Source organism: Amblyomma maculatum, chromosome 4, assembly GCF_055883805.1.
Source record: "Amblyomma maculatum isolate TAMU_Amacu chromosome 4, ASM5588380v1, whole genome shotgun sequence".
Taxonomy (NCBI): Eukaryota; Metazoa; Arthropoda; class Arachnida; order Ixodida; family Ixodidae; genus Amblyomma; species Amblyomma maculatum.
Window position 1 is genome coordinate 47,486,599 of NC_139347.1, and position 72,089 is coordinate 47,558,687.

The following is a 72,089-nucleotide window of genomic DNA, read 5'->3' on the forward strand; positions in this document are numbered from 1 at the left end:
ACGATCGATGCGGAAGCGCTGGACAGGCGCTCTCCTGGATAATATTTATCTCGTACGTCTCTACCTCACACTATCTCCAGAAAGGTGTGCTACACAGATAAATCTGTCCGCCTGTTTGCTACACTTTAGCGGAGGCTGCCAGGAATTGCAGCTATCAAGATTTGGGAGAAGGAAGGCAAACACTTGTCAAAGAGTATCGCTGAAGGTGCTCGCCGTACAATTGGTGTTTACTGGTGCCTCCCTCGAAGCGATTCTCAAACACCGGATACAATCACATCGTTCCAGTGCCTCAAAGGGACCATCGAGAGAAATATGATGTTGACAGCTGCGGTTCTTGCAATTATTGCGATCTCGATCATTACCGTGATCATGTAAGTTGATTGTCGATTTTCAAAGAAGAGCGGGACAGTTTGTTGTTTTAATAACATTTCCTCGTGCAACAGTGCTGCTTTCTTCAACTTTGCTTCTCGCTTCTAACATAAGATAAGTCTTTTAAGCCGTTGAGAAAAAGAAAATGTAGACACTGCAGCTTGCCTTCTTTCGTGAATTCTGAAAGAGTAATGGGATGCTTGCATTGTTTGTTTTTTCCTGTATCAAGATGGCGTTGGTATCACTTTTCGTATTTCAAGAACCTTGGTATTCCGGGTCCAAAGCCAAGCCTCATATGGGGAAACATACTAGAATACCGCTCCATGGTAAATATTGCACTACTGAATAAGAAGCCGGTCGACAGGCCATGCTTTTTGTTTTTTTTTACTTTCTTTATGAATCCACTGTACGCCCTTTAAAACCACAACCATGTCGCTATTCACAGAACGAAGAACACAGCCAGAACGTTGCATCCCTGCTAAAACCGTCATTTTTGAATTGTCAGCTTGCTTCAGTTAAGCCTCTTTAGTATTTGTTTCTTTTTGCTTCTCTATTTGCGTGCAGATCTTAGTCACGGTCCTTCACCTTAAGTGGAAGTTTTTAAGGCTGTGGAATCTTCTTGAGAGCCGATTTCACAAGCGGCCGGTAACACTACATTCCTAAGCGCTGCACTACGCATGCGTATATATATTCAATCACTCCAGTGAAATGGCAAAAACTGAATGCCTCGACATAACCATGACGTTTTTTGAGGCGTCGCTTCATTTAGTCTGCGATTTATATACTATGGGTGCGTAAGGTCGGAAGTGATCCAAGTGTGGAACATTCTACGTGTTAAGAATTCAGTGTTTCTTCCAGACTTATGCGTTATGATTGCCTTGCACAGTAAAAAGTCTGTGAGAAAAACAGTTCATCGCCACGCACCAAGTGAGTGACCCTGCTCCGCGCAGCTCAGAGGAAATAACTTCAGCGGCAGGCCTGCGAGACGACACCAGTCGCCGTAAAAGATGATAACTGGAGGAGCGTCCTGCGGAGTCGAGGAATTGCCTAGCGTGCTCTCATTCCTAGAAACCATCCAAAATCAGCAATAAAGGAAGTTTAAGGTATTAAAACGGCGGTATACTTGTTCACCCAAGCATATATATTTGAATTAAAATATAGCTGTAGTAGGGACGTTATTTTAGAACACAATGAGTGTAAAATTTGTCACTTTGCTTCCCCTGCAAAAGAAAAAAAAAAAGAAAATTCTGTACTTCTCTTTCTCTCGAAACAGGGGCCCAACAAGGCGCTGGAGAAGTGGTTTCAAGAATATGGTGACATCTTCGGGTGATACGTTTCACTGCATTTTTTGAACCGGCCACTTAGTCTCGAAAATAAGGTCGTTGAAATGGGTATTACGTTATTATCGACGAAGTTATTTTAACTATAGTACCACTGCGAGATGTTTTGATGTGATTACATCACGTTTGTCTAGAGCGCTCGAGCGGGCTGCCTTTTACTGCAAGCGCGAAATCCTACCGGTGACGCCTTGTTTAATACAGCCTGTACCAGAGTATGAGCCGCCGCCCTTATTACACTACCTGCTGTTTATCTCCATGCCTTTTCAATGCACAATCATCCACGATCGGCGATGCAGGCTGTGAAAGTGAAGTCGAGGCGTACTAAGTCTCGGCAAAAATTTTGCGTGCTGAAATTTTTGCAATCTAGAGCATTTTCGAAATCTTGCATGGCATATCATGGCATTACTGGCTATAGCAAGTGCGCAGTAATGAATTTGTGCCTACCAAACTCAGCATGATATCTTGTCTGATTTTATCATTGGCTTATCGAGATCTTCCCGAATATGCGCCAGCACATCTAGCTGCAAGTAATTCTGTTATATATCGACTTTTTATTTCGCGGACTACTGCGCCTTCACCAGCGATCTTTGGCGATCATGGCTGTAAACAGGCAGGGCGGTGACACAACAAGCAGTATGACCATTACGGCGGCATATGGTTAGATGCAGGCTCAACCCAGGTGTTAGGCATAGCAAGCGCAGCCAAGAACACCCCGTTTGAGCGCTCTAGATAGACGTGCTGATGACTGTACTTCTATTCCATTGTAATAAAAAAAAATTCGACACAACGTTCCACTAGAATATTCACGGAAATTTTATATGAATGATTTTGAAAAATAATCCGACAAGGAAATCTGATTACTAATGTTTGCCTTGATTCCAGTTTTCTTTGGCAACAATGAGCTATACTATGTTAACGCCAACGTTCTTAGATATCTAAGAACGGTGGTTAACGCTGAGTAGATGATGTATAGAACCCTTCATTGTGTCAGCATTGTGTCAGCAGTTCTAACGGCATAAATGTGATAGTCCAACACGAGCATCAACAAAGAGTGTGCCCGTATGTTTATAAATCATGCCGCCTTTTTTGCACAGTTCAAATACAGAGGTTCTTCTCCAGATACAAAACGTTTAACCGACTAAATAATGAAACTGCTTGCATCATCATACTAAATGTGCTACTGCTGATATTCATGTGTGCCCAGCTAATGTCTAACTTTAAAACATGGGCAAAATTTTCTGGCGAGCTGCTTGGTAGTACTGCGCGGCTAACTGAAGATTTACCCGCAAATTTTGTTAGTAGCTTCTCCGGAGGGACAATTATTTTCTAACAGCATATTCACTTCCAGGTTCTACAATGGTGACGTGCCCTTCATCGCTCTTAAGGATCTCGGTTTCATCGAGTATGTTTTCATCCGGAACTTCCAGAACTTTATAGATCGTGGTGTAAGTACGAAGAAGAAGAAATGGACATGGGCAGGACATGTAGTGCGAAGAGAGGATAACCGATGGTCGCTGAGGGTAACAAACTGGATTCCAAGGGAAGGAAAGCGTAGCAGGGGGCGGCAGAAAGTTAGGTGGGCGGATGAGATTAAGAAGTTCGCAGGGGTCAAGTGGATGCAGCTAGCATAAAACCGGGTTAAGTGGAGAAATATGGGAGAGGCCTTCGCCCTGCAGTGGGTATAATCAGGCTGATGATGATGATGATGATGTAAGTACGACGACCCTATGCATTTCGCTTATCGTTGTTTAACATTTGAGGAAAAGATTCTTTTTTTAATCAGAACTGCAATTGAAGGAAATGAAGAAATTATCAGGCTCTCCTTCGATAAACGTTGGCTACTTTTTAGACCTTAGTGATGCCCATGAAAGAGGCAAGAGATGACGATTTAATTGGATAGAGTATGCCACTTAACGTCATTTATTGAGAGTGGGCTGCTTAAGCTTTTAGCAACTTACAAATGTACTCGAGGACGTTCGAACAACATACTAGGGAGTACATTGACTTCAGATGCAAGTCGTCCGGAGCAGTAAACAACAAGTTACCATGTCTTCACATTGGCACGGGTTATGGGCAATTTCAGATACCTCAAAGGACTGTTCCAAATTAGGTAGGCCGCGATGAATGCCAGAAGCGCAGGGCAGAGCGGTATTTTCAAGAGTTCTCTTGCTTGCGTTCCCTCTGTTTTTCGGCAAAATAGTTTGACCGATGAAGGAGGCAATTACTTTCGAAACATTGAGAGCAAGAGCTTGTTCCTAATTTTTTTTTTATTTTTCAAAATATATGGGGCTCAATGTTAGAGTTTCAGCGGGCGCTAGCTTATATTAAATGGGCTCAGCTGATGTTATAGATCCCGTTCCTTTTTCTCTTTCTGGAAGGAAAGTGCGCGGGATTTGAAAGCTATTTTCATAGCGAAGATATTTATGACCAGTTTTTGTTTTGCTTTTTACGAGAGCCGGAGGACATGGTGTATCAGACCATTAATCTCATCCTCCTCCCCACAGTGCCTGGAAGCCATGACTCAGATATAAGTGTTTGCTATTGCGAATGAAAAAAGAATGAAGATGAAAATGCACAGGAGTGCCCGCAGGCACCTGCTTAGTTAATCCGAACGCCGCATGCAAACACGCGCGAATAGACGAACTTCACCAAGCAATCTGCGCATACGCAGGGTTTACGGACTTGCTCCACCGCCATATTAGCTGTATAGTCACTGCCATAGGCGCGAACCAAGCACTGCAGCGGCCGCTACATAGCGGTCGCCGAACAGGAAGATGTTTGCCGCGAAAGGACTTTGTGAAATGTTTTACATGGTGCCGTGAGGCGAAGGGACCTTGACTCATGCTGCTGATCTAAGTACACGAAGGATTAACCCTTAATCTATGAGGAAACGATAGCTGAAAGGGCATTATCAGTGTTACAGGGATATCTCAACGCGAATGGGACGAACGGCCTGACATTGCCAGCATTCCGTCAATATATATAGTTCATGTAAGGATTTTACATGAACATTGCTAATACATGTTTTCGCCTTTAGAGTTCAGGATGGAACTAAAAATATGCCCTTCAAGGGATTACTATAATCGTTGTACCAATTTATCTCAATCGCTTCGAAAATATCTGCCACCTCACCCGGGCTCTCGTTCACGGCAAAACCCCGTACAAAACTGGCCCGCTGTTGACTCTTTTATTTCGTAGTAAGTTTGACAGTGCATGGTGCTTACCTGGTTTGGTCGTGTGTGATGAGAACCCAGATGCATCTGCGACTAATGCGTGCATGCTGTTCTTCGCATGTGCAAAGTATTAACGTGTTTGCCTAAATATTCCAATGATAAATCACTTGGCATTTGTTTCGTTTTCTTGATGTCCAGCCTAAATCTCCTAGACAAGCTCAAAAGCTGCGCACGCGTCTCTGCAGCAGTCGCCCATATTTAGACACAGAGATGGAAACAATCGCGGCAAAACAGCGGCTGAACACCTGGGAATTGTCTCATGAATAGAGAGATTTCATTAAGGAAATGAGAAAGAAGCCCGGTTACAAAACCCAAACCATTATAATTTAAAGAAGGTGACAGTGGAGCTCATTGTGACGGTAATAAATGATTTCGAAAGCACCGCCCAAGGAACAGCTCTGGCACCGGCAAGAGTCAGCTGTGAAAATCGCTTAAATATTCGGCTGTCTTCAGATTTCCTGGAAAGAACCAAACTGCGAAATTAAATTGCTGATATCATAGGCAAGAGCTGATGTCTAAAAACACTCCAGTGAGTAACGAACAGGGCAGTGAGTTTTCTCTTTTCTGCCTTTAAGCCTCTCCATTGGCACATTTTGGATAAGAACAGCCAAACACTCCTGTGCGAGTTGACCGGAAATAAATAATATCGCGCTAAGTTCGCGAGAAATTCTTGCGTGGACTTAGAAAGCCGTTGTAAGCTGGAGCGGCGTAGCGCAATACGTAGACTAGGGCTACGCAAATGTGTTTTCAGTGACTGCTAGTAGCAGTGATCGGGTACCTACATCGTGCTGTACGCAGACATTTCCGAATATTGCCTTCCTCAAGATCCCTGCTGCAGCCGGCGCGAATGATTATGGTGACTATAAATGTTCCGAGATATCGGCACCCTCTAAATATTCGAGCATTGAACCTGAAACAGCGATAGGTCTGCTTTTACGACGTCTCAAATGACGCATATGTATCTTAGCCTCGTTACATTAGACGTAATAAAGATAAAATTATTTTATTTATTTCTACTTTACCGCGACACCAGGAATTAATAACAGCGGCGGCCACTGTGTGTCGATGTGGCGAAACGCAAGGCGGCAGTATTCTGTACTACGTCAGTGCGCGTTAAAGAACCCCAGGTGGCCGAAATTTCCGGCGCATTTCACTACGGCGTCTCTCACTGTATGAGTCGCATAGGAAAGTTAAACAGTATAAACAAATCCTAAACCCAGTAAGTCAGCATATGCCATGTGTGTGATGGTCAAAGAGAAATGCTTCTAGCGAGCGCAAAGGAATTCCCCCATTCCTTTTCTTTGCAGTTTCTTATGATCGCCGACCAGAAGCACGCCGTCCTGGGAAGGTCGGTGATGCACGAGAGTTCTCCCGAGTGGAAAAGAATCCGAAGCTCCGTAGCCCACTTGTTCTCTGCTGCCAAACTGAAACCGGTAAAATTGGCTAGAAAAATGTTTGCGCATTGCCACCTTCAAGTTGCTTTGAAACTAAGTTGAAGCGAAGATGAAGTACCTCTTTTTTCTTTCGTATTTGCCATGAGTGCTATCACTTTTAATCCTTTTTTTTTTTAATCCAAGCTCCTACTGGTTTGAGCGTATATTACTTTCTTTCCCTCAAGAGGTATCCTATTCAGCACTTTGTATATAAGATATTATGTGCAGTACATATGAATATTGTGTCATTCTTGATGGGATCATGTGAAGCAACGTTACTCAGACGAAACAACAGAGCGCGCGCACGCACGCACGCACGCACGCACGCACACGCGCACACACACACACACATACACACACACACACACACACACACACACACACACACACACACACACACACACACACACACACACACACACACACACACACACACACACACACACACACACACACACACACACACACACACACACACACACACACACACACACACACACACACACACACACACACACACACACACACACACACACACACACACACACACACACACACACACACACACACACACACACACACACACACACACACACACACACACACACACACACACACACACACACACACACACACACACACACACACACACACACACACACACACACACACACACACACACACACACACACACACACACACACACATTCACACACACACACACACACGCACCCACCCACACACACACACACACACACACACACACACACACACACACACACACACACACACACACACACACACACACACACACACACACACACACACACACACACACACTTCTTCATGCTGCTACCCCAAGTTCCCCATCTTTTTCATCCATCCAGTCTGTAACCATATAAATATTACGTATAAAGAATACAGTCAGTAGCTGCACATAGAACACATGGTTTTCTTATCATTAGAAGAGTCATTTGTGGAATACCAATTGTTGCGACTTTTATTATTTCAGGCATTAAGATAGCTTCCAATTTTCGACGTTTTCAAACGTTTTGCGTGCCTTTATTAAGCATTTCTTCCAATCGACCCCATCGCTAAGCTGTATGATTCTCCTCTAATTCGTGTGGTACATTCTCGAATATTACGCATATATCTTATCCTTTGCGAGCATCATGTATTGTTTTTATTCAGACCATTTTAAGGAAAATCCTAAATCAACATCATCCACCTTCAACAGAACTTTGAAATTTTTTATTGCAGTTGAAGCGTTTAATCGCAGCTCCCTTTCTCTCAGTAAGACAAGTCGCGTTTTACAGCCGTGCATTCGATGGCAGCCACAGGGCTACATCCATTATCATGCAAACTAGCCTACGTAAGCTTTCCTCGGATATCCGCAATTCTGGAGATAATTGTGATTTCTCGTTGGTACGAATTTAGCTACTCACGCCGCACGTGACTGCTCCAGCAACCAGCAACCGAGCGCCATCGACCGGGGGTAGACGCTTCTTAATACCGATACCTTTTTCAGAACTGTAAGATATTGCGGATAAAGAGCTAATTCTACACAAAAACGCACCGCTCAATACATCAGTATTTTGTGCCTGGCAAATATCAAGCAAGATCAAAGGAGAAATGGTTAAGGGGAGTGAAAAATAGAAAGTGAATTACTGCAAAATATTTACTACACGAGGTGCATTTCCCCGTCTCTTTTTGGGGACAGATGCCCAGATTTTGCCGTACGATCCCATTAACCCTTGTTAGGGGCTAGTGACGGTGTCATGTCTCGCGCCGATTTCATGGGAAAGTATTCGATGATGTCTTCCTCGGTTTTGTTCTTACAGACTAGTTGTTTACTGCGGCTTCGTTTTGATGAGGTGTGAAACATCAGTCTTTGGTTGAACTGAAAAAAAATTTGATGCTGCTTGTGTCTGTCACGCAGGCATTGGAATGGTCTCGCAGGCCGTAATTGAGATGTCTAACTCTTTTGCTGTAACGCGAGTTTTTTCCCTACTGCTGTGGCGCTGTTTAATAGAGAACATGCCTGGAGTCGACTGCCCGCGTGCTTTAGGTACAAGTTGCTTGCGTTCTCTTTTTAGTTCCGTTTTCTCACGCTGTTCACTTTTCGGTCCTTAGTTTTGCACACACGTAGGTACAGAAAACCTAATCACTTTATGTTCTGCCTGGTCACCGTGTTCTGTACACTATGATCACTATTCGGAATCAGAACTGAACAGATTTGTAGCGCGGTCTTATACCTCGTTACTCCCTACATGCCAACTTGCTTCGTCGATCCCAGCATTTTTCCCCGGGAAAGACCGTAAGCTACACTGCGCAAACGGATCCCTGCAGCCTGCGCATTTGTTGATTAACACTTGGAACAACATATCGAGCCGAGTTCTTGACAGCCTGAAGGAAGCGACCCAGAGTGGTGCCTTGTTTAACTGTATTTGACTGCAGTGAACTGAAAGCTAAAAGAACCTGTTCAGCTCCTTGCCCACTACAGTAAAAAAGGGAGGTTTATACTCGTTTGCAGTTGTTGTGAAATTTGTAATTTCAGGCTCAGTACGAAAAGCACAAGTTAATTCAATCCATTGGAGGACAAAAACAATTCCAGATTTTTTTTTTTTTTTTTTTAGTGTAATGCATGTTTCCAACTGGTCGAAAACAAGGTAGGTGTTATAGCTTGTAATGTTTCTGGAGAAATCCATTTTCCTTTTTACTATTAGCATGCATTTAATTCTTAAAACACCGTACCATATTGGTCATAACTAGCGCGTAACTTTATAGCCAACTTATTACATAATTACAAGAATTAGAGCTTCCTTCGACTTGTTCCTTGCCTGAATGTGCGCCTGCAGTATTATATTTTCTATGGGCCGGAATCGCCGGTCACCCACAGCCAATGAAAACCACCCTAGCATGCACTTCTGTTACTGAACGCGTGTGTTAATCACTGCATTGTTGGCTTTTTACCCAAATGAATGTGAATGCTACAGTGCGACGAAGAAGCCATGTGGTGAGATCGGTGCTCTGAAATTTCGGTGCATGTTTAAAGTATACAGGTGGTCAGAATTGTATCAGAGCCCTCCCGCTCATTGACCGTTATAGTCCTGGTATGATTCTGAAGTTTAACCCCTCGTTATATGTTTAGTGACATTGCTTCGTTTTTATTCTAACTCTCGGCGTTCTCCTAATTTTACTGCCGGTTTTAAACGCGGCTGTTCTGATACGCCCACAATCCGTAAAATTCAGCTTCAAAGTAATGTCGTGCTGATTTTCGAAGCCCCTATTTGTGAGAGCCTAAAAAGGAATATCGCATTGAGTATTTTAATGCTGCAATACACATTGATATACAGCTCTGTCCTTCTATATATATTTTTTTCAGATGATGCGCAGTCTTGAAGAAGAAACGGACATGCTCCTTAAGTTCGTAGGCGGGTGTGCCGATTCAGGCAGAGAAGTCAACATGCGGCCAAGGTTCGAAGAGCTATCGATGGACTACGTGGCCAGAGGGTCCTTCGGTCTTGATGAACGTTTTTTCGAAAACCCTGACCCGCACACTCTTGTCAACGTCACAAAGAACGCCTTTAAAGGGCTAATGGCGGGGCGCTTCCATATAATTGGCCGTGAGTAACATTTTCATTTCTCAGCATGACGCTCCACGTTCTATTGCACTTCAGCGGAATACGGAATATCACTACAGCTTCACATAGAGAAAGATATTCTTGTTTGTTGGAACTGTTTTTCTGCCTCCATGACTGTTCCAACCTATCGACAATGTACGTTTTTCCGCGCTTTTGTGGGGTTTCTCTCTAAATTTTCAGTTTTCTTACTACTACTAGGAGACATTAGGACGTAATGGTCAATTTTTGTTCTCTTTATTCATCCCGGACAGGCATGTCACTACGTGTGAGCGCAACTAGTGACTGATCTTGGAAATGGGTCAATATAACTAACATCTTCTCTTTTGAATTCGCAAATTAAGAATGCGTCATTATTATTGAAACCGTTTCTGCAAACCAATTATGTTCGTTTTCAGGTCGATTTTGGTTTCTAAGTTTAGCAACTCTCTCACAGAACATTAACACAGGAACAGAACGTTGTACATGCCTCACCTCGTCCGTTTATTTTCAATTTCTTCATTCGAAAAATGAGCGTAACACACATGAAATCCTTGTGAAACTTGCTACTCTGAGTTGCCCTTCGAAAACGTTGATCTCTCCTGTTTCCATCAAATCGCCATCTCATTACAATATTCTTCGAAGCTTGGTACGTAATAGGCCAGGACCGATCATTACTTTCTTCTGGTCATAATCACAGCGTAAGTATACTACATTTTACCTATGTCGCTGGTTTTAATTATGCTTTCCTAAATCTGGGAAGGAGACCAGTATTCAAATTCTCGTTTATAGAGAAAGTTCATGATGTAGTCATGACGTTACCCAAAAAACGGCGGATGGTCAAGCGCTGTTATGGAACCGCTAAACAATGGGTCCAAAGTCGCACACTCTTCGCATATAATAAGGAATTGCGATAGTTCTACTGAGTTAAAACACATCTTATGGTGCCAACAAGTACGTCCATGGCTACAAAAAAGTGCGCCATGGTACGGATACCTGAACACTGTCGCGCCATACTCTTAAGATGAAGTGTTCCCTAAGGTTTTTACTCACATGTGCTTACTATTTTGTATTATAAGACGACAGACTGGCGGTTTCATCTCAAAAAAGAAAAGATGTGGCGTCGTATCGTGAGCGAAAAACAAAATGGCTCGGCCATGCCTGGATACATGTAGCAAGAGTCGGGCGTCTCCGCTGTTCTCTTCGCCTTCTTTAGCTCATCATCTCTTTCTTGAGTAGCCAAGTGCCAAGCGATAACCTCAGGATCGGAAGAGTTAATCTTCTTTTATCTATACTGACGCTTAGCAGCAGCTGGACTCTCCTTCTCTACATAGATGTCAAACGTTCTGATACAGCCACCTATTTCATCTCCATGCTCAATGATGCGCATGAGACGCGGGGTTTGGGGAATAGATTGGCTTGCGGAGACGAAGCGCGCGGCGCAACTGTGGTATGTGGGGTCTCTCTGGTTACCATGGTAATGGCGCACGCGCACACAACTGCTCATCCGCGTGACGTCACACGCAGCTCCGACGATGGAGCGCACGCGCGGCTACAGTGACTGTAGTGGGGCCGCTGCGATGGCGAACCGCATGCTGCACCTGCCGCTCCTCTCCAGTTTCCATGGTAACGAAGCATGCGCACACTGGCCTCTGCCGGCCACCAAAGAATGCTCAACATGTAGCCCAGTGTAGCTCTCGCTACAAAAGTATGAGCGTGCCCCTGGCACCTTGTAGTTGGTAGGTGGCAACCGAAACTGACTGGTCAGTGGGTTGTGAGGCGTCACAAGACCACCAAATTGCCAATCTAGCGGCAGCTGCCAACTAGGTTAGCTGCAGTTGAGTTTCCCTCTGGTTCTTGTGGAAGATATATTATAGGTTCGAGGTTGCTCAATTGCATTACAAGAGGAGACTTCTGGCAATGTTAGCTATTTATTAACAACTGATAAACAGACAGAAGATATACATGCAAAGAGAAAACATATTTACATCTGACTGGCTCGTAGTTTGACGGACGAAAGCAGCTCTCGGTCCCATCAAAACATCTTGTTGTAAACACGATGCCCCCGCCCTCGGAGAGTAACACCCAATCAGATAAATTTACAAATTCATCTAATAAATCACTAGGGAGAGCAGAACATAGCCAATCATTGAACATAGCCAATCAATGATTGGCTATGTTATGAAGAAAACACAGGCAATGAAGAAAATAGGAAAGAAATCACGTCCCCTCGAGCAACAAGTAGTGTACAATCAAACACACTTTTCGCAACAAGATGTCAGAAGATTCCCCTTTCTTCCCACTTGGCGAAGATTCTCGCTTTCCCACGTTTGCATGTTTTTCTAACCCTCAAGAATTTGATCTGTAAACACAGTTTCAAGGAAAGTCAACGTACGAGGAGCTCCATCTAATGAGGTGTCATCACTCGTAGGTTCTGAATACGCACCGGAGACAGATGCAAACGAGCGGCTATCCGACTCTCATCATGTACAGTAATCGAATGTACCTGTACACGGGTGTGAACGATCAGCTATATCTTCATGCCCGTTGCCAGCATGCCTCATTGAGAGCGCTTGGAAAAGCGGAACTGCAGACAATGAACAACAACAACGCGACATGGATTATAATGGCTTGTCACCTGTGGCATACACGTGCTTCTCTGTGAGAGCGTACATATTGGGGTGCAACACGCCGTCTAGCTAGCCCAGGTCGCCTCCTCCAATCCTTTCCTTATTTGCGAAATCCTCCGCTCTCCAGCTTCCCGCACCCAGCTCTGCAGCGACCGTCGCTCACTTCTCTGCTGTTGTCCATAAGGGAAGAAAGCCCTGAAGATTTTTTTTTTCTTCTTCTGGGAGCTTGGACACGACAAACAAGCTTAACGCCAGAACTTCACTGCTGCTAAGGGAAAATGTTTTTGGCTTATGTGTGCCGTGTACTGAAAGTGCGATCAGGAAACGTCCACCACAATGACACATTGTCCTTGTCCAGTGTAAGGATAATAATAGCAAAGAAAATGAAGCTGCAGTTAGTGATAGCGATAATTAAGATACTGGCGTTTACAGTTGCGATTCAGTTAGTGGTAAGGATAATGATGATAGTTGCGATAACAATGACTATGCAGGTAATGATAATAATAATTTTAGCGATGTCAATGACGGTGCATTTAATTGGCAATGATAAAAGCGAAAATGGTTATGTTGGACATTTTCACAGCAGGTGGTGGATATCGGCTTCAGCATCTTGGGACTTGCAGACGGGATACCCAGGGTGGGGATACAAATCTCGAAACTGGGGCTAATTTCGAGTTACTGCAGCTGGTATAGGAATCCCGACTCGAATCCTCCGAAGTGCAATCTCTTCTGCACACAGAGGTATGAGAGGCCGTGCGCGGCGTCGCAAGTGTTTGTTTTTCTTGTTAAAGGGAGGGTAGCATTATTCAGAATTCAGCAGCTTTGGAAAAGAACTTGAAGTGGAAAGGCGGGTCACAGAATACACGCGGCTAATTTCTTGAGAGCTTCACATATAGTTAGTTTTATCTTCCTTCTCCCTGCCATGTTTCTGACGCGTTGATGTGTTTCTGAGCCGGCTGGTTCCTAATTAAAGGTAAAAGCAGTAACAACAAGAACAAAAAAGAAAAGACACTATACATTGCTTAAGACTTCACGTAAACAAGGCGGACTAAATGAGCTTTATTTGAGCTTTATTTTATTATGAGCTCACGATGTGCATTGCAGCTTCCTTTCTAGCTTCCGATGTACAATTTTTATTAAGGGTAAAATAAAATTAATCAAATGAAGATAACGTTGCAACTCGCTATTACGCTGTAATTGGTACAAATGCCATAGACAATGTTTCTTACGAATAATTTGCTAAAATCTAGGTAAATCGGCCTTCTCTGATATTACAAAATGTTTCTGAAAGTAAAAGTTGAGATGTTCGTTAATGCAGTGAAAGAAGTACAGGCGTTCAACTTTTCAGAGAACTTGAAATGCAGTAAGGCAGAACATCGCTTGGTTAGTGCGCGCATTATATGAGCCATATACAGTTTAACATGTTACTTCTGAATGAGATAAAGATATCTTGCTTGCCATTAGATCATTTAGGAATTATCTGCCGACAACCGAACCGTCGGCGAATTTGGGCTTGTTCTACCGCTGATATTGGCCTTGCTACACTGATGTCTATCTCTTGATATCTTTGTTCCAGAATGCACAACCATGTTTGGCAGGCTCACCGAACCCTTCTATTGGTTTGCGTCCTTGGTTGTCAATTTTTCATTTCAAGATCTCATGAAGGAGACAACAAAAATAGTGGAACTAAGAAGAAATAATCCTTCGGTAATTATGACGCTTTCAATGACAGCTTTGTGCGAACCGTACTCTTACTGCTGACATGTACATAAGTCAGGCTTGTTTTTCCTTCCTTTTGTGGGTAAAAGAAGGCCACTAGCACAATGCCTGCCTATCTTTGTTTTAGCAAACAGCCATAATAACAGTAACGTAAGAGATATGTCACTAGAATACAATCACGATGAAACCTTCACAATCTAAACACTGATTTCAGAAAGCTCTACCGAAGGTTGTGAAATCAACACACAAAAATGCATCACTGCTAACACCTAGAAAAAAAAAAAAAAACATCAAAGCCCTAAAATTTTATAACAGGTGCTACAAACCAACATAAATAGGTTTCAAACAGGTTTTGCCTTCGTCCGTCCTCATTGCTCATAAGCAAAAGTTAACAGTCGCATAAGAAGCCACATAATCGAAAGACTTGACCACGTGGCATTCCAACGTTTTTGCTTGCCCCAGCTTTGTTATCGCGGTAGTGTGCTCTAGAACGAGACTGTAGTATGGTGAAGTAGGATTAGCGCACAAAAAGTTTTCTGCACACGAATATGTTAAACAACTATCTTCATATTTTTGAAGAGTGACTGAATTTAAATGAATACACGGCGCTCTGTGTTTTGAGAAACAAGCTATTAAAGAGGTGAACAGTAGTTATTTCGCTGCTGGTTTCGAGAAACAAGGACCAGTCGCTGAACATGCTCACCATTAGGACAGCGGGTCTAATACCACGTGTAAATCGCCATGGCATGATTTTCATTTCAGGGCGAAATGCTAATGCATCATCGTTGTCGACATAAGATTGTCGACTGAAGCTTCTCAGCAGAAGGTTGTCAGAAGAGGTGTCACGCTTTTGAGAGCGAGAGTTAAAAATAAACCTTGTCTCCACCGAGAATTGAGCTTCCATCCCTTGGATCCCCAACTACAGTGGCTGCCACTGCACCCCAACCCACCGCTTTTCCAATTGCGCCACGCCACGGATCGTGAAATGCTTTTCATAATTCTCCTTATCTATCGTGAGGATGATAGGGGGATTCCACGTGACAGATACTGCGCCTTTACTTTCCTGTAAACCAATTATAAAACGCCAGTGAGCTTCGATGCGTTCAATGAAATGCTGGTTGTGTTCGACAAGGAGCGCGCGATGTACCATCACGACAGGTGCGACGTCACCAGACGATTCATGCATATACGAATCTGACCCCTCCGGCCGTCCGATTCAGGCGTCCGTGCGGCGCCTTTCATATGCCGTTTCCTCTAACGCCGCACCACACATCACACAGAAACAGATCGAGATGTTAGGAGACGTTAGTACATCAGGCACCAGCGGCGTTTGAAATTGATATACAGGATAGAAAAGACACAGTATCTGTCAGCACTCTCGGCGGACACATGTACCATGCCATAAAGGAAGGAAGCAAGACGAGAGTGAAAGAAGTAAAGGGAAATGTAGGTGCTGTAGTGGAGGGCTCGATTGACCGCACTATAATGGCTTTCGCCTCATTGCACTTTAGTGTTATAAAGTGCCCTCTAGAATGTTCTTATGTTGTCGCCCTGAAATTGTCTTTACAAATTATCACGTAAAATATAAACGAGTGCTTTGATACGAATTACTTTGCAGTTCTGTTATTTTGCGAAGTTTAAACCAAGCTCAAAAAGGAACCAGGAAACCGAACACTCATTACTGCATTTCACAGATTGTTATTTGCGTTTCTATATCGATTGTGTGCGCGTGTTACCTGGTCCTCATTATTAGGCTCGTTTCAAAACAATATTGTTCAGTCTACAGCATTATTTCTGACAAGCGCAGCTAACGCGCTTTGTGCACTGATATATATATATATATATATATATATATATATATATATATATATATATATATATATATATATATATAATTTCTTTTTTTTCTAAGCTGAGAAGACCAGACATGCTACAATATCTGCTCGACGCTGAGGGCCATGACCCATTGGCTGGACAGGATGACACGACTGGAAGAACAGGTATACGCACCTCATAATAATTCCCACCTCCAACATCTTGACTGGCACATAGTAGTGCCCGCCAAACAATGCTTGAAGCATTACATCTCACTACAAGTCAATGGAAAAGCAGTCTTTGTTCCATGCGTACCCTTAAGCAGTTTGACCCGGAAAGCAATAAGCGTTGTTAGTGCTTAAAAATATAGCCTTTAGTGAGGTAACTTGAGTGAATTTATTCGTAATTGCACAATAAAGCAGCCGGTATGAGCATAGCCACAGTTCGATCTTCCGAAGTCAATCTTCAGAATTTCACTATTTTACGTATTATTCCTCTAAAATGTACGGATGTGTACCATATATTTTTGTTAAAGATGGTGACTGAAAGAACCCTGTCTTTTCTTTCTTAGTGGAACAGTAATCTCTAGATGCTGCAAAATAGCCGAGAGGCCAGGTTCAGTTGAGCCTGAAAAACACAGTATGTGCAAAGTGATAGTATTTCCCATATTTTAGTGCGCAAAAAACAGCACCGTACTCCACTTTCTTTGCACTTACTCTCAACATCATATCATTCAGCCCAGAGACACGTTCCCCTGTGCAGCTCAATACGTGTGTGCGAGAGAAACGAAAGGATAATTTTGGATACCTGCTGCTGGTCGCGCGTCTAGTAAATACTCACTACCTTCATGTAGGACAGGCTGATTTCATAGTTTTATTTCTTAAGAAGATATGGAAATGGTGTGAACGTTGTTAATTCGAGAAAAGAAGGAAGCATAATAAACATTTGCAATAATATTAGAAGCACAGAACATGCGTGCGCGACAGTAAAGTCTTCATAACTAGAGAGGCATCTTAGTGTAAATAGTTTCGGCAACTAGAGCCCACAGCGAGTTTTGTTTTTGGAGCTAATGTTGATGGAGCCATATCGCAATTTATTTTGGATTTGAACTCATTTTGTTATTTTGTCTCATACAGGTACTTTCAAGTATAGGGCACTTACCCAGCAAGACGTGGATGTCAACGCTGCCACACTTCTCGCTTCAGGGTATGACCACATAAAAGAATACAGCGATCGCTATAGTTTAAAATTGGAAAGAAAGTAAAAATTGAAAAACCACATCGAGTAATTTAGTGAAATGCATGTCCTACCGGAGCAGAGCTTCACAGATCTTTTCTACTAAACGGTGCTCCAGTGGAAGTGCTGAAATGATGTAGCAATTCCAGTGATCCTTTGGACACAGTGCACAATACTGTCAGTTTTGGCGACCCTAATTGCTCCTGTTGACCATCGGTTCGACGTTCGTAGAAGTTCATACCTAAGGAAATGTTCTTTCATTCCTTACCCTCCGCTTTTTTTTCCCTCCCTCGCTTTATGCTTCGGAAGCAAAATCATATATAAAGTGTGCCACTAAGGATCGCGCTGTCCAGACAGTAACAAGTCCCCAGGTCGAAACATAAGCTTGGCTTGCGATCTTAGGCTCCCGCTCAACCCTTGTTAGGCTCTCTTGCATGCTGCATAGCTATCGGCTTGCCCTCGTTCTTCTCATGGTGGCCATAAAAGCGACATACGTATAAATTGGAACTTAATTAGCATTACACACGCATTAGAGGCTGCCAACAATTCGGGTGTCCACGGGCGAAACTCAAAACGCCTTTGAGAGGTAAATGGCGGCCAACACCTCGACACTAATCGTTGAGCTAAACACGCCGTCTGTTTGTAAATTTAGCATAGCAGCGTTTTAATTATGCCTACCTTGAGTTGAGTTGAGTTCAGGCGTTCAGTCGTGTCCGACTCTTCGTGACCCTATGGACCATGTCACGCCGCGCTTTCCGGTCTCTCACTATCTTCTTAACATCACATAGCTTCATCTGCAATGCCTCGAGAATGCCATCTAACCATCGCGTTCGCTGCCTACCCCTTCTCCGGCGACCCTCAACCTTTTCCAACATCAAATCTTTCTCCAGCGACTCCTCTCTTCTCATCAGATGACCAAAGTAGCTGAGCTTTAACTTTAGAATTTGACCCTCCAATGAGCAGTCAGGGTTTATGGTCGACAATATCGAGTGATTTGATCTTCTGGCAGTCCAAGGAACTCTTAAGAGTTTTCGCCAGCACCACAATTCAAACGCGTCAATTCTTCGGCGGTCAGCCTTTTTCGCAGTCCAACTCTCGCATCCATACATCACAAATGGAAAGACCATAGCACGGGTTATACGGATCTTGGTTGGCAGACTAATGTCTCTGCTCTTTACTAGGCGGTCAAGGCTAACCATTTCTCTCTTTCCCAGAAGCAGGCATCTCCTAATTTCATGGCTGCTGTCTCCTTCCGAGGTAATCTTGGCGCCCAAGAACAGAAAATCTGTCACAGTACCTTGAGTTATGAAATCGCAAAAAAAAAAAAAGAAAAAAAACGCGTCTTACAGCCAGAACGGGCCGCGTCTTTATACGCCCTTTGTTCACAGCTGCCAAGTTCTGAAAACTGCTTGCTTTTTATTTCAGGTACGATACGACGTCCAGCGCACTCAGCTATATCACATTCGCTTTAGCGAAGTACGAAGATGTCCAGGAGAAAGTCCGGAAGGAAATCTTCGACGCCGTCTCGGCTTCAGTAAGCGCATCGCATTTTTGTTTGGCGCTCATGGCACTGATGTTTTCCTTGGTTATAGCAGGCTTTATTTTCTGCTGGTGTTTTGTCTTCTAAGGAAGCAATGATGAAGCAAAACAGCGAAATGGTCCATTGATGATACAGTTCAAATTATGCGCAATAAGTTGGCCAGGAGGAGGCAACCAAAAGAAGAACGTCTGGAATTACAGACAGTATTCACTAGAGCATTCATTCGTGCGTGGAAATTGAAAATGGAAATTTGCTTGCGATTAAAAGCGTCTAGGCAGTTGTTTCGATCGAACAGAAAAGGCAAAACATCGTCTCTTTAATATCAACAATGTACAGATAGGGACAAAAGTCTCCGGACCGTACGTCTGGCAATATTAGACTAGAACCACGACGTAAACGAATTAAAACATTGTTTCCATGGTGCACGTCAACGAACGAGAGTCCAACATTCACATCAACAAGTATGGTTCGAGGCTACTGGCCAATACGAAAAATATGCGCTTTGGTAGCAGTTTGCATGGTCCACGGACGTTTGTCCCCGATAATACATAAACGGCTTTAAATTATCTCCCTAGCATAGGCGCGTAACCCTGTATGTGCAATGCATAAAATTGGAAGGTATAAGAATACTGAAGCATCAGGTATGTTCTCTGGAAAGGTACGAGCGCCACTTCATCGAGAAAAAAAGCGTAATAAGGAAGTTTCTTGGAACTGGCATTTTAGAAAGTATGCAATGAGGAAGGTGCGAAATAAAATAAAAATGAAGCCAGCGTTGAAACCTAAGGTGATAGACAAACGGTGTTACGCCACTTAAAAGCAGCTCACCGCAGCTTATACACCGTAGTAGACGGTGTTTCTTTAACCGTTTTCAAACCTGTATTTTAAGAATGAGAGATACGTCTGCGCGGTCTTTGCTGGTGGGTATAGATCTTGGTGATTAAACAATTACCAAAATTACGTAATCAACATTTTACTCTGCGTATTTAAAGGGAACTATTATATTGCTAAGTTGGAGGTCGTCAACACCAAACGCGAGTTCCATTTTTAAATATTTCTAATGGACAGTGCGGTCCAAGTAATCGAAAGTTAAAAATACACATCTTAAGCCTTCTTGAGTCGGCTTTCCCACGATGCGTATTGTATAATGACATCCTTAGGCGAGGTAATGTCGCCAATATTACTTTCTTCAACTTTATCAAATACTCACACTGTGTTCGTATTTGGTGCACAAAAGTATAATAGACAAAATTTTATGAAAATGCAATGTCTAAATATCAACTAACAGAGCTTTAAAATGCATATCTTTGACATCCGAAAAATTAAATTGCAACGCCAATTAAGAAAACTTCAAAACGTAAATCACATTTAATATCATTAGCCTTAAACTTCGTAATGAGCAGTGCCCTGAAATTTCGATGAAATAATTTTTGTTACTTATTTATCTAATCCCTAAGGTCTATCACGTACATGAAGTCAGATTTGATGCAATGCCCGAGAGCACGGACTCTACAGCGCATCTATCATAGTTTTTAAAATGCTGGTTCTTAAACACTGCAAGAGATACCCTGCACATGTGTGTAAGGTTTTACAAGTGAGCCATGCACACGACTTGATGCCGATGGTGGGCCGTCTGCTGATATTGATGAGCACACATAACAGTTCCGTTGTATTTAACATACACCCGAACCGTCGAATATGAGCTGCTCACAGAGCACACACACAAAAAAAAATTCGAGTGCGAAAACTCTTTAGAGAAGGTCTGAAAAGTATTATGTAATGTCGTTAGAAGAACCAAATGCATAGAGTGGTCGATGTGCTTCATACATCACACTCTACTCGCGAAGAAATATGTGTTTCGTGCAAGGAAACGTGAGGTACAATGTCGTGTGTTATTTATTCTCTAACCAGGGTTCGCTGGACTACGACACTGTGACCAGGAGTCTGAAGTACCTGGATCAAGTAATAAATGAGACACTGCGCATCTACCCACCATCGATACTGTACGGGTTCCGATGTCTGATTTTGTTTGTGTTGTTAGGTTCTAGTGTCCACATTTCTCCTGAACCTCCCATCTCATCTAACCAGTCATTTCTTGTCACTGTTTTTCTTTCTTTTTTATTGACGTCCTCTTAATTGTGTGTCTGCGTCTGAACTCGCCCAAAAGAGGAGGATAAAGTGAACGAACTTAAACATAAAATCAGCGCACAATAATTACAGAAGGCATCTGTTCAAAGAAATGAGGCAGTTTGTAACGAGTAGTGGTAGCACATCGATCAGCTTGTTTATATATGCAATTCCAACTTAAGCTTAACGATACAAAACCAGAAAACATTCTCATGGGAAAGAGGCAAGGCTGAATTATACTACATTTCAGGACCTTCCAAAATTTTTGTACGCTAAAAATGCAATCTGCTCGAAATATAATTCACGTTTACTATTCAAGGACAGGGATAGATAACAAAAAGTATATCCAGGCAACAAACTATATATCGAAACGAATGGATCACGGCTTGAAGTTCAAGGAATTTTCTTGTAGGGATGACAGCTTTCACAACTCCTTTTTAGTTATTTTTAGAACAGTCCGAGAGCGGAACATTTTGACCGGAAGCATTCTGTAGGTTATTTCTAATGATCCAAAAGAACATCTTTGTATTTCTTCCAATGATGCTTTTTCCCATGCAGTGAATTTAAATCTCTTCACCCTCAACGTATGCAACCCCCTGCTAGAATGCCCTGCGGGAAGATCCTGGTACCCAATCAATAAGAAATAAAAATCGTCATTTCTTTTTGCTTTGGTCGATAGTCACGTTAGCCTAAAAAAAATCTTACATAAGTACATGTCATTCAGTGCATTTGAATATCCGAGGTCTGAATATCCTTAACCTTTAAAATGGCTGCATCCCTTCTTCGCTCCTTCCAGGCCTTTTTCTAGGAAAGCAAAAGATGACTTTGAGTACAACGGCATGAAATTCAAAGCTGGTACGTGCATCTTGACCTCGCCATACCTTCTGCACATGGATGAACGATTTTGGACTAATCCCCACAAGTTTGACCCCGACAGGTAATTGTCAATCATGATCCGTTTTAGATGACGCGTTAAATGAGAGTCTATATTAAATTAGCATTTCTGTAGAGGATAATCGCCCATGATGAAAACGACCGCTGCTGCTACTTGTCAAATTAATAGACAACTTGGAGACGATGCGTAACTAATTTTCTTTTCCTGTTTCCTAAAAACGAGCTCGCCTCGTTCACTGCCTCAGGAACGGTACGCACTTGACAATCTTGAAGATCTTGCAACTACGCAAGCGCGTGCTGCTTTGCGGTAGGGAGGAACCGAAGCGTCTATTTTAATGAAGTATCAAAGCTCCTAAGGTTTTAGTGCTTGTTGCATCTTGTTTTTATTTATACCAATATTTTATACCAATTATACCAATTATATTTATTTATAGTCTGTGCCCTTATGCACTTATACTCTCACTTCGTTTTTAAACCAATTGGTTACAGTATTCAGTACGGCGCTTATAAAAGACTAAGGCTAACTGTGAACTGTGAACTGTGTAAGAGTGAACTGTCAATGGAATGTGATCGCTAGCGCTCAGGGGTTTAATCATCAACCTTACTGCTGGTCAGAGAGCTAACGTCAATGTTTCCAGTGATGACATTCGGTGAAAGGAAGGCCATGTGTACCAGAGAACGTACTTCGCATTTCTTTGTCCGTAAAAAAAAAATAAAGTGCAATTAATCTAGCATCTTAGGCGGCATATAACACAACGCATACACCTTAAGTAGTCGGCAAATTCTCATTTCCCACTGACGAAGCATACCAAATTAGTATCCACGAAAGCATTGAGGGTGCAGGGCGCTCTCACAGTCGCTGCTTATGCATAAGCATGAATGTGATCTATTACTGTTTCTTTTTCTGTCTGGTAGAGTGTTACAGATGCAATTCTCGTTTACTTCAGTGCAGAAGTTCTACTAAAGAACACAAGCTCGTATTGCTGTCCATGAATTCTTGCTGCGCTTCTGTTTAGGAGGCCCATATATATATATATATATATATATATATATATATATATATATATATATATATATATATATATATATACATGTGTGTGTGTGTAGAGATTCGGCGAAGGTGCTCTTCTTCTAGATAGCAATACCAACTTCCTGCAGAAGGAAGGCAGGATGTCTATAACATGTCAATAATAATGTCGCCTTCTGGCGTCTAGCATGAACTTAGGAACGATGTCACACTTGGGGCCCGAATAAAGATATCATCTGCTTGACGGAGATTTGAACGCATTGTGAGAGAAAGTGACCCGGCCGACAAAAGCAAAGCTCAACACTGTTGGGCTCAGCGCTCCAACACGTGAAACTGCACGCAAAGTGATAAAGAAGTTGGTCAATCTGAGTAGAAGGGCAGTTTTGCGAGTTGATTATGCATTTTTATATTGTTTCAACGCGAATACACGGGACAAACCAGAAGAAAAAAACACACACGGCGCCAAGTGTCTTTTTCTTCTACTTCATTCCGTTTCTTCGAAAAGAGCGACCTACCCCATAAATGTCTCCGTACACAGCTGAGCATCCAGTTTTAAATACCAGCTCCTACCAAGACACGGAAAGCAATCATGGGGAGAGGAGTAAGGGAGAGCAAACAAGCTCCGCCTTCAAGGGTATAGTGCGACAGAGTTAATGGTTCCTGTCTGTGGCCGCCCGGCATTCTCTTTCTCCTACAATTAGTTTCAGCTCGCGTAATTACCATTCACATCAGTTGTGTCTGTAATCTTTTACCCCTGCTTATTACCATACTGCCTTAAGCTACCACGTAAAGCAGCTGCTGATCGTAAGTGACTACCCGGCATTATGTAATGTCCCACTTTCAAGCAAGAGCGTGCCTACTCACCTTCCAAGAGTGCTGGAAGGTTAACTTCTGACCCAACCTTCCAGCTGAAATTAGCAAACCTAATTCGCAGCTCCTCCTAACTTTGTGACAGCCTGCGGTGTCCTACCCGACCCAACACTCCAGCTGAAATGAGCAAAACTAATTGGCAGCTCCTCCTAACTTTGTGACAGCCTGCGGTGTCCTATCTGACCCAACATTCCAGCTGAAAAAAGCAAATCTAATTGGCAGCTCCTCCTAACTTTTTGACAACATGCGGTGTCCCATCTGACCCAACCTTCCAGCTGAAATGAGCAAACCTTATCGGCAGCTCCTCCTAACTTTGTGACAGCATGAGGTATCCCATCTGTCCCAACCTTCCAGCTGAAATGAGCAAACCTTATTGGCAGCTCCTCCTAACTTTGTGACAACATGCGGTGTCCCATCTGTCCCAACCTTCCAGCTGAAATGAGCAAACCTTTTTGGCAGCTCTTCGTAACTTTATGACAACATGCGGTGTCCCATCTGACCAAACCCATCAGCTTATCAACGCTCGGCCATTTGCCTTACCAGCGACTCCGGCGATGTTATGTTTTTCGCTCACAACGTGGACGCCGCATTTTTTCCAGGAAGGAGGTTTAACGTTATAACCTTAAAATGGCGTGATGAATCATGTTGTGGTAGGATACCGCGATATGAAAAATTATGGCACAGTTAACGCTTGCAAAATGTTAACAGAGGTAGCTCTACTCCACGCTAAGGTCCCTCATCATTATATGACTGATTTTATTTTGATCTTGGCCATGAACCTGGCGGGTGGTAGACGGGAACTGACACGTATGAGCGTTTATTAGTGGATGGGTTGCGTGAGCTGCCAATTGGAGTTACCTATTTGAGGTACAAAGGTGGGACAAGAATCAACGTTGCACGTATCTTGGATGCTGAGTCAAACATGCTGTTCCTTGGCCATGCAGGCGCGCTCGTATGGATTTTTAAATGCGAGTCTTTATATGTATACCGCGTGGTCGCTTGCGGTAGCTAGACGTGGTTACTTAGGACAGCATGCTAATAAGCAATGTGCGATATATTAGAGGCACAAGGTAGGAATGGTAATTAATCGAGCAGAAACAACATGTACGCGGACGTGCAACCACAAAGGAAGCAGCAAGTGAAAGCAATTAACGTTTTCTCGTCACACCCTTGAATGCAGTGCTTAAGTGGTCTTCATATTTTTGGGTGCTGAGCGAATGTTACCTGGTCAACGACACTGCTGATATAGAAATGTCTGCATTGAAGCCTGGGCATCATTACGGGCATATTCAGCACTAATCTTGGTATCTATCCTGTGGGAAAGCAAGATTCTTACCATAACTCTACTAACGAAGCTTGTGAAGGTGCATAGGTGTGAAGTCTAATGGTGACTTGCGAGGTTTTCAGATGTTACCAGGTGACTTGTCTTCCGATCATTATACGCTCTTCCTTCCTGTCATGTGCTATTATGAGTCTAAAATGGCACGTGGAACTTTTCGGTCGAGGCTGCCAAGAAGAAAGTACATCACATAATCGGTTCTGATAAAGAATATCGCAAGCAGCATGCCTTCATATCATCAAATTCAGTAAAGGCGAATAAAATATCTACCCGTAAATGCCAAAATGGCAAAAAATCTATGCAATGAAGCTTTGCGGATGGCTCCAGTAGGCCTGTTAAAGCTTTCTTAAAAGTTTTCGCCGACCTCGAACTTGCCCCGGGTTAGATGGGGTGTCACGGACTGTATTGGATGGTGCTGTCCAGTAATTCGGCAAATGCCGAGAATGGTAACGACATACGAGAAGGCTTCCGTGGATAAAGCGTTCCGCAAAATGAACTCTAATGTTGTTCATGCAAGGCTCGATTTGTGCTCTAAATTGTCTTTCGTACGCACTTTGCGCCATTGAGGTCGAAGAGTGACTGTGTTCGTCCGTACCCGTGCTCTACAGTACGCTTTGAGGATCGAAATCACTGAAGTTTCATAAATAATTTATAAACTTTGCCAAAATGTTCATGAAACAAATCACGTTGCTTGTGCATGGCCACCTTGATCTTTATTTCGGGGCCATCGAAGAAGCATTCCCTGCAAGTATCTTCAATAAGTTTCTTCAATCGCTCTCAATCAGTTTACCTCATACATGTGGCAGATGTTGGTGTATAATAGCCAGTAATGATTAAGCAGTTACTACAGCTTGTGGCCTACACCTCTTGTCATGATCTCGAGTCCCCTAATGATATAACGAGGATATATTTTGGAGGAGTTACGAACAGAAGCTACCTCGAGTTGGCTTTCTGCAATCGCTTTCTCCTGTCAGGTTTTCTCCCCAGAACGCCAGTGACGTAAAGAAAATAGCGCATGTGCCTTTCGGCATCGGTCCACGAAGCTGTGTCGGAAAACGGCTAGCAATATTTGAAATCAAGTACACAGTGGCAAGACTGCTCCAAAAGTACAGCCTGGAACTTGGTGTCTCCCAGAAGGTAAGGGAAAACAGCTCCCACTAGCGGTCTCCGAAATTGTTCACTTATTAAGAAGAGCGAAATGTTGGGCGAGTTAAAAAAAAAGCAAGTAAGAGGATGTAATCCGCATTATTAATTTATTGTCAACTATCATAAAAGTTATTTCTGTCTTTGTCGTGAAGGTCTAAGCTTTTTCCAGAGTAAACCTGCGAAAAAAAATTTACAGCTAAACTAAAAACTGCGGTAGCGCAGAAATGATCTACGAAGTTGCCTTGGCATAGGATATCACCTGTCCCCTACGATTGCTAATAATGTGTGCGGCATTTTGTTGAGGACTTAATTAAGGTGGACTAAGCAATTTTGTCAATGTAAAAGTTATTGTTAAACGGAACTTTAAACTATTTTATCATCAGCGGTGTTGTTCAAAATGAACTGTTTACTAAGTAAGTTAAGCACTAATCACCAAAATCCACAAAATACACCCATAAGGACCTAAACTATAAGGGGATGTGAATAATTTTGCGCTTCCCTAATAAGTAGTATTTTTCCTCTGTTAGTACTGTGCCTAATCTTCTTGTGCGTTTTCTTCTTTTAGGGCAGCATGGAAATGGAAGCGTACTGCCTTCTTTCTGCACCTGCAAGAGGCCCTTGGATTGTGTTTCACAGGTTATAATGTTAACACCGCTTAATCAGCGTTACACAAAACATAAGCGCGTTCTGTAAGACGATGTGCAGCGATGGGATATTTCAATAAAAACTTTTCTCCTGATAACCTCTGCTGTAACATCGAAGTTGGTGGAAACGGGCAGTACTCTTAATATTTTAGCGCTCATGCGATTGATTTTCTTACTGATCGGGGTTTAGAAAAAAATATTATTAATCTGCAGCACTGGATTAAAGGAGCATTGATTATGTTAAATGGCTTAATTTTGCCATATGGATTGACTAAATATCTATAAATCGGTGCGTGGTGCAAAGATGCGCAAAAAGCAAAGCAGAAAATGCAAAGCTTTCTAACAAAAAACTAGAAAAACTTATTTCCCTTTTACGCCTATTTCTTAAACCATCGTTACGAAGACTACTTTTTTGTGGGCTGAAAAAAAAATTCTTGAATTCAAATATAATAATGTATTAAAGAACTTTTTTTTTCCTGCGGCCACTTTGATTCGGCTTATACGTCAGGATTATTAGTTCATATGTCACATAGAAACATTTGCCATTGGTCCTTTCACTCTTCTCTCATGATCATTAAAAGCCTTCATATAAAGAGCAACCATGGTCAAACAGGAAGTTAAAAGTGAGCCACACTGGTCAACTTATCCTTTTAGAAATAAAATTAGACTCAGGATTCTTTTTGAGATTTGTTCTTAACTACATGTACCCCTCAAAGCCTAATCTTAGTATCTTTTTAAACAATGTTACATACTTAGTATGTATCCTAAATCGCTAAGGTGTTTTGTATTACGTTAGGGGAATGATAGCAACATTGGCAACATGTTTACAATATCATAACCGCATCCAGGATGGGCATGACGCTCATAGAAATGTTTGTTCGGCCTTATCACATATATTAAATCGGCGCTTAAAATCTTAGCCATGCTTTTATGAGACGTTGTTTTCATTCACTTTATAGATGCGGGTAAATAACTGGAAGAAATAAATTGTTTCCTATTATATCATTTTTTAGTAAAAAGCCCCAACAGCGTGTGTGATGCGGAAGCCAAAATCAAAGCGCTTTAGCCAAGAGAAGTAACAGCGCTTGCATCGTGCACCCGGCCAACAGCAGATGCGAAAAAGCGTTGCGCAAGCCGCAGTCTCCTTAATGAATGAACATAGCACCTAATTGGCAAAACGAGAAAACGAACGAAAAAGAAAACAGAAGCAAATATATAGCAAACCGGATAAGCACACCTATCTCTGCAGGCAGACTGCCTGATCTATACCTTTTCAACTCGTTCCGCTGTTCGCAGTTATTTGGCGCCGGTATTACATGCACTTCTTTGCTTGATTAACGACTAGTCTCTTAAATTATGCACCTCTTATTTCAGATAAACGCATTACCAAAAACCTAAGCTATCACATTAATAACAATATTAGCATTAATAACATCATTACTAAAGCTGGCGAGACGGGTTCGCGTGGCCCAGGAGTAGTATGCCTTACTCGGGATCCAAGCTATCCGGTGGGTTCGATTATTAAGGAGAGTCCAGTTCCTGGCCCCATTTTAAGAATATACATTTCTTGAAGCCGGCTTTGCGAGATAAAATGCGTATTTTTGACGTGAAATATTTTGAACTGCTTTGCCAAGAAAGGAAATGTTAAAACTAGACTCAGCTTTTATGTGGACGGCATTCATTTTCTTCACATATTGTTGGCAATAAAATAAGAAATAAAAAAGTTGAGTAGAGTCTTTAGTTAATTAATTGATTAATCACTGAACTCTATCCAGTCCATATTATCCTATTGCTGCACAATCCACCTGTGCTGACAGCAGTGATGTATCTCTAACAGGCTTAAGATAACCGACCTTTATTTGTGCTTATTTTACCTCGCATATACTAATAAGCATATTTCCACATTGTTTGAGAGTCCATGCAATATAGATATAAAGCCCTCCTTCAACATTTGCCTGGCATAAGTGTGTCTCGCCTCAATGTCTGGAGTACTGGCTTCGAATCCCACCGCTCCCTCCTGTCTTGAAGGAATCATCCGATTGGAAAGCGGTGCCAATATGACCGATTTCATCTAGCCTCCGGAGGCCACACAACCTGCCGATCAATCAGACAGAGACAGGCAGTGTCTCCAGCCATTTGCCGGCCGCTTCCTAAGGATACGCGAAAAACTGAGAACTTCACGTAATCACTGACTCCCAAGCGCCGTGTCGGCTCCTTCTTGCAGCAGAATACCAACAAAATTAGCTCACTCCAAACTAATCCATTGGCTGCAATTAGATCACTTGGGTCCCGGGAGGCTCCGGTGTGGACTGTAATCAGGTCGTGGAAAGGTTAGCTCGAGGTCACACAAACCGAGCGGCCACCATCCCTGATCTCGCAACCAGCCTTCCTGTCCCCGCGGCTTAGGGCACGCGACTTCAACCTACGCGGACAATGTCGGATTTACCCTCCTCCACACAAGGGGCTAAATTCACAGGAAACGCGGGAATGAAGATAGCTCGAGACCAACACTTTCCCCAACCTACATCAACACAGCATCATTTTCCCAGAACCCTCATCTGTATGAAATATTGACGCCGGTTTGCATTTCATTCATCTTTTCACTTAAATATGAATTTATTGCAACTACTAAATTGAACCTTGTCCACAGCTGTCAATCACTGTGATAAAGTTGATTGCGTATAGAGCCCGCGTTCTTGCCGCTTACATTTACTGTGCATCATAAAATTATAATATGAATTTTACTTTTTAGTAACTAAGCACCCCTCTTATGCGTTTTCCTAAGCATTAAACAGCGTAACATCGATCCATTCCTTAATTAATGCTTGTCGAGTTGATATGTACATCGCTTCATAAAAAAAATGCTCTATTTACAACGTTAAGGCAGGTGAAAGGAATCATATGTATGAGAGGGATAACTATTTTGGTCCGTTATTCATGTCCATCACAGGGCACGTAAAAGATCACTTTGAATACAACGGCATCCAGTTTAAAGCTGGAACGTGCTTCAGCATTGCCAAGTACCTCATTCATATGAACCAACGCTTCTGGCCTGATCATCTGGTGTTTGATCCTGACAGGTGCGTGATTACGTTTTATTTATGAAGACCATATTTCAATTTAGAATTGAAAGAACATGAGCTTTCTAATAAATATTGATGTGAATGTAGTTGTTATTACTAGAAAGAGGAACAGCGCAAAACAGGCGTTCCTCTCTTCGTCCCGTTTTTGCGCTGTTCCCCTTTCTAGCAATGTTAAACCAACTAGACCACAACGACACCCTAGCGGTTACTACCGCATGTGTTTACTGCGTTTTGATCTGGGTATGTATACAGAGAGCATTCGTTTATTGCAATATCTGCCTAAAATAAATACCGACAATTGGTGGAACTCACTCTCGTTCCTTCCTCTTTTACGTGGCGAAAATGTTCCGTCTGTTGTGCGAGGAGCGTTTTATTTGTTCTTATTGGTTTCTCTTAAAAAAAAAATAAAGACAAAGTAAATTTCTTACATCGGTCATGAAAATATTGCCCTTAATCGAATGTCAAAACAATTTAATCAGTTCTGGATATATAGTGCAAATATTGCATAATCATTTGTAGCTTCTTGAATGTGAAAATTCAATGAGAAATTCACTAAACTACGTTTTCGCAACGCCAGATCTGCAGACAAAGCGTGCTGTGGATTAAGTATTAAACAACCAAAGATGTATTCTAGAGGAAGCCATTTAAAATGATACCCATTTCATTATGTATGACATGGGCTTGCGGCAGCTTCATACGAAAGTAGTAAACGACCAATCACAGCTTTTATCACTGGCTGTGTGCACCGGCAAATAATTGACTGTGGTTGCAGCCAATCACAAGGGTAATTCACCAAAGGGCCAATTATGCAGTCACTTCCCAAGGACGCTTAGAGACCACAGCTACGGCCGCTGTCAGATAACCAAATAGATTCCAAATAAAAATATGGATAAGGGCTCTTCACAGAATGCGACAGCGGTTTTCTCAAGCTTGATTATTTGTTACGGAATGAGAGGCTTGCAGCATAAATAGCGAACATAAGAAGAGAACAATAATACCGATAACCGGCGGACAACACCCATCAACACGGTTCTGTTTTTGTTTCATCTTATTAATTTGTAATGACCTGACCATAAAAGTCATATCAGACAAGATATTTCAGAGATTTGGATTCCTATATGGGGTTGATGGTGAGTAACACAGAAAAATGTGGTTGTCTGTAAATAGATATTTATGAGAGCAGGATATACAAGGATATATGTACAACACACATTTCATGTATAGTCAGTGCAGGCATTTCAGAGGTCATTTCAATCAATCGTATAGTAGAGGCAGCAGTCGTCGCAACATGAGAGAGTTTTCTTTTAATATTCATGATGGTGATACGGAAGAGAAGTACAAGGTATATGACTTTCTAATATCGATAAAAGAAAGATCATAACATTCGCTTTGCAGAATTTTCTCACGCTGGCATAAACGCAACAGCACAATTATAAGAAGATTGTTCCCCACCTCGGAGGAGCAAGTTTTAATTCTGCCGCTGTTTTATTATAGAGTAAGAGTGTATTTTATAAAATACTGAATGGTAGTACATAAAACGAGTCTATTTTGTAACAGACATGCTCGATTCAAAGGCTTTCGTGAGAAAACACGTCGGCGCTTACGAAATCAGCACACGTGCCTTTTGGCATTCGACCGCGTAACTGCGCCGGGATGCGGCTGGCATTATTCCAACTGAAGTACAAGGTCGCCAGGCTTGCGCAATTATTCCGCTTGGAGCTGGGCGTCTCTCAAGAGGTAGCGTAACTCTTCCGCTTGCCTCCGTTATGACGAACTTACTTTCTTGACTCATGTAATGAAAGCTTAAACCTTCAAATAGCTTCGATCAACGCATTTAATTAATTACTTTCAGAACCTCAAATGGCCCTGGTGAGGGGTATTACGTGAGCAGAAACTTCTTGTTCATTTTTTTTTTGTTACTACCGCTGACTGCTACTTTCTACCGCTACCGAGCGCTGACAGCCGCACACGCACTGATTGGCCCCTTCCTGATGAATAGGCCGGCATTTGACGGGAACGTGGCGTCATCTGCCATCATCAGTGTAGTCTGCGCGTGCATACTAACGCACGCGCGGTAGCGGTAGACAGTGGCGGTCAGCAGTAATGCTTAACTAATTTGCTCTAACAATGCTATCGTTCCTGCGGAATTCTCCAAACTGAGCTCACAAATGTTGCACTCCTTTTTGGTATGATCATATAACTGAACCAATTGCAGTGGTGTACTTGTGCAGAAATACTTAAGCATTGCCAATTCAGTGCCTGGTTGCGTAATAAAATCTGCCATTTGTGGCTCAGTACCGTTGCTTAGTTCCCGTTGCTGTTGGTAAATTCGGACGACGTAAAATTTAGGAAGTGAGGGGGCCACATTTTGGGGCAACCCATCTAAATTTTCAAGTCGGTTTATGAGTTGTTCGTACTCTATTTAGGTTCCACAATTTTAGTCAAATTCGGGCGAGGTCAAATTTCGGGGTTGACCCACCTAAAATTTGAGGTCGTCCCTGCTATACTAGAATTAGGTAGTACAATCTGTTGAGAGCGCATGCAACTAGCGTGGCTGTTCAAGACATCGTCACAGCCAGAAATACTGCATGCTGTAGCAGTGAGGCTTGAGAATTAAGCGTGTTTATCTCAAGAGGGTGTGAAAAAATCAAACTTCACGGCAGATACATTCCTCAAGACTAATTGCCACAGCACACATTAACTCAGCTTTGACGAGACTATGAAATATCTTGTTCACTTTATGGACACTCGGTAACTTGCAGTTGTCAGTGGGTGACTCACCTAAATTTGCAGGTCAGCACTTGAATGGCTATACTCTAAATAGGAGCACATCAATTGTTGTCAAATTCAAATTCTTACGCGGGCAAATTTCGGTGGTCCCAGGGCCGAATTTCGGTGGTGGCCTATCTATATTTGGAAGTCAGCATCGAGTTGGCCAGTCTCTATATAGATTGGATGTCAAATGTTTTGCTGTTGTACAAATTACCCATGCCATGCATAATAGAACATTCTCGCGTACAAGCTCTGATGACAGGCTCTGTCCACACACTCTGCCGATGCGTTCTGGTTACGGCACTCATGAGCAAAGAAATGCTTTCTCATTAAAATGAACTCATTCACAGCAGAGAACAATTATGTTACTAAACGTAGTCTGTTACTAAACGTACTGAGTTAAAACTCATCACGGGTGAACATGGATTAGTGTGTGATTTATTTATAAGGGCGGCAATGGGAAAATAAATACCATTGTGCCATTGCCAGGGTGAAATATTGCGACCATAATGATTTCTGATATTATTCGTTTTACTCACGACCACAAATTAGAGGCACCTAAACTGACGCAACAAGGTCACTTTTCTTTCTAAGCAGACACGGGCACTTTTACGAGCCACGTGGCATGAACTGTTTCGGCAATAACAGTAGCATAACAACAGACGTCAAGAACTGGGCTCAGCAGGAAAGATAAGCAAAGATCGTTTAGGGCAAGGGCAGGGGGCAGAAGACGGTTAGGGGTGCAGAATGAAATTAGGAAGTTTCCGTGGACTTTGAGGCCCCAGGGGACACGGGACCGCTTTATTGGTGAAACTTGAAGAGGCCCTTGTCCTCTAGTATGCGTGGTCCGGTCGCTGATAATGAGCACGAACAGCCAAGAGCGTGACTGCATGAAATAAAAATTCGGCGACACTTAAGGTTCGCCTTTATAGCTATGACTCAGTATAAGTAATGGCTTCCCTCTGCGGCTCCCTCGGCACATCCTCACACTCGTATACAGCCACCCCTCACTAACATGCACTTTGCTACTCGCCTAATCACTTATCCCTGAATTCGTTCCTCTGTTTTCTCCCGCATAGTCTTTAGCATGCAAATGTGAACTAACACATTTGGTGAAAGAACACAAGGCGTATAGAGATATACAGCATTGCTTTGAGCAAGCTGTACGAGCTTGCTTGCATGCCCTAGTTGTAGAGCGCCTGAGTCGAGATCTAAGTTCACCGGGTAAGAGTCCCATCTCACCTGCCGTAAGGAGCTACATTGAACTTTCTCGATGTCGAGTGGACCCGTGACATCGCACAACCCGCGATCATTTTCGTAGCCGCCCATATCACCTGGACACTTGGTCTTGGTTCGCTGCTTGCTGTATGCTTAACATTTTAACATATACATTTATATCGCTTGTGGCTTGACACCTGTTACGTGTTGTGATTCTGGTTTTGCCCTACTGGGCGGTTGATTGAGGGTATATATTTAGTGGTTGGCTTGTGATTCTGGTTTTGCCCTACTGGGCGGTTGATTGAGGGTATATATTTAGTGGTTGGCGCCCTTCTCAAATCAGGTAGCGGTTCAGCGCTCGTGTGTCTGTTTTTCTTATATTCTGCCCGTGTGTAGCATGCGCTGTTGAAGTACACCATTCCACCCGCCATTTATCATCATCAATAGCCACGATCGCGGTTTTTCGCTCAGACTGCCAACGTCCAGCTTTCTGCAGCGAAGCAGCATAAAACCTGCCAGCTAAAATAACCCTCTGTTTATGTTGAAGTAACTGCATAGTGCCACGGGCGCTGTGTGCCTGCTCCTTGAAAAGAGGATCTTTACTCAGGCCCAGCGGCGCCACGTTATAGGGCAAGCAGACGAACGACGGTGCCGCAGCCTGGAAGCGCTATGCACAAGCTTCCTTCTAGGAGTAGTAATTGGCCGATGATCTGGCCGGGCGCTGATAGAGTCGGAGGTACAATGGCAAGTCAGTTCTTCTCCGATCATGAAAGTCGCCGGACGTAATGATCGGCGGATTTTGGATCGTTCCGAGGCCAGATGGCATGATCGACTTAGAACGAGCCGCCAATGGGGGCTTCTGCTCTCACAGGGAAGGATGAGACGGGAATCGAACAAACGACACCCTTGCTGTTCCCGTTGAAAAGCTTCACAAGCTCAAAAATTCGCGAAGGCGCCCCTGGAAGGTTGCGTGTAAGGGCCCACTTCGCTGTCGACAAACATATAATGGACCTATTTAGCTAGTAATTATCTGAAACGAATGTCGATGGCTACTGGCAATGCTATGTGATAAGTATACGTTAAAAACAATAGCCTCTTCGCAGACAACTCAATCAGAAACGAGCCTCAATGGCTACGTCTTTCTTTAAATTGGCAATAACATAATCATGTAGCTAGGTCAGTAACGTTCTCGCGTGTACACGGCTTGAATGTCATTGATATTTTGTTATTTTTTTTATTTTTTTTTTATTTCAGGGCACCATGCCAATGGACGCCTATCGCTTTCTGTCCGTGAAAGCAAGGGGACCTTGGATAGTACTTCACAAGTTGCCACATAATCGGCTTTTGATTTTGTTATGTCTAAATAGGCAGTACATTTGACATTGACACCTCTAAACAGATACCGTGCCAGCTCATCCGTACCAGTTATTAATAGAGCAAGTAGGCTATCATAAAGAAAAACTCTTGAAAATTTAGTATCACTATTCTTTGTGTATCCCTTTTTCTCAACACTGCAGCATTCTACTGCAGTTTGCAGATTCTATCACGTAGATATTAAACTAGCCCTCAAAATCATACAGGGGATGTCTCCGAAGTGGTCTACTAGAAAGTCGGCAAAATCACCGAGTGGAAAAGGTTTTCGTGCGCAATCTACTGAATCGCCGAAAGCGCCGTCTCTAGAGGAATATTCGCGCCTTCTGACCTCGTTCTAAACTGGGGCGGTAGATGGCAGGTCCTACGCACTGGCTGGTGTCTGTTGTATACATCTTTTTTTCTCATCAGTCAAAACGATGATATGAGTACAGCTGCTGCCAGTCAGTTCTTGTTGGCATAGCCAAAAAATTAAAAATAAATATTTATATAATTCCTACAAAATCAGGCGTTTGGCATAGCGTGAAAAACTGTCAAGCGAGGAAGTTCCGCTGTAACGTTTCACACAATATGTGACAGTATGTAGTAATTTGAAAATGGCTCATTCCAAAAATGAAATGAAGCATGCGTGGCGTATATACTGCAGAATTACATAGTCATGTGAACCTATTTCATTGCAAGCTTTGACCAACCTGCTCCACTGGTTTTTAGTTTTGAATACGGACATGCTAGTATATCTACCGAAACCGCTCGGATAAAAAGTTCCTAAAAAAATTACGCGCAGGCGTCGTTTTTTTTTTTATTCAGCGCAATGCACTTCATCATGCGTAATCTCCCAGCAGCTAGCTCAGAAGAAAAAAAAAATGTTTCTATTTGAGGTTGCACACGAAGTGGCAACTACTGCTCCGAATTCTGATTGCCCAGTGTTAAAGTCGAACTCATCACGCTACAGTACTTAGTAAGTGCATACTCCCCATTTTGTGTGCTTTAGGACCAATATGAAAAATAAGTGTTGCACCAATTTACGCTTTTAGGTTAATGCGGCTTACGTAACCAGAATGACTTCTATAAGAAAGTTTAGAACTTCTGTAATATGAAGATAAAATTTCAAGAGCTTTTTTCAAAATGAGCGAAATCCTCCTTAACAAGCTGACAACAATGTAGTATTTTTTTAACCAATACTTTAGAAGCTTTTAAGTGGTATTCAACAAAAGCATAGTTATTTGGCACATTGTCTTTTATTTGCTGCTCAAAGAAGGCATATCGATTTGCTGAACTCCCCGTTGCAGTTCAACTTCTTCTAATTTCGATGTCTAAACTCTCTGCACTTAATTTCCGGCATTCGAAAGCTTTACACTACTTTCCGTTACGTTACGCTCTTAAACAATAAATAATAATAATAACAAGTGCTGAGCCGTGCTACGTTGAAAAACTAAGAGGACACTTAAGCTCCGCCTTTGACGCTACAACGCGACAGCGTATGCGACCGCCCAGCGCATAAAGCTCCGCTTTAGACAAGCCGTATGAAAGTTCCTGCCTGGCCTAGGAGCAGCGTGCCTTACTCGGCTTCCAAGAGCTCTAGAAGGTTGATTCTTATTCCACCTTCCCCCCTCAAATGCGCAACACAAATTGGTAGCTCTTGCCAACTTTCTGATTGCACCCTTTAAGTCGCACAAGCAATCGAAGAATCAGTGTTCGGCCATATGATAGCTACCAGGTATACCACCTGCCAGTGCCATGCTCATGATTTTTCGTTCACAGCCCCGACGCCAACGCCGACACGGGATTTTTTGGTGAACGGATCTTTTACCGCTGTAACGTGAGAATTACAATGAGTGCGAATAGGACTGTGAATCGTTAGAATCACAATGTGTTATCGAAGTATACGGTAAATTTCGTTATTCTGTCTAGCGCTAAGTTATGGCACGGCCGGACAATCACGGCCCGATCTCGTCCCTTCCATAGGGAGACTCGCGAACAGTACGTGATCTATGCTACCCAAGTTGGGAGCTGCGACATAGACTACAAGTCCAGTTTTAACCAATTCCTGCGAACGTGTCTGAATGGTCTGGTAGCACGTGTCCGACTCACAATGCAATGTGCTGACAAAATTGGTAGTTTCTGCAAATTCTCCCCTCACATGCGGTCTCGTGCGTTACTCAAGCCGCCGAGAATTCCATGCTCGGTCATATCTCCCCGCCAACTACCATCTCCCAAAAACATCCTAGACATTTCGCACCTTTAGAGGGACTCTGCAGGTTTCCCACAGAAGAAGTGATGAAACTTAACTGAGACACGTGGTGGTTGGCAGGTAGTCGTATGACGCCACTCTGAGCAACGCTGGGTTTCTCTCGTAATGGGGCTTGTAATGATTTCGCATTAGATTATTTCAATTGCTAGTCGCAGGCGGCTGCAATCTACTCTTTAGAAAATTCGTTGTCTATCTACGTGTCTGTCCGGTCCCCATCGTGAGCAGGTGGTAGTTGCGAGATGACATGGCCACTTCCGTAACTACATTATATGTTACCGGCAAAGCACCACCTGCCAGAGGCTGGCTAATGTCGTGTTATGAACGCTGCCGCCACCGACTCTTGTGCAATTGAGACGTATATGCTGTCGCATGAGAGAAAAAAAAAAAAACCTGAAATGTTATGTACGAATATTATATGGTGGCTGTGAAATTAATAATCTGTTTTTATTGACTAAATGGCAGCTTAATTCAATAAAGAGCCCCATGTCTAAAGGAGAATGAAATCGCGCGAGATACGAGGAAATGCTACTATCAAACTTGCTTATTTTCCGAACGTACGGCCTCGGCAGTCTATACAATTGGCGCTATATCATCCGCAGAATACATAAGGCTGCACGAACGCTTATTGTACCATATTTATTCAGAAACGGATGTAAATAATTTATAAATACTGCTCTACAATTTAGTACAAACAGCGCAAAACACAGCGGACAAGGAGGCGGGACGCTGTGTTGCGCACGGTTTCCATAAAATGCCCTAACGACTAAGTCGGCTTTCTGTGTTGCTATGGAATTTATTTTTCGACTACTTGCTTATTCGGTACATGCGGCATTAGCGCGATACTATTGTCCTCAAGGTACTTAATTAATACCGCGCTCGAAACAAACTGTGGGCCGTTGTTAACTCTCTAGAATCTGGTTTATGTACTAAACGGCACGTATTGCTTTCGACTGAGATTTACAAAAGTCCATGAGCAACCAGCGTCAGGGCAGAACTTCACCATTCGCATGAGCTCAACTGTCGAAGAACGCAACTAAAGGTAGCCAGTAGTAAATGAAACTAAGCAAATAATAGAGTATTGCAATTACCAATTTATGGTGTTCGTAAATGGGAATTAGAAGCTTAAAAAACTTCAAGTACGCTTCGTGTTAGAACAGACTTGTTTATCTGTTGGAAATCTGAATCATAAATCTGATTTGTCTTTCTTCGCGAGTGTGCATATAAAATGCTATGCAACTGCTGTTTAGACTTTTAACGAAGATTAGAAAAAAAAAAAACGTTACTAGCGGGAGGTCTACGGGAGAAAAAAAGTTCCCCTTTTATGCATGACATCACATCTGAGACCCTCGATATCGTTTTGTTCCCCGTATTATTTCGTACGTAAAATCTGTATTATTCGTGCCAGCACAGAGCTTTATTGTTTTGTTTTTCATTTTCCTTGCGCGGGAAATATGATCAAAATTACTGGGACGATGATAGGTTTAAAGCAGAGAATGTGGATCTGCCGAAATCCAAGTGCCTCAAGGAAAACGAGTTTTTCTCCACTAAAGCCACCGAATTACATTTTCGAAAAAGTGAACTGGCGATGGAAACAGCATAAAGGGAAAACACATAAAGCAGAAAAATAACAAAGCACCAACATTAAAGAAGGAAATATCGAAGAAAAAGTGATTACGCCGGCAATGCTCCTTTCGGGTGGATTTCGCGACGGTGAACCGATAAAGTCGTTAATGGGCAATTGATGTCGGTGAACGGCGCGACCAGCGCTTCGAGACAGGGAAGGCAGTTACTTTCGCACGCTATCACGTGTTGTGTTTTCAATACAAGGGTTGATAGCATAAACTCGAACGCTGTTGCTGACGACTTACACAAAGCCAAGGGGGAAAAGACGAGTGCCGCGCAAACAAGTATTGAATTGCGCTATCTGGTCTGCATGAAATGCGCTAAAAAAGAAATTACAAGAGTTCAACGCTGCTGAACCAAATATTGAGCGAAACCACAAGCTGTGGGTGACCGAGCGTTCTTCTTCTTCTTTTTTTCTTCTTCCTCAGCCCACATATAAAGCCCCGCTTTAACCAAGCCGTATGAACGCGCCTTAGTGGCCTATAAGGGTAATGTGAATGCCAGGGTCCTAGCAGGCTGATTATGACATAACCGTCCCATGTGAAACGAGAGACCCAAGTTGCAGCTCCTGCCAACCGAGCCGCGGCTCCGACCGCGCCACGCCTTCCGCTTGAGTTGAAAGCCCATCTCTCGCTTTTGTGTCATGTGGAGTGTGACGTCGCAGCGTCACGTGAGTAAGCCTTGGCTACCGCCGCGCTACCCCGACCCCTTGAGTTGGTAGCCCAGCTCTCACCCTAGTGTCACGTGGGGTGTGACGTCACAGCGTCACGTGGGCAAGACGTACGTGGCTACCGCCGCGCTACGCTGAAGGCTCGAAACCTAGAGCAGTATTGCTTTCGCAATAAAAAAAAAAAAAAAAAAAAAGAAATCATTAAAAGGACATTAAAGCGGTTCGGGCTGCTCAGAGGGCCCGGCGCAGTTTTTCTAGAGCATGCTACATGATTTTATGAACGCTTATTTGACGAAGTGGTGGAGACCACATGATTGATCGTTTTGGAATAATTGCGCTCTGCAAATTTTCTATTACTTTGCGTAGACCATAGGCGATGTCTGGTAGTCTTCGGTTTTTCTTTTTTAGGTGATGAGTTTGAGCTCGATGTGACCACAATCCTCGTATGGTCACATCCCTCTGCTATCTGTTAGACGTATGCTCGGGATTTTTTTAGACTGCGAGGGTTCCAGGAGGGAAAGAGGTGTGAAAGTCCCGGTCGGTTCGATTTCGATCTCAGGCTTCTAAATGTAAGGAGCTGCACGAGTAACCGACTGCTTCGAACACAACTATGCCACCTGATCTCACAGGGCCTCACAACCCGCGGACACATCCGGCGACTTACATAAATAAGAGAGCAATGGGCGCCGGAGTGCCATTGCATCTCTCGCTGTTCAGTGCTCAATCTCTACCCAAGTACCATCTGCAGAGTACTGCTGGTTATGCATATTTCGAGAGTGGGAGGCTTCAAACGCTCGACCTCGATGGCTCCAGTATGTTTGTTCCTACGTGGTGGTAGCAACGTTTTTGAGTTAAACATGCTCGTGATGCTACGAGGTTACAAGGCTCCAAAAGGTCGACGCCGACGCCACTGGACTGTTTTCTGAGACGAAAGCATTTCTTGGCTAATGGGTGGAGTGGACCGAGCCTAGAGCGTGTCATCAGAGTGAGTCCACTGAATTTTCAATCATCCATTATGTTCTAGTATTAATAAATACAAAAGACAACTGAAGTATTACCCGTCTGATAATTTATTAGTCGACCAAATTAGTTCGTTTATTAAATTAGTTTACAAATTAAGCGGCAACTACTTCGAGTCGAATTATCAGGTTAAAGCTGAATTGATTAACAGCCATTTAGTAAATTCAATCAAGTCACCAAATTAGAAATGTGTAATTAATTAAGCGACTAAATTATATATAGATAATTGAATCAGCGAGTCGCTTAATCCCCACATTGACCGGAAATTTAACCGACGTGATGAATTTCTTAATTATTGAATTGATTAACGAGTGAAAGAGTTCAATTACATTGAATTGCTTTATTTCCTCCTGAAGAGTTATACGATATGTGCTTTAAGACCTTTCGAGACATATCTTGGACATTATAGTAAGAGCGAGAGCACAACATGCGTAATAAACTAACATGCAGCAACATAATTGGCAGTGGTAAGTAAAATGCTTTCGAAATTAGTGCACTTGAGCAGACTTAAGCGTATCATTGGAATTTTTCCCGACGTGGTGGTCGCAATGCTTTCGGGTAAAAAAAAAATTAAACAACAAAGGTGCAGCAATGTCATGCTTACTTCAAGCACCCTTTAGACATACTACTTACGTATATCTTTGATTTGACCTGTTTATTCTTCATAAAAACTAACAAGTTTTATATATTTCATTTTCACCCGCTTATACGGGAAGGATTGTGCTTGACATTGTGGAAAGTATGCTGCCTTTCGGTGTGCAATACCTTAGGAACCATGACGCACGTCGCCATCTTTGTCTAAAGAGTGCTTCAGAAAAGAAATATACGTACAGAAAGTCAAGAATACAACACCCTTACCTTGTTCACCATAATAAAGAAAAAAAAAAAAAACACGCGCCTGACCTTCTGGATTCACCATGTTTCCGGGAGGATGCAGCTGACGAAGTGTTAACCACGAGTCTGAGTGCGCGCCGCCCCTCAGACTTTCCGCCACCGGTCAAGCATTATGTAATTCGAACGCTGCGCAGAATCAAAGACAAATGTGAAATTAATACTCAGAGCCCACGCTTAATTACAAAAATATGTTTATTTGCACCGATCACGGTGCTGTTCAGTACATGCTTTTGCCCAAACGGCCAACAACAATAACGAGACAAACGTCAGAGAACGCATTCTCCACCAAAGAACATTCTAACAAAATGCTGGGAAGTTGATATGCGCCCTGGGAGTTCTTTCAGTCCAGGCATGAACTACCATGTGCAAATCGTGCAGGCATACTGCAAGCGCAATTTTGTGGTGCTGGGCCAGCAGCTTTCATCAGACGGCCTAGACAGCAAAAGATAGGGTAGCATTTACTGAAACAAAACTAAGAGGTCGACCTAGTTATTATGCTTCCTTGTTCTCAATACCTTGCGAAAAATAAAGAAAGGTACAACCTGAAAACATAAGGCGTACTCTGAAGCACACATTGCTGTTTACCCTGAACTCTTGTCCACGCAGCGTACAAGTCCTCATAAAAAAGACCATCGTGTGCTGTGCTGTCGTCGCAAATGTGAATTCTAATTCCCGTAGTGTGAGACATCCAGACACCACGGCCTTCCCACGGACGAGCCAGACGACCGGCACAGAAGTAGATTATTCCATCTTTAGTTAGATTGACAGCTCTCGTGTTTCGTTTCACTTGTGCTTTTATGTGAATCATTGACAATTACATAAAAATGAGTGTTATTTATTTTTCCTCATAATTATACGTCGCTAAAATATCCCGCCTACCTGCAAGTGACGCTGCAAGGCCCGGTGCATATCGGCGCCACTTCATTTATAGGCTGGTTTTCTATCCTGGTAAAATACTCCACTGCTTCATCCTCCCTCCTTCCTGTGGAGTCTGATCGGGCGCCCATTGAGACAGAAGGGTGCTAATGCGTGTGCATGACACAGAACAGTGCCCGTCTGGATACGTACGTGCAGCTTTAGTCAAAAGTTTAGAGCCCAGAGGGTTTGCTTTTAAGACGTAAATTATGACTTCTTTAACAATAGTGAAAGTCCTAGCCATTCGAGAGGATATGACGAAACATCCTCTTGCCTTCATCAAATTTGGAAAGCTGGGAAGGCATTACGAGCCACATAATATGGGTCAGAAGTAGACCCCCTGGCTCTAAACATTTGACAAAGGGCATACATTGCAGTGACGAGATAGCGCAATTTTCTGGCTTTTAGCCTTGTCAAACCCTTGATGCAGAAGTATAATGTCGTGAAATCTCTACTTTTATCTAGAAAACAATGCAGATTCTTACAGGAGGCGCAAGCCTGTATGACGTAAACAAGTTCTAAGAACCAATGCATCAAAATAGACTCACTGCAACGAGCAACTTAACCGAGCCAACAGTGCTTCTGAAATAAAACGCGTAAATGCAAAGTACAAACTGCTAAGAATAGAAAATAGAAATATAAAAATAAAACTCTAAGAACAACAATATACAAGCATATTAAAACTTGACTCTGGCTCTTTTATACTCATGCTTCGCTCGTACGTAAAGGTAGAAATTATCGCGGCCTTCATTATTTCGTTTACAATTTTTTTTTATGCCTGTACCATTGATTCAAGCACTTACAGCGGTCACTACTCTCTGCAGGTGAATATTCTGTCCACAAAGGCTCGGTAAATATGCAAGACGACAAGTTCAACTGAAATGTACAGGTAATGCTAATACTGCCTGTACTTAACATCAAACGACACCTTATGCTGAGAACAGAAAAATATGTTGACTCTAAATGCCCAAACAATTTTTAGTTTGCATTACTGTTATTTGAGACGGCTCTAAACCTACGGACTCTTCGAAGGGCTCAGTCCATCCTGCGTATCGTATTCCATTTTCAGTTTTTCTGCAGAACTTAAAAATACACCAGTAAACAAGTTGATAAATGGATCAAAGATAACTTGCGCCGCATCATAATGGCACGGATATTGGTCGGTTCTATAAAAGCGTTCGAGGTTCCCGCAGTTGCGTGCCATAATGGGCATCAATAAATCTAACTCATTGTCTATATCTCTACTTTAAATTGCTACGAAGTCGTTCTGGTAGAATATATACGCTATTCTAAGGCCACTGCCATACGTCTCTTCACAAAGGTCCAGAACTTTTAGAGCCGTTTCAAGGGGCCTGCGGGGACGCAAAACGATTTCTTTTCTGGGTAATGTGTGTCATTTGGAAGTCTTTTGAGGGTGCTAGTAACAGATGAGATAACGCATGGTGAAGAATAAAATCTTTTTCATTCTGCCGTGAGCAAACATGTTCAACACAACACAGTCAACATCATAATGCAAAAAAAGACTACTCGCTGATCTCACTGATATAACAACTGCAAAAACAATATCGGAAAAATTTTGTTCAAAACTACAACAGAATCGCGACGAGAGTAATTGAAAAAATCGCCGGGAGCAAAAATAAACAAACGGCGCTAATCGTTCACGCTTTTGTAATATTACCAGGCACTTCACGAAACAATGACGCTCTTGCAAAAGACTTAGTTTTTAATGCCTGTAGAGGAATTTCGAATCATAAATGCCGTGGCAGTTGGCGCTTCTGCGAAACGTGTATGAAAGGCTCCCTCTACCTAAGGCCATTAAACTGTCGTCCATAAAGACTTTCCCTACTGTAGGAAATAATCGACTGCGGCTTGAATATGCATCGTTAATGTGAAAAATCATAGCGATGTCTTTATTCGAACTCTATAAGAAAAGTAGTGTGTCTAGGAACTCACAGTACAGATCACAAAAATATGGCACCTGTTTTCCAGGTGTAATCTAATTTCGGCTGAAAGTTGCTCCGCACAATAAAGGTAACCATCACAAAATCTGAGCAGCGTCATGGCCGCAGCAATCGCCCAAAACTATTTCACGTACCATGCTTGCGCAACAACCCGACTATGCACTTAAAACTTTATAAAAAATAAATACCTAGTAACGTATCCTATGCACACTGCTCTTAAATATATGAGGATATGTACGCTTACGTACGTGAGCCAAGATTAAAATCATATAATGCGCTGTTCTAAAATTTGATTCTCGCTCCAACAATGGTATTTTTCTGGCTCATGTTGCTTGAGACATTATTTATAACACCACGTTTGTTGACATTACTTATGGTTTCGGCTATTATCGACCACATTTATGACCTCATGATTTACGCCTTCTTTCTTCCGTGTCAAAAATACGTGAAGGATAGTAGAGTCTTCCGGTGCATAACTACTCACGCTTAAATTTCAGTTTTACTCTTTGTTCTGTTTTCCTGTGTTTTTTGTGATGTAGCAGAGAACAGTAAAATAATATCGTCCGCTTCCAGCGTTGCTTTATTTCAGTAAAGAAAGTTCCCTGTGTCTAATTTAAAATATTGGGGAGCATGAAATTATTCCTGTCAGTGTGTATAATCAACACAGGCATCGGATATATATTTGGCCGTGATTAGAATTAGCCTGCTATTCATAAGTAGCCGAACCGAACACTGAACACGGCTTCAAAGATTGATTTTACATCGCGTCTACATATTTTCTCACTTCTTTCAAGCATGGCGTATGAAAACTTCCAACTCATATCACTTGCTTCTTTCGATCTTTTCTTTAGGAATTCCCTTGTTTTGTTTTTTTTTTTGGCCGAAATGAGGATCTTTCCGATTTATCCATGGCAACACACTAACCGTTTCCTTTTCAACTTAGCTGTTCTGAAACTATATGAAGTTCCGTTTGAACTAAGTGATTTAAGCTGTTTCCCCGTTCCTTCCAGTCACTCATTTCTTGCTCTAGGATGTTCGCGCTAACAACGTCAAAACATGGGTAACAGGCCCAGAGGACAACAATACAATCGGTAACAGGTTTAGAGGGTAACAGGCTAATCGATTCCTGTTTTTATTCTGCGTTAGGCAATATGTTACCCTACGTCAGGAAGGTATTGATGCATTCATGTATAGTACCCAGTAAGAGGCGCCAGAAAGTTAGTCGCGTCTGTTTCGCCGACACTGAATAGTAGCAAAGTGGCGAAATAAATGGCAAATAAAAACACCACCTTGATAACGCGTTTTGTTGGCACAAAGGTACTGTATTTTTTTTTTCGCACTGCAAAGCGACTACAAATAATCTAGACGCAGCAGCGAACGTGACAAAAAATACGCGTTTAATCTTCGGCAGGCCAGCTTTTATGCCTTCTGTTGAAAGCATTCGCCTTTCACGGTGTGAAAGGAGTGGCAAAATGTCTGGCTCTTGTTCTCTGCTTCAGACACTTTTGCCGAAAGGCACGCACAGCTCTTTAGGATCAGTTAAAAGTTCTCGACGCGCGATAGTAATCTTGTTACTTCCCAGAAAAAGACAGCTTTTATGGTAGAGGGTTGGAAAGGGAATGAGCCACGGTGAAGAGCCGTTTTTACACGCTCGAAGATCGCTGAGATGAAAGGGCACCCAGGCTCTTTCAAATCCGAAAGTACTGGCGAGCTTCAAAAGCTCCGCTCGGAACAATGCTTAGATCATTGTCCGAGAAAAAAAAAACGCAAGACCGCTTTCAGAAGAGAAAGTGCTCTTTGTCAAAGCCATTGTCTGCACTCTTCGGAACAAGGAGTGAAATCGATAGTTAATTAGGCAGCCCCAAGTACTGTGAATTCTGGTAACTGATCCAAACGCTTTCAGTTTCTTATGCACAGTTTCTGACCGTAGGAGACTGCATGAAACGAATTTCAATTTTTTGTGAGCAGTTGTAATCCGGCTGAATTTATTAGCATGCAGTTTTAGCAAGGTAGCCTTTATTTCTGATATACGAGTATACTTATTGTTTTTATCTGAGCGTGTGAATATTTTTACTAATATTTGAGCAAATGTTTAATCATTGTGCTTTTTGTACGTAACTACAAAAGTCCCGTTTCTGAGCGATCAAAAGCTTTTATTATTCATTTACTGCAAGGCCTCTGTTCAAGTTGACAGAGGAAAATAAAAACCATGCAATAGGAATGGTAGAGCAACATTAAAAATAATATTGAAACAGTTCTCTAATAAACATATAGGATATTTGGCGAAATAGAAACGCTGATGAAGAAGGTGAAGTATATTGGAATCGTACGCTTTGGCACTCATCGGCCAGGTGAGGTTAACTAATTCAACCCAATGACCGCACCGGTGTTCAACTCCAACGCTGATCTCTAGATCTTTCTGGGCATGCGTGATTGTGTTGCTTACGGCGTTAAGTAAGTAAACACGACAATTCGAGGCATGACAAACAGTTATGGGCAAAACTTGCGATTTGTACGCGTTCGCGTGTGTGCGTGTGTGTTTGTGTGTGTGTTAGAGAGAGAGAGAGAAGGCAATGGTGCATAAGGCTCAAAGCTTTGGCGTTTTAATTTAGACATGCAGCTTAACAGTTTTTCACCAAACGCTTCAAAAGCACTTCAACGCAACATTTATAAGCATTACAGACGAACTAATATCTTCATTATTAACTAACAGTTGAAGGTTACGAGTATATACGCACCTTTTTTTAAAAACAATCATACGAACTGTTCGGGACACACTAGTATTTACAGAATATTGTGCTCCCAAAAAGGAGGAAAAAATGAGTTGAGCGGATCGGGAGTATCCTTCGCTAAAATATATTAAATATATCATTTACAAAATGCGGAAGTTCACTGAATGCAAAAAATATGACCAAGTGAATAAGGTGTCGCGTGTCATTGTCTTATCATCGATTCCTGCTTTCATCGGACCATAATAGTAATACAGTACAATGCTTCTGTGTCTACTTGTTCTCCAGCTGCGGACTGTGTATCTATCGGTCCAGTGGGAGTAATAAACTTGGGAAAAATGACTGAAGTTTTTCAGGACACTCCACTGTTCCTCAGTGTGACGACATCTGTTGAACAGAGATAGTGCAGCAGGTTTTTTTTTTTCTTTTCAGAATACAAGCAGATGTACATAAGTGAGCTTGCTTCATACGAGTGTGACTGTCTCGACGGAACACAACAGGTCCCTCGGGCGTGCCCTTTCAAACACGGACACCCTTTTGCACATTTTACCTTGGTAGGTTAGTGACGCTAGCATTTTCGAGAATGTTACTCTGAATCCCTTGCTCGCACTCAATGCGTTTCTTGTTCAGTCATCGCGGTTTTCTTTTTTATATGTACTCGCATCACAACGACTGTTGTCCCAAAACTGTCGAATGCTGAGGGCGGGAGCCTCGCTTGAGAGAAGCCAGAGGAAAGAGAGAGAGAGAGAGAAATCCTCTTCTCTACATTTAGGGAAGAGGATGGGGAGGAAGGCTGTTGGAGGCTTCAATGTGCCAAGATCGAGTGCGAAGAGGTGTAAACGTGCGCCAGGTCAGCATATCAAACCCTAGTGGCCAGCTGAGAGATAGACTACATTGATATCTTTCACATAGCGAATAACGGACCGTTAAACATTTATGCACACTAAATATGTCACCCTCTCGATTTCAGTAACATGTTTTATGCTGTTGTGTTATGATACGTCTTATATATTTGTGCAGCAGGAAAACAGCATCTACAGCTGAGAAAATGACACTTCAAAATCCTATCGAAATTCGATTCACACTAGTCTAGTCGAAACACAAAAAAGGTTTTGATCGACACTTTCATCTCAATGACTATGAGTGATGTGCATCATAGCGAATGAGTTGGCAATATTAAGGATAATGTAAACCCTGTGCTTCTTAGCGTAGACAAATATGTCTCAACGTACGAACCATTGTACTGCTATTTTGGCACCAACCTAAGTGCACTATCGAGCTCTCGATTGCCTTACTTTGAAATTATAATAGCTGTGAGTTACCAAATGTGGCTTCAATGCTAATTTTATTTTTGGCATTCAGAAAAAAAAAAAGCCCGCGACACTCGCAAAAAAAAAATATATATATTTATATTCATAGCTAACCCGTTCAAAGCAGGTTTTCTTAAAGTCAACTCTCCTGAAACGATCAGTTATGAGGGATTGAATGATAAAATGGTCTAAACTACAAAACACTCCAAAAACGAACTTAAATTCACGGGAAAAAAGAACGCATTCCGGCCCCTACTTATCTCCGTTCCTTATTCCTCTCTTCCGGCTCGCTGAGTAGTTCCCCAGTCAGAGTTGGTTTTTAAAGCTGCGGTCACGGACCCTCCGCTCTGCTCGGGGCGCCGAAACGGGTTCACAGCGGCGGAAGTAAAAAACGCAAGGAAGTTTTACAAAGGCCACCATCAATTTCAGTGCACGCGTCCATCATGGACAGAAAACGAAGAGACGTGATAAAGAAGAGAGAAATCTGCAGCTTGCTCCACCGAGCAGGAAAATGGTTCCAGAAAGGAAGAGCAGTGAGGATGCGACCGGACGAGCAAGAGAGCTGAAATTGGCTTGTTCGTCGTCGTCGTCTTGGTGTCCGGAAAGAAGAACGGAGCTCGAGCCGCTTACAAGAGTAGCAAGTCCGGCGACCGGCCGAAATGCCGAGCTGTCCAATTTTGCCCCCACCGAAGGAATGCGCGCCGTTCCGGAACGAAGCCCAGGGCCGAGCTTGGAAGGCCATTGCGGTGGACGCGGGCAGCGGAAGCAGAGCAAGCCGGCCGTGCTTCCTCCAGGATGTGGGGGAATGAGAGGGCGACACGCACACACACACACACACATAAAAAAAAAAGAACATGTGATAAGGCAGGAGCGGTAGTGAGGGGAAGAGAGAAAAGATGGCGATTCAGAGAAACGCCTTCCCCTGCATGCAGGTCCCCAGAGAAGCCGAGGCAATAGGTTCAGCGTGAGCGCACTGATTTCTCTGGTCAGTTGAATTCGGCTTGTTATCTTCCACTCTGAGAGGGGCTAAGGAAATCAGACACATATTTCTAAAGACAGCCTTCTACGATGGGAATCAAAGAAGCGGAGGGAGCTTATATCGACTGTTATTGGAACAGCCTGAGCGACGGAAAATGACACATCTGATGTTGTAGGAAGATAACTATGTGCGGTTGTAATGGGCGACCGGGATAGCGAGATCTCAGATACGAGGTTACAGAAACAAAGGGCAGTTTACAGGCTTGGTGCAGCTTCATTACTCATTTTTTAGGCTTTATATTTAAAGCACTGTATAAGTGAAATATTGGTTATTGTAGCGGCTAGCACTGTGAAGCCGGTGGGTGTTCGAAGTCAATTGCACACAGAATTCATGCTTCTATGGTCTTAACGTATAACTCGTGCTATGGTCTTTCCAGTTGTGATGTATGGATGCGAGAGTTGGACTGTGAAAAGGGCTGACCGCCGACGAATTTACGCGTTTGAATTGTGGTGCTGGCGAAGACTCTTGAGAGTTCCTTGGACTGCCAGAAGGTCAAATCAGTCGATATTGTCGACCATAAACCCTGACTGCTCATCGGAGGGTCAAATTCTAAAGTTAAAGCTCAGTTACTTTGGTCATCTGATGAGAAGAGAGGAGTCGCTGGAGAAAGATTTGATGTTGGGAAAGGTTGAGGGTCGCCGGAGAAGGGGTAGGCAGCGAACGCGATGGTTAGATGGCATCATCGAGGCACTGCAGATGAAGTTATGTGATGTTAGGAAGATAGTGAGAGACCGGAAAGCGTGGTGTGACATGGTCCATAAGGTCACGAAGAGTAGGACACGACTGAACGACTGAACTGAACTGAATGGTGCCAATTAATCATTCACTCTTCGAGCTGACGTTACCTCAAAAATATTTAATGGCCATTTATTTGGGGTGACAAAAAAATTCAACAAGAAGAAATTTTTGCCAGGAAAACAATAAACTACGATGCCTCCACACTTTTCTCTTTTTTTTTTTTTTTACACTAAACCTCTTGCGGACATTGCATAAGCGGATCTGTGGGTGGGTTTGTTGTGCGTGGGTAGAGGACAAGGGGGGGGGGGGGGGGTATTGTTGCCTAAAGTCTACTGAATAAAATGCGACCGTCATATAGCGGCACCTAAATGGGTATGATAACAATATGTAATAAAATAAAAAAAGATATAGTAAGAAAATTGCGAATACAATATAACGGCAATGAAGGACATCATGCTCTACGGAAGCTACGGAAATATCAACAAGGCACAGAAGTAAACTAAATAAAAGACGACTCTTTTTTGTCCGCCTGCCCTGCTAAACTGACTCTGAACACTGGAATAAAGGCGTTATAATTTATCGACGCACTGCCGGGTAGTACTGAAATGCAAGAACGAACATGCTTATTGTTTAACTGCGCAGCATCGCATATCTTCAGCAGTGATTGAAGGTGTTACATCACTGGAACACGCACTACGCGTGCCGTGCTTCCATTGAACACAGACGGACGCTCAGGATCGTCTTATTATAGACGTCACGCAAGAAAAGACGCAAAAATATCATCAATAACAAGCAGCGGGTATCGCTCCAGCTCGCTTGCAGGGTTTAGGGTTACTGTGAAATCTGCACAGATTCGAATGATGCCACACTCTTTCATTATCGGCACGATTGGTGTAGCCCACTCTGCGTGTGTTAAAGAATGAAACAATTTTTTTGATAGCGTGACCAGTCGAGGCTGAGGAGTGGAGAGAACGATGAAACGCTTGAGAAATGCGCTCGGCGTCCCCTGATCGGCCGGGTGTGAGGGGCCTCCAGAAACATATTTATTTATTTATTTATTTATTTATTTATTTACTTACACATACTATCGGTCCAGCCTGGACCAAGATAGGAGTGGGTACAACATCAAATTTGAGGCAAACGCAGACCAGCAGGAACAGAAATGCATTCAATGTCGTAGAATCAATAAAACTTTGTCAACAAAATACAGTCATAAAATACAGATGAAGAATAAAATACCGGTACTAAAGATTCTCTTTAGCCCCGCCGGGGTGGCGCAGTGGTTACGGCGCTCGACTACTGTTCCCAAGGCAGCGGGATCGAATCCCGGCCTCGGCGGCAGCCTTTCGATGAAGGCGAAAAGCAAGGCGCCAGTGCTGCGCGATGTCAGAGCACGTTAAAGAACCCCAGGTGGTCGAAATTTCCGGAGTCCTCACTACGGCATCTTTTATAGCCGGAGTTGCTTTAGGACGTTAAACCCCACAAACCAAACCAAACCAAACCAAATATTTCCTCTATGTCATCGATTCCTTTAAATATTTAGCAAGACGGATGAAAAATAGCTCTCGAGATTGTGCATTCACAAATTGGCTTGGCAGGCCATTCCATTCGGAGGCTGTTACCGGACTAAAGGAATATTTGAATCAATTCTTGCAAAAATCTCTCTATTTTGACATGTCTGCTGTGTTTATTGCGGCATATGCGTGTTCTTGTTTCGTTTGTGTAGCGGTCTTTCCTCACGTGGACTAAACTATTATTTATACAATAAAAAGGATGCAGTCTTTTTTTCCTTTCGACTCTGAAAAAGGAGAGGCAAATCAGCTTTTGTATAAAAGGGCGTCACGGAATCGAACCTTCGGTATTGGGAGAAAATGAAGCGTAAGGCTCGTCTCTCTACCTGCTTTAGTTTAGATATTGGCTTTTTGTGGTATGGGGGGTCCCATATTTCGCATGCGTACTCAAGTGAAGGTCGTACAAGAATCATATACGCTGTCAGTTTTGTTTCTGTGGAAGCCTGTTTTAGGACGCGTCTAAGGTAGCCTAATCTTTTGTTCGCCTTCCGGACAACGTTATCGATATGTTTTGTCCAGCTGAGGTTTGAAGTTATGGTCACACCGAGATATTTAGAAAGGGGACTACCTTGCAAAGTATATATTCTTAGTATATTATTATATTCCTTGTATATCTTCGCTAGTTTCTTTACGTTTAAAAATGATTAATGCAATAGGCAATATGGGCTGAAACCAGGAAAGGCAAAATATTATATTTTGTTTATATAAACTTTCCGCGTTCTACCTTGGGCTGCTATTATTTAGCATGGAAAATAGTGCCTCGTTTGTCATATTATTCAGCTAAACAAAACCGGTTGCTTGAACCAACAGACGCAGCTTTGTGACTGTATTTAGGGACCATAAAAAAAGGCAAACCGCGCATCAGTGTTGATTGGAAAGCCGTAGCCTCTCAGAGGTATGAAATTCATACTGCTCATAATAACCCTGTGAACGCAGCAGTGCCAATTTCGTAAACCCGCTGTTGAGGATTAAAAAAACTGAAATTATAATGAATAAATACAATCAGTAAAGATAAGAGCTATAAATATAAATAAATTAAGTAAGAATTAAGCACATGCCTCTAATTCGTACCAGAAAAGAAATTCAATCCATAGTACTCCCATCTGAATAAACTTTGAACAACCACCATTTTGGGGTGGCTTGGAGAGAGAAACTGTTGCAGTACAACGATTTATATCCCAGTCACGTATCCGCAAAGCCTACAGGCTGAATGATAGTGAGGGCAGTTTATTAGGCGCCTCGCTCTTGAAAGCAGCTAGCGTCCATCCGAAGATCACGCTGACCAAGGGGCCAACATTTTTCATTTTAACAAAGAACGCTTGATGGCTCCAGAATCGAGGCCTGATAGTTTATTTTAGTTGGGAAATGTGCCTTAGGGTAATGCTGACTTGTGAAACTGCCACGCGCTTTTGCAAAAAAGAAAGGCTGCAGGTTTTGAAGCCGGCGGACCATAGCACGGCCATATAGGCTGTGTGTTTGACATCACTGCTCGAACGAATATGAAATGGTCGGTATAGCTAAAAATAGGTACTTGCTGAGAGGTAAAAAATAAAGGACATAGAAATTAAGCGTTTTTCTAATATCAAACGAGTGACTTCTTGCGGAGAAGGCTGTCCCACGCATTCTTCTGACAACCTTGTAGGCATCATCTTAACCAGGCCCCTCAAAGCTATAATGAAAAACAAAAATATTTAAGATAATGCGAGAGATTAAAAGAGTTGCATCGTAATGAGGATTGAAAAATAAACTTAAAATATTTGATATGTTCTCCCTGAAACAATGCTCTTTCTGGAATTTCATAAAAATTATTTGTTTTCAGTGATGTCACCTGCGAAATGTTACCACTTGCTTCTTTCTTTTTGCATTTTCGAAGTGCAGCTCCTTCTCACTGGCTTTGGAAGGGTTGGATCGGAAGAGGAAATCCCGGCGGTCCAATTTCGCCGATAAGCATTATTAATGCCAGGCTTTCATTCTGTGAGCGGCTGTACCTGCCCACACACTCACCAACGATTGCAAAAGCTGCCGTAAACATCTTACGTTCCTGTTACCTCACTTTGCTGTCGAGCGAAAGAATGCATCCGCATCTGTCGTGTTCAGACGACCATCAGTTCTCCCGAAACGGCCGCTGAGCGCCGCTTCGCCCTTTTTAACCTTGAATGAGGCGTGCACCTGGACCGGGTGTTCCAATTGTTTCTATTGGGAGCAGGCCGGAAATGTGCCACAATGCGAACCTCTACATCAGGTGATTTTTTTTTAGGGGGTGGGGGGTGACATCGTGTTCTCGTCAAGATTACCCTTCCACGAAAAAAAACCACAGACAAAAAAAGAAAAAAACAGGCATCTACACACACGATACGAACAGGAAAGGAATAATGACGCGCACGAGGGGCAGAAGCGGCCGGGACGAAGCACTCGGTGGCAAAGTGGCTGGCCATCGGGGAGAGCACTTAGGCCGTGGATTGAGCCGCCGCGATGACCGGAGGAAAGAGTGGGTGGGCTCGGGCGTGCACAAAGAGGGCGGCGGTGACCGAATAATTGATATCGCCGGGGCGGAGCTCGCACCCCGGCCCACAGGCCTGCGAGCTCGGGAGAACAAGGTGCCGGGCTCAGCCGTGGGGTGTGACGTCAGCACATTTGGCGTCTGAGCCCGCGCGTGCCGCCGGGAGCGCTTTACGGGCGACTTGGCCCAGTGCGCTCTGTTGACAAGGCCGGCCGGCCATCAAATTTGCAGGACCTGTTCGTCCACTTATTGATCCGCACGACCGCCGGGAGGATGGCTGCCGGAAGCAAGCTTCGCACGACGTGAGCTATGCCCTGTCCTGCTATATATACCATGCGAAGCTGTGGAGGTTGCAGAGCTGATGTCAGCTGATAAGAGGCTGAGCTGTTGGCACTTGCAGACGATCGCAGTCGTGTTCACAGCACTGAGCGATGTGGTGCACGTGAGTGACATATATAGCTACTTGTAGGACCGTCTTTTTCGAAGGAATGATGATTGCTCACGTTACAGAAACGCATGCATGATTAGCTAGTTACAAGCCTAGGCCCCTGCTTTCCTCTTTTTTTATAGTGTGGAATTTACTACGTTCAAATCGTATCCGGCACACACGCACGCGCGCACACACACACACACACACACACACACACACACACACACACACACACACACACACACACACACACACACACACACACACACACACACACACACACACACACACACACACACACACACACACACACACACACACACACACACACACACACACACACACACACACACACACACACACACACACACACACACACACACACACACAAACAAACAAACAAACAAACACACACACGCGCGCGCGCGCGGAATTTACTACGTTTATATGGTATGTACGTGCGGTACACACACACACGCACACACGAACTTTACTACGTTCATATGGTATGTACACACACGAACACACGCGCGCACACACACACGCACGGAATTTACTACGTTCATATTGTATGTACACACACACACACAACCCTACGCACACACAAACACGCACTCACACACACACACACTGAATTTACTACATTCGTATGGTATGTACACACACACACAAACACACACATACACACAAAAAATGAAATTTACTATGTTAATATGGTATGTACACACACGAACACACGCGCGCACACACACACGCACGGAATTTAGTGCGTTCACATTGTATGTACCCACACACACACAAACACACACGCACGCACGGAATTTGATACGTTCATATGGTATGCATACACACACACAAATACACACACATGCACGGAATTTATTACGTTCATATGGTATGTACACACACACACTCACACATACACGCACACACACACACACACGCACACACTTGTGCGGAATTTCCTACGTTGATATGGTATGCACACACACATACAAGCACGGAATTTACTACGTTCATATGGTACACACACACACACACACACACACACACACACACACACACACACACACACACACACACACACACACACACACACACACACACACACACACACACACACACACACACACACACACACACACACACACACACACACACACACTAAGGCGCGCGCGCACACACGCACACACACAGCAACATTCCATTTAGCGAAGTCAAGTAAACCGTAATGAATTTTTTCTCCTGTTGACTTCAGTTAATAACGTAATATAATATTTTACCTATCAAAGATGTTGAAAAGCTGTGTCAGACAAGCTAATGTATACTTTTGCTCTATAAATCTGGTTCTCGCGTATAATGGGCCAGGTCCAACTGAACTAATAAACGTAAAAAAATAATTCAAGACATAATCGGCTACTTTGGTGGCGCAGGACTACCAAAGTGGAGTTCAAACGCGAAAACAGTCAATACCCATTAACGGCGCATGGTGATGCCTTCTCAAGTTTTATTGTGGGCCACACTATTGTCGGCAACATTAGGATGCTAAAGATTTAGTCTACCAGGTCTAGAGACTGGAACCGCAATTTTTTATGGCCAGCTCGGTACGCCCTATCCTTAATATAGAAGCACAGTCACTTCTGTCTGTGCGTAAGTGCTTCTGATAGGCAAAATCAAGACGCGAGAGCGTATCTCTCTAAGCTTAGTTGTTTTCGGACAGTGGCATGATGGTAGGACGATTGGAATCTCAGAGGAATCAAGTTCGCTTTAATGTCAAACTGTACATAATTACCGAAATATTCGTATACGCTCGTACACAGCGATAGCCCACTTACTTCCGACGCTCGCCTTGGATTACCCAGTGACTGTATTTTTCAGAACGTTAAAACCAAAATTCAACCCATTTGGCATCCATTTTGGTCATTCCGTTGACCAGGCTTTACGCATCAATACTTGGTTGTAGACTTGTTTGTTTTTTCTCTTCTCTGTAAGCTTGTTTAACGCCGAAAAATGGTTCTAAGCGGCGTTCTCCTCCCTCGCCTAACACCGTGCTACCACTTAACAGCATCACGAAACGGCTGTGCTGCTCAAAACCCTATCCTACGGTCCCACGCTCGGCTCGGAGTGTAGCTGGCGCCAACACTTGTCTAAAGGATGTGTTTATCCCAGCTACGTTGCGCGCGTGGCATCAAATGACAGTGCGTACTGCGCAGCGACTGGTCGCTGCATGCCAGTGCTTATTCCCAGCGATATAAACTAAAATGGTGATTTTTATACTTTGGTTTGTGGGGTCAAAACGTTCCAAAGCGACTCAGGTTATTATTAACCCGTAGTGCGCGGCTCCAGAAATTGGAACCACCTGGGGCTCTTTAACGAGCAGTGGCTTCGTAAAGTACACGGCGCTTTGCTTTTCACCTCTATTGAAAAGTGACTACCGCCTCCTGGATTCGATCCCGCGTCCTTAGGTTCAAAAGTGCTGCGCCGTAAAGCACCGAGCCTCCGCGGCAGGGAAAATAAAAGCGGTGTGTTTGAGAAGACACTAATAAGGCCTTCAATCATTGGAGCTGCTCTATAAATGAAACTATTTTACACCTTAAAATAGAAAAATGAAGCAACCCAGCCGTGTACGTAACCAAGTGAGAGCTTGTTTATTGTTTGCTTAAAAGGAGGCGTCACTTTTGTTTGCAGTAGTTACATTGGAACTACTTTCTGGTGCCCTCTCTCCCACTTCCAAATCCTGTGAGCCATGAAAAGAACACATCTTCGTGCGTTTGTGCGGAAGGCAACGGCTGCTGCGTGCTGATTCTCCTCGTCTAGCGTCTGCGTACAACGTAAACGTCAGTTATCTCCGTCAAAGGTTTCTTCATATATTACTACTGGTTTTGGTAAAATCTCATAACTACGGTAAAGCAGTACGCTCCCGTTGAAAACAGTAATAGGTGCTGCGTGCGAGCCTTGTCGGGTGTTCCGACCTAGCGACATGCGGCAGCATGAGCTTCACGAAGGCCGTTGGAATGCGTTGTTTCATAATTATAATAAGATGCTTTCGCAAAGTGCCCCATATAATTTTTATTGTTCTCAGGACACACGCGGAAATCCTTTAAGCTCTCCATCCGCCCCCTTCGATGCGTTATTCGGTTCCTGCATCACATTAAGGTTGAGCTTAAGTGTTAGTTGAGTGTTGCCGAGCAGTGTTACCTGACAGGTATTTATATTGATATTGGGTTTGCATGTATATATTAATACCTGACGCCGCGCTAAATCCGGAGCGTTTAACGAGGTTGCTTTAGAAGGGTCTTGTTCGGAAGGAGTTAATTTAGCATTCATTGTACAGCCCGCATAGACGCTCGTTTGTCATAATCAATAGAGTGATTAAATGCGAATATGCATAGGGACCGGGCAAGCCTGAGTATAATTTGCAGGCCCTTTGTCTAAATTTGCATTGTTTGCCAAATTCAAATCTCAACATCCCATAATCTAATTACATTTTCACTTAAACTGAGTTTAGTAAGCATGAAAGGAAACGCGAGCAAAACATTTAAAAAACGCACCGCCTAATATACGCCCGCACGTTTCGCAAAATATTATCAAATCAAATCAAATCAATCTTTATTTAGCGTTCTTCCGCGGTGTACAAAAGAAATGCCAGGTCAAGAACAAAAAAGCAGCTACAAGCAGCTTGACGAGGTTCTTGCCTCTTTGTAATTTGGCAGCGCGGATTTTTATGCACACGGTACACACAGAAATACATCCATATTTCAACACACATAGACATAAGTTGTACTTCGCAACAACAATAAAGTAATTATGTTTGTCTCCCGACTTGAATGGCACCGTCACCTTTGCAAGCTTCATTTTATTTCTGGGAAAACAGCTGTATATATGCAAATATTATATACATGAGGTAAAGCTGGTGCAAGATGGTTGAGAACAAACTTTAAAAGTCCTATCTGAAGTCCATCTTTATCACGTGCTTTACATTTCTTTAGCGATTTAAACCCAAAAAAGATCTCTTCTGCTGTTATTGGCTGAATAAAAAAAGCGCTATTTATGTTTTGTGTATCTAGAAAGTTGAGAACAGTTTCATCATGAACGCTTTTAACTAGATTATTAAAATACTCATTAGACTTGTTTGCCAAACTGTGTCCTTTCACAACCTCATGGTTAATTCATAATTCGAGTTCCTCACTTTGTCTGCTACCAGTTTTTAACCCTTTGCTCAGTTCGTGCCAGATATCTTTGCTACCAGCACCTGGTTTTCTCAGAAGGTTTTCAAAATAATTGTTTTTTTTTCGTCATGCAGAAATATTGTAACGATGTTTCTATATTTCTTACAGGCAAGAAAGTTTTTAGGATCTCTAGTTTGCAGGACTTTAGAGCTTCACGCATATTTTTTCTTTATCATACTGAGGAATTCACCATAGTTGATGAAAACTGGATTTTACCGCAGTTGTTCGTTACATCGAGTGCCTAATGACATCTCAGTTTAAGTGGTACCTAATAGCGCTTTATTATTCTGTAGAGGAGGCATTCTAGCATTTTCGCGCACGCGTCGGAATTATCCTGTTCGTGTTTCCTTTTTTTTTATGTCAATGCTGATAACGCATTGCTTTGCGCGTGTGGTCACACGTCATAGCTTCATTGTTTTAATTTGGTTTGTATGCATTACGCTCAGACCTTTTTATATCACCAGGTCCAACGTTTAAAGACTCCCCGTCGGCCGAATGGTGACTGCTCAACTGCGTAGCTCAAACTTTCTCTGCATTTTTGTATTTTGTTTCGCGGCAAATTAAACGTACAAACAAGAGCGAGTTATTAAATCAGGGGTCTTGAGGTAACGCAACTTTGGAGTATCTGAATCATTTTTCCCTTGAGTGAACTCACTGAAACCATGTGTTCACGTTCATAAGCTGGTATCCTAAAGGCCTTTTTTTTTTAAGAAGGAACGTCCATAAAAAACATATTCACTGCAAGCTTTTTACATGACGCGTGAAGAAATACGAGGCCAACTACGACGGTTGCAGGACGGCCTGCGTACTGAAGTCGGCTAGTAACTTACTTAACATGATAGTTAGAATTTCTGTCAAGCAGAACGATTTGAAGTTGCAGTGTCAATTTTGGACCTCTTGACCTCTTGGCACAACACCGCTCCGTCTTCTGTCTCGGCAGCCTTGTTTTTTTTTTTTTTTTTTTTTTTCATCTAGGAAATAAAATGTTTCCAAATGTGTGCTACACAACCACAGTGTGACGGCTGGATGCTTTCCTATTTGTTACTGCAACTAGAAATCAGATTATCACAGAGTTGTGACCACGCGCCTTATATCACGCTCTCTCATCACATTGATGACCCATGGGACTTTGCCTACCGCTTCGTCTACCTTGCGGTGCATATGACAGCCAAAAGGGGTCAGTTTCGCGCTATTGTAGCGCTCTACCTTACCCAGGTTCCTCCCAACTGAAGAAGACACGTTCCGCTGGACATCGAAATATTTAATTATTGTTATTCGAACTATATAGTAGATCTAACCCGCACATTTTAGCCTACTAGTGGATTTAGTGCACAGCCTGGTCAGAAATCCTGGGCAAGCGAAAGCTTAAAAAAAAAAAACGCATGTTCTTGCAAGTTTGGCCGTGTACATCCTGTACTTCCGCGAACTACGGGGAGCGAATTGCACTGAAATGCAGGTAATAAATAGTTCGCCAGTTTTCGATGTTTTAATGAGGTTGTGTTGCATTTGGCCCATTTTGAAGGCTACTAGAAACGCATACAGAGGGTCCTGTATCGAAACGGTAACGCATTACAATAACACACACACACACACACACACACACACACACACACACACACACACACACACACACACACACACACACACACACACACACACACACACACACACACACACACACACACACACACACACACACACACACACACACACACACACACACACACACACACACACACACACACACACACACACACACACACACACACACACACACACACACACACACACACACACACACACACACACACACACACACACACACACACACCCGCGCGCGCACGCACGTACGTACAATTACAACACTCGATCCAACCGTAAACCGACGTTTCGTCAGAAAAAAAGAAGCTTCTAAATCAGAAACGTGGTTGCGGCCAACACCGCATCATATCACATATAAACTGCATGCGTTAACACCAGTTTTCGCGTACACCTAGCAAGCTACGCTGCGGCACCATTCACTTCAAAGCGGTGTCACCCCGCGTTTTCGGTAAGGTATACTAGGAAGAACCGGTAGAAAGATTTTAATATATTTTCTCAGTGTAAGATACGTCTTTGGAGCCGGGAAAGCTTCAGTATAATTGAAAGGAGCCAAGTAATCAATTTTACTGATAACAGTAACTTGATTTATTTGTCATCGGTGTTCGTTTAATAAAGCTCCAGAGTCATAACCGGCTTCGATCCATGGACCGCACCGCCGACGGCAGCGCGTAGACGGTAAAGATGTTAGATAGATGGTCGGCTTAATAAAACAGTGACCTTGCAGAAGTCGGTGCGGCTAGGAAAACCAAGTTCAGGATTAAAACAAAACAGCACGTTAGACATAACACATAAATAAATACGAAATTCGTCGAGTTCAAGGGGCCGTGCCCAAATGTCGCGCCCTCAATGAAATATCCACCAGTTCAATATTACTCGGTGCCCGAGTACAGAGGACAGGCCACCTCCGAACTCTCCATGCCTGCGGATACCTCCCTTTTCGTTTTTATTTTGTTCCGTCCGCGCTGACGCTCAATTTTCCGCACATTTAGCTTCCTAGTTTTATTCTGGCTAGCTCCTCCTTCTCCGACCTGCCTGCAAACCGTTCATCATTTTCTCGCCAAGTTTACAAGCCCGATGGTTTTGTGCCTGCGCTGGTGAGTACAGTGAAGCGAATACCGAACGCCCTCCAAAACATTGGTCGTAGTATATTTTCTCGCGAATCCCCGAGGGGCATTGTTGCTTCAAGCCTGCATCGCTCTGAGCGCGCGGTCGCCGCATGAATAATGAGCCCCACGGAAGCCGGCCCTAGAAGCTGTACAACGGTGAGAGAGTAAGAAATAAACAGAGGCAACGATCGGTCACGGCAGAGCGACCGCGGAGTCAGAATACGAGGAAGGTACAAGCAAATAACGAGAAGCGACACAGCGAAGTGGAGAGAGAGGACGAGGATGAGAGCGTCCTTTTGACCGGTGCTTAACGCGTTACTCTCCATCTCGAGTTAGTGCCCTCGACTGCGTCAATGCTGGTATTCGATAAACAGTACCAACGAAGAGAGGGACCTGAGTGTTCCGGCGCGCCTCTATTATTATTTTCCTCCTTTTTTTCTTCTTTCCCACGTCCCAGAGGCCTCTGATGCCGCCCAGAGCGGAAGACAATGAGGGTGCCCGGAGGGATCAAGTCACTCAACTTGGGTGAGACGGCCGAGGATGGTCAGATGACGACGGCCAGGCTGCAGCCATTTCGAATCCCTCTGTGGACTCAGGTCCGTCTTTAACGACTTGCTTTTTTTCCTCTTTTGCGCCATAAACGAGCAGTCTGTGCAAAGACCAAATGGGCGTTCTAGTCAGTTGCAACGTAAAAAAACATCCGCATGCTACACCGCCTTTTGTTTGTTCACTTTAAGAAAGGGACACATTGCACTTTAGGCGTATGCAAACTGACGAAAATATTGCTTTAATCAACGTCCGCCTTTTAATTCTGATGCAGACCTCATCTCATGTAGCGTACTTATATATCGGCACTGTGTGGAGGTCTGAAAGAAGGCAGCTGCATGGTATGCCAAAACTCATATTGCCATTCCCTTCTTAGTTATTCTCGTATCGAATGGCTTTGAAATAAGAAAACACTTCGTTTTCTTTATGCTAGGCTAAGCGTAAGAGTTGGTGCACTGAACCCTGATCCTCACTCGCCATCTGGCTCAACGGTTAGGAGATATACAAAACTGACTGCTGGCCCAAAGTGAGAGTATTTCGAGCATTAAGTGCACCATTACAATAAGAAATACCAGAATAGAACTGAAAAAATAATAACAACACTCATCAATTTTTGGTGGCGCAAACGAACAGCAAAAGCACTGTGAAAATCGGAGCGCAAAAGTTGAGGAGATTTATCAATGGACAACATCAGCAAAACAGCCATTCTTTACGCAAAAAAATAAAACGGAAACCATAGAGCTATGTACATCTACAGTGAGAAGTTTCTGCAGCGCGATTTCAGCAAAAGATTAACATTTTTTCTTTTGGCCTTTGTGGAGACAGGCAGGAAGAATTATACGCGTCATAATTCCGAGCCCTAGTAATTTTTTCCATCATTAAATTTGAAGCAGCGAGGCTGCATGCAACAAAATAATAAATTTCGTCACAGCCGTGATCCCCAATCTCACAGCAACGTATTTATAGTTTTGGCGATGTTCATAAAGTAGCAAGGCATTGAAGCGTGTTACTATGGTGAAAGGCAGGACCGTCGCCGAACGTTGACGTTTGAGCAACGATTCTCTTTCCCTTTTAACGTCATCTAACTGTTACTCTATTCCACAACCGGCTTATATATCCGGTCGTGCTATGTTCGGTAGCGCGATGAAAGAATTCGCCAACATCTACAGCCATGCAATGCTATTAAACTTGCGAGAAGCATACACCTTGTAGGTGATTAGTGTATGCACCACAGTAACAGGCACCAACGGTAACCATGAACCAAACATTCTATTAAAAGTTAACATGTTTTTATAATAAAATATTAGGGATAAATGGCTGTTTTTTTCCGCCCTAGGATTGCACTACTGATACTTCCCTGGGCGCCATACGTACTAATAACTGGAACACTTCTGAGCTTGCTGCACAAATTGTGGTCTCCGAAGTTAGAGTATATTTTACCGGAATGCCGGCACTATTCCTCTTATGCACGCATAAACACCATGCTCTCTTCTGGCCCTTGGAAATATGATTGTCCATCATGTACTACGTGTTAGCGGTTTTATTTTCTCTTAACTTTACCTTTAAATTTTAGCAATTTAATGTTTCTTTTTTTTTTAGTTTGTGCACGTTATTCAGCGCAATTTTCCTCTGTTCGAATATATTCGGGATATTCCATTTTTGTTCTCTTGTAAAGACATTCCTCACCATGAAGATGAAAGGAGTTATTTTGCGTTCTGCGAATGCCGATAATAAAAGTGACAAAGCCCATCAAACCGAAGTCGACAGCGCTGTTTTTCTCTATTCATACTTAGGTTTGTAGAAAAATAAAACAGGAGTAAATTTAATAATATACTCTGCCAAACCATATAAAGGCAGCTTGTTCATTTCATGTTTTGTCAATAAAGAAAATGGGAGAGAGATTTTTTGGTATGAACAAAATAGAATTGACAATCTTCTTTGGTAGATCACAGTCAATAAGATTTAAAGGTTGAAATAAAGGCGGTGTCAAAGAAAGCCCTAGCAATCAAAACTCTTTTGCCTCAACAACGTACAGGGTCCGTGCAAGTGACATTACGGAAGACACAAAGAAACGAGCAAAGACACACTTTGATCTGCGACACGGGGTCGCGAGTGAGCGTGTACAGGCGTGAGCCAAGCAAAACAACGCTCACAACGCGCGTAAAGGGGGCGTTGGAATCATGAAACTACGTCCACGTGCCTCGACGCACTCATCAATGCCTCGGTCCCGGCTCGATACATGGCCACGCAGACACACTGCTCGCGCAGGAAAACACGTACTTCCGCTGGGACCCAACAGCTGCGGGCGACAAACCGCACAAATCCCCAAATCAATGGCCCAACGCCACCAGCCTGCCTCGCTACATAGCTGTCGTTGGCCGAAGCACACGTGTCGGCATTCGCAGCGAGAGCTCTGCAGCAGGTTTTGCAGCGCCAGAAAGGCGCACTCGACTACGGCAGCAGCGGATGTAGTGGGCGCGTCGCGCGATTCTCCCAGCGAGCAGCGCTGTAAATAAGCGCGGGCCACCGACGGGGGAGGGCTGCTGCTGCTGCTGCTCAAGCGGCAGTGTAATAACGAAGCGGCGGGCAACGAGCACGGTGCGCTACTGCGGGCCCCCGATCGATTTTTGCTCCCCGTCGCTGCTGCCCCTGGGAGAAAGAAGGTGGGTGGCTCACGTCGCGCGAAGGTGCGCAGCGCGGGTAGAATGCACGCGCCGGAGGAGCGCAGTGTTCTTCGTGAGGCAGCTCGTAACAGCGATGATCCGCGTTGCAATTCATCCTCTTTTTCCAGGAGTGAAGGGCGAGCGGGCTTTCATATTGTGGCACCGCTCGAGGGAAGGAGGAAAACCCCGACTGAACCGCCACGCCATTACCTTTCTTGCTAAGGTATTTTGCGTTGGCGAGACCCTGAAACTCATCGCCTTGTCATCGACCACTGTACGCATCGCATCGAGCTCTGCTGAGGTTGCTCCCGCTGATGAATCTCCTGTGGAGGATACCCTAGTAGCGATCGTGCATTGTGCGACTGAGCGAAGATTCCGGCCACTTCGCACAACCCCCTGCAGATGCCCTTCTATTATGCAGGGCAAACGGCGTAGTCCGCGCATGACAGAATGCTCAGGTTAAGTGGTTAAGAATGCAATGGTGTCATAGTACCTGACTTGGTTACACATGAAAGGAGTTTGCTGCTTCTCTCTCCTCGCAGTTTGCTTCCAAACATAGTGGACGAACTTTAACATGGTGACCATTTGGGCTAGTTGGTGCGAATCTAACATATTTAACCAGCTAAAGACATAGGAACACGTACACGGAACAGCACTTGACTAACAACTGAGGTTTACTGGAAGAAACGCCCGGCCAAGGAACCAAATGTCATATGCATATCTTATGTCATATGCCTAGGACAAGTCCCGATTCAACACAGTATTGCGAGGACGATGGCAACCATAGGCACGCAAACCTTCACTTATGTCGCTCACTACTTATATGTGCACACTGTTGCTTACCAATCTAACCTTTTTATTGGTGAGTAATAGCGACGGTGCACTAATGCACTTGTCACTGTCTTGCATCATATTGTGATAGGCTTCCACAATCTCACTTAATTTCCTGCTCTTTCTTTCTACGACAACTGAAATACTTTAGAAGTCAGAAATACAGTTATCTCATTCTCTGCCATGACGAGAGAGTCTATATTGGTCTAACACGTTTTTCAGTGAGTTCACGAGTTCACGGGCATTCACGCATCTGACAGTTTGACCTGTATATGCCTATCATCATCATCAGCCTGATTATACCCACTGCAGGGCGAAGGCCTCTCCAAGTTTTCTCCACTTAACAAGGTTCTGTGCTAGCTGCATCCACTTAATCCCTGCGAACTTCTTAATCTCATCCACCCACCTAACTTTCTGCCGCCCCCTGCTACGCTTTCCTTTCCTTGGAATCCAGTTTGTTACCCTCAGCGACCATCGGTTATCCTCTCTTCGCACTACATGTCCTGCCCATGTCCATTTCTTCTTCTTAATTTCCACTAGAATGTCTGTAACTTGAGTTATTTCTCTGACCCACTCTGCATGCTTTCTATCTTTTAATGTTACCCCTAACATTTTTCGTTCTATAGCCCTCTGGGTTGTCCTCAACTTAAGTAGAACTCTCTGGGTTAGCCTCCACGTTTCAGCCCCATAGGTGAGTACAGGCAAGATGCAACTGTTGTATACTTTCCTCTTGAGCGATACCGGTAAGCTGCTAGTCATAATCTGCGAGTGCTTGCCAAATGCGCTCCATCCCAATCTTATTCTTCTTGTTATTTACTTTTCATGGTCCCGATCTGCGGTTACTACCTGCAGTGATCCGTATAGCCTGCCTCATTTAAACGAATCGCGTGCTGGCGAAAGCTGTCATCCACTGTATGTGGGCAGCTCTCCTGCAGGGCATTGCAGAGGAAAAGGGTGGCTATACCTCTTTTCATCAGTTTAGACTGACAGGCGGCATATGGCAAAGAGCTTTTTTTTTTCGTTCTGGGTGAGTAGCTCTAGCACACATGGCCTTCGTTAAACGTACGAGCTAACTTAGAACTCGAGTCGAAATGTGTCTCGGTATTTCATAAGTGAACGTCAGTGCACGTGCACAATCATACACATTCAACATATCGCTAACGATTGTTGACAGCAAGTCACTAGGTGCAATCTTCAGAATTAAAAAACAAAATCATGAACATATCTGAACACTCGAAGCACACCGAACCTGGCAAAGAAAATTTGGCATAATACAGACGCTACACTAGCACCGATGTTAGAGTCATTCACAGTTTCAATATGTTAGATATTGAGCGAACCTGGAACCATCCAAAAAAAAAAAAGGGGGGGGGGGGTGCTGCTAGAGTTATATAGCACATATTTATATGACTCTTTCTCATTGGCCTTATTTTGCCAAATATCGCTGCTCTCTGCATCGGTCTGATGGGTGGCATCAGGCTGCAAGTGCGAGCCTTTCTCTCAACAAGGCGCCGCGTAAGTTCTCACTAAGGAAGCTGAATGTATCTGATAAAACATTTAGGAATAAAGAAGAAAGAAACGAACAAAAAGAAGAGGAGTGAAGGCACCTGGTGGTGCTCCCTATTGCCACCATGCATTCAAGCAAAGGGATGAGGGTATGTACAAAAAAATATTAAGAGAGGAGGCCTGACCACTGCAGTCATATTATTACACATAAGTATGACGCTGTCAGGGCCGCACGCTGGAGGAAAAGGCTTAACAGGCTATCCTGTCACACTGAAACCACACACGGCTTTTTTGTACCGTCTGATTCAATGGCGTACGGCTCTTTAACTCCTACGTCCTGAGAAGTCCTTGTCCAGTACTACACACACAATCTTTAATATAAATGCTACAATGAGTTCCTTGCTTTAAGTCCCTTGCAGATGGAGTCAGCAGAGAGGCGATGTTAAAATATTCCGGGGAATTTTTCGTTTCATCAGACCAACCACAGGAGACGAGTTGACTGGGTTATAAACAGTAGCGTGGGTATTTGGATAGTTTATTCCCATCTCTTTTCATTAAATTGCCAATGAAAAGCTGCTCACTAAAGCTAGAAAACGCGCATGGGCAATAGGTATCCCGTCAGTTTCCTCCACAACGCAAGAGTCTCCGGTTTTCAATTTCCGACATCACTGCGTGTTGGCGAATGACCTTCAGCTGTTGGAAGTTTCGCCCTATTCATGCTATATCGATCACCAGGATCACTTTTAAAAATTTTTATATATATAGGCTCCACGCAAAGCTTTTGATTATTACTCGACCATTGACAAAGACCACCTCTATAAATTTGTCGTATTAGAATATTACCGCTATTGTCGTTTGAGGACCCCTTAACAATCCAGGGGAACATAAAAGCGTTTCGGTGAATCGAGTTTCCAACCGTTACTAGCTCACTCTCATGCCCTCATTACTGCAAGAATTATGTAACCACTTCGGTGCTATGCCCCTGGTTGTTACCGCGCAATTTTTAATCGCTGAGGCAGGTTCGATGTTTCAGAACATTTAGATGCTTGAACAACCACATACATGACCTTCAGGGAAAACAACAAATGCAGAAAGAAGTAAATATTTGCGTGTGTTCCCCAGTCCCGTCATTCGTTCGAAGTCTCCAAGTATCTCGCGGCAATATACTTCATGATTGAAGCGGCTAGCTCTTAATGATATTTCAAAAAATCCTCTTTGATCTGTTACTCGTCATCGCCTCAGTATCTTGAGGCGTTGAGTTGTCTTGTGCGTTGTGTTGCACAGTACATAGGTGGCTAAGGACATCTTGTGCCAAAAGCAGGATGTTCTACGCTCTTATATGCAAAAATCCCCACACAACACAATTCGTTTAAGATAGCCTCTGTAAACGCGACCTCCGATCACGTGGCCATGACGAGAAGCACTATAAGGATTTTTAACGCGAAAGCGTTTTCTTCGCTATCCGAAGACAGCGTCCTCAAAATCATGTCCGCAGCAGTTGCGGGCAATTGAGCAGTGGGAGAGGTTAACGAGTGGTGTCTATCGATAGACGCTAAAGTAATGTTTGCAGAAAAAATGATTAGGCCAATAAACCGATTAGATAATTAATTACAAGCAAAAATGTAAACGTTGTCCGCAGTAGTTGTGAGCAATTAAGAAGTGGTAGAGGGGTGCAATGTTGTGTGCGAAAAAATAATTAGGCCAATAGGCTAATTAGGTAATTACTTAGAGGAGAGAACTGCAAAAGTAAAGGCGAAAATGGTCTCATTAGGGAATGGCTTTGCGCCACTTTTGAATGTATAAAATACTAAAATAGTTTATTAAATCAGTCAATTAGGGTGACGTAAAAGATTTGACGTGCATAGGAAGGGATTGACGCACAATTTGAGAGTACCAAAGACTAAAATGAAAACACAAGAAGTGAATTAATGTGACGTAGAGGATATGACGTCCCGCAACCGGGAGTAGAGCCGAAAAAGGGCATAGGAAGGGATTGGCGCGCAATTTTAAAGGCCCGGTCGTCTAGTCTCCGCAAGACAAATTCCCCGTGTTCCTCCTTTCGCGTGCGCGAAAAAAAAAATAAAAATAAACGGGTGAGGGAGCGCGCGCCGCTGGATTCAGTCTGGCCGTGGCGAGGGTAAAGCGCGCAGCGAGCGGTAGACACCCATCCTTCATCCTCAGACAGCGAGACGGACCAATGGACGTCGTTTTCGACAAATACGTCATAGCTGCGGCTCGACGGGCCAGTGCAGTGAACGGGGAAGCTGGCTTCCCGAAGGAGAACATGAGAGAGCTTTGATTTGTATTTTCGTTGCTTTGCAGCGCGCCTGCCACTGTAGCATTTTGCACAGACTATCTCCGGTACCTGATTGAAACACTGGGCTCCTTTGCTTAAAAGGTCATTCCTTGAACAGTAACGCTTTAAAGTACCGAAGATTAAAATGGGTAAACAAGGAGTGAATTAATGTGACGTCAATGATGTGACGTCACGCAACTGAAAGTAGAGCCGAAAAAGGGCATAGGAAGGGATTGGCGAACAATTTGAAAGTACCAAAGACTAAAATGAATAAACAAGAAGTGAATTAATATGGCGTAGATGACGTGACGTCCCGCAACCGGATGTAGAGCCGAAAAAGGGCATAGGAAGGGATTGGCGCAACCAGAAACAACCAACAGCAGCATCCATGCTTTCGCATTACTCCAATGCAGGTTCTGCAGTGCTCTTTAATTTTTAAACTTCTATGAGATCAAAACAAAGCAAAATACTCAGAACTGTCTAGGTTTTAGACGAGGACGCAACACCATGATGATGTTATGAAGCTTTACAAGACACTAAATTACACAACGACGAGCTATACGGGAAAACTATCTCGAAACTATAGTATCAAAATGACATTGTCTAGTGCTACTCGGAAACAACCAGATATATTTTGCTACGCGCAGTTAGAAGGCGATATGCACGGTGCTGACAAGTGCGACAGCGGTTTAACAACAAAATTTTTTTCGTTATGAAGGGCACCTGAAAACCAGGGCAACTTCGAGTGTCTGTATTTGTATGTCTACGTGCGCAGTCCTCTTTACGACTTGAGGGAGTAGAAGAAAATGCAATGTATACGTCGTTTATTTACGAGCATATGTTACGAGTAAAACCATGAGGAAACATTTTCACCTTGACGGCTGGCATTCCATGATCTTACATTTATTATTTCACTACCAGTGAATTAATCGGCCGACTGTGACTGACTGACTGACTGACTCAATGCTCTCACTCACTCACTCACTCACTCACTCACTCACTCACTCACTCACTCACTCACTCACTCACTCACTCACTCACTCACTCACTCACTCACTCACTCACTCACTCACTCTCAGTCACTTAGATGCTGTGTTGCACCTTTTACAAGTGTTAATTTTTGTTGCCCTCAGCTCCACCTGGCCGGGGTGTTGGTGCCTTTAGCAGCGAATTCCCTCATTTTCCTTCCTTTGCAGATTGGTGAAAGGGACAAACGTGGCAAGAGGAAAGACGAGTATTGTAAAACTTCTCGCCACAGCCACCTCTTCTTTCCTGCCTGCACTTCCATTCTGCCTATTTCCAGCAACGCACCACACATTGCTGGTCGATGTCCGCACCTACAGCGGGCACCGCAGCTTGCCGCTTTCTCTTCCGTGGGCTGTTAGCTGCCGCTGCTTCGGCTGTTCCTGATTTGGGCCGACGGCGGTGGTCGCCGGCTCAGAATCGTTACGCTTACGCCGTCGATTTGGTCAATGAGCGACTCGGAGCACAGCAGCGAAGCAGCCGTACACGCGCTCACTTCCGCATGGTCATTTATTTCTCCTCGAACACTGCTTTTCCTCTTTTTTTTTTCTTTCTTTCGTTTCCTCGCTGAGGCATTTCTCTCTCGTAGCAGCAGGGGCACGTCGCCGGTATGAGAGGAGGCGAAGTAATCAGCGCGCGCGCGCCTGCCGCACGACTTTGCCGAAGAGTAAAAAAAAAAGAAAAACAAAAAAATCTTTTTGGGGACAATTTGATCACGCGCCGTTTTCCTGCAGGGGTTCGTGGGCAAGCAGAAATCGGCGCTAAGTGCGGAACGAGCGAGAAGACAGGCGTTGGGGAAGAAACCGTCGTCGAGGTCTCCAGAAAAAGCTTTGCGCGAATGGCCACCTTCGCGCGGTTTTTACTCGACCGAAAAACGAGGAAAAAACAAAAACGAAAATAGGGCGTTTGCAAGCTACTGTTTCAACTGTGGGACGCAAGCTTGTTTTTCAGTTGTGGGAGAAGAAAGAGGGAATAAGTGTATAGGTGTAACGTTTTTAAACTTTGTATAACTTGGAAAGCAGTAGTTTGGTGCAGCTTGTTTTGGCAGACCGTATATGTAAATGACATGATGAAAAAAACAGCGCTACAGACGTGGTCGGAGCTCCGACCAAGTCTGTAGCGCTGCTTTTTCATCATGTCACCGCACCAACTCGCCCAGTTGTCTCTCCTATTATAGATGTAAATGAGCTGTCTCTGTGTCGTCGCGACATAT

General features: G+C 43.4%; 1 protein-coding gene across 1 annotated transcript; it reads left to right on the plus strand.

Annotated features, from left to right (window-relative positions):
• Window positions 1-312: 312 nt before the first annotated feature.
• Window positions 313-42,331, plus strand: LOC146190937 (cytochrome P450 3A17-like). The gene is made up of 13 exons (XM_084600260.1): window positions 313-371; window positions 599-695; window positions 1,643-1,695; window positions 3,058-3,154; window positions 6,250-6,375; window positions 9,761-10,001; window positions 17,296-17,365; window positions 18,821-18,929; window positions 20,844-20,935; window positions 21,856-21,996; window positions 26,164-26,326; window positions 35,307-35,377; window positions 42,226-42,331. Exons 1-13 carry the CDS (start codon window positions 313-315, stop codon window positions 42,329-42,331), a joined length of 1,425 nt encoding a protein of 474 aa, XP_084456386.1.
• The last annotated feature ends 29,758 nt before the right edge of the window (window positions 42,332-72,089 follow it).

Bases quoted from the DNA above. Each gene is read 5' to 3' on its own strand.
- LOC146190937 (XM_084600260.1), top strand. From the start codon at position 313: ATGATGTTGACAGCTGCGGTTCTTGCAATTATTGCGATCTCGATCATT. The intron at 17,366-18,820 runs GTATGACCACAT...TTTTTATTTCAG, and splicing joins GCCACACTTCTCGCTTCAGG to GTACGATACGACGTCCAGCG. The intron at 18,930-20,843 runs GTAAGCGCATCG...TTCTCTAACCAG, and splicing joins TCGACGCCGTCTCGGCTTCA to GGTTCGCTGGACTACGACAC.